Raw genomic sequence first — 72,089 nt, forward strand, 5'->3', positions numbered from 1 at the left:
TAAGCATTTTTCACCTGTTTAGACCCAACTTGCCAACACATTTTCATTGTGATGCACCCGTGCTGCATAATGGTGAGCACAGGTGACAAAAGTCAAACACAATTAAAGCACAGATGTCACCACTTGAACACAACAACTCAAACTTGATCACACTTGTGGCTAATGATGTGAGGGAACATATAAAGTAAGCCAGTTCAGAGAGCACTGGTTTGTGAGGCCCTACAATGGATAGAAATCTGAGAGGAAGAGTTTGTGTGAGAGGAGGTCGAGGTGGTCAGCGAAGACCAAGAACAGTAATATCTGATGAAATCAGAGCTACTGTGATTGACCATGTTCTTTTCCATGGTATGAGCATGAGGGAGGCTGGACAAAGGGTACAACCAAACATCAGTAGATTCACTGTGTCCACCATAATCCGAAGATTTAGAGAAGAGAACAGGTAATTACCTTTTTTTGACATTATAGTACAGTATGTAAACGTTGACAGCAATTACTGTATGACATACTATATACTGTACCACAGTATACTGTAAGTAAATATATGTTTCAGTACATCACTGTACCAATATACTGTAGTATTGTAATGGAGGGTTGGTCTAACTGTTTGTAGGCCTAGTATTCCATGTATATTTTTGTACTTTATTTTTACATGGGCTTACTGTACACCAGTGGTAAACACATAAGATTTCTGTTTTGTCTTTTTGTACAAGTGCTAAATGCACAGGGTTTTTTTTGTTTTGCATTTGATTTGATTTTTGATTTGATTTTGCATTTAGCCTACAGTGAACAATAAACATTTATTTCTCCAGCTTCATGTCCTGAGCATTCTATTAATTATTTTTCTACGTAGTGTTTAGTGGCTGTTCAGTAGTGTTTTTAATTTTGATTGACTCGGGGCATGATTTGACAACATAGTTCAGTTTTGATCACAGATTGAACTGTTTTGAGGTGAAAGTTTGGTTTTGCAAGAGGAGTCTGAGGTTTTGTGAATGTAGCTTGAAAATTGTGTTTTGTGTTCACAGTTTAGAGAAAAGGAGAGCAGCTTTCAAGAAATGTGTCTTAGCAATCGAGAAAAACTGTAAGTTAACAGAAAGTGGAACTTGTCAAAAAGTTATCTCATTGCACTTTTCCTACAGAGCAGGTCTAGACCATAGTCTTTATAATATTAATTACAGAGACCCAACAAATCCCACCATGAGCAAGCATTTGGCAACAGTGGCAAGAAAAACCTTCCTTTAAGAGGCAGAAACCTTGGACAGAACCAAACTCAATGGTGGGCGGCCATCCGCCGCTGCCGTGTTAGGTTTTGAGAGAGACGGGGGGCGTCTATCACTGGTACAACTACTATGAGTGTTACTGTGACAGCAGTGGTAGTACTAATGTTACAATTTGTACTGCAGTGTAATTTGTTGTGTTTTCATTGATGCCTTTAGCAGAGAAGGTGCAACTAACTGTTCTACATGTTTCATGTGTTTACAGAAATATAAATAAAAAATACAATTAAAAAAAACCATATAAACTTTTCATATGAGGACAACATATGAGAAACTGTGGAAAGTATCTGATGAAATATAAACCTGGATTGTGCAGTTTTGTCTGCTTGTGTATCACAATTACAGCTGCCAATTTTGACTTAGGAAAGAGGGGAGATGACAAACATAAAGCCAAGCTAAATACTTAATTTTACTGTGTCATAATAATGGAAGTGTGTTTGAAATAAGAATTACTTAGCATTATCAGTGTTTTTAAAATATCACAGTAATACAGCCTATATTTTATTTGAAAAATAATTCAGCATCACAAATTATTAAATATCACCATTTATGTAACTTTTTTAAAAAACTTATTTAAAAACCTGTAGCAGTAGCAAGAATGTGTCATGGTAAAAACAGGTAGAGGCTTCAGTCCTGCAGACAGGAGCAGCTTTACAGAGTTTACACAAAAAGTATTCTTCTCACAAAAAAGCATTACAAATATAGACATTTTAGATCTTCACTTAAAACCTACCAAGACATTTCTTGCAGGGCTGTAGCTAACATTGAGGGCATTGAGATTATGTCTTCTGTCCATCTTTTAGTGAATTTGTGAGTTTTAGAAACCTGGTGAGAGTTAACACTTCACAATTAAAAAAGGTACACATGATGGGTATTTTATAAGCTGATTCCATTACTTTTAGAATCATTATATTGAATTTTGACTACTTTTAGATAAGCAAAATAATAAATAAATAGGGTGGGTTCTGCAAAAGTGAAACAGTGCCTTTTGCCATTTGACTGGATGATACAACCAATAAATATTTGTTATCCTAAAATCTTGCCAGTATGTATATGTATGTATATGTAAGTGTATGGTCAATGTGTTTTATAATTTAAAATTAAGTTTTAATTGGTTATGTGATTATATCAATGACTAAAATGTTGAAAGGTGGGTTTATGATCAGCTGATTGGAGTATAATTGATTGAAATGTTATTGTAGTAGTTATAGGAAACATATTGAATTGTCAAAAAATGGCTTTCCTTTAAAAAGTACTGGAAATCCATGTCCCACTTTAACAAACAAGATGTCCCACTAAACCTTAGTGGGCCTCAGTGAGGGAAAAGAGAGGGGGGGGTCTTGTTGGGTTTCAATAATCAAGTTCCTTCAAAACTTTATGTAAAGAAGCGTGATACCATTTCACAAGAACCTTTGATGAACCCACACTAAAGGCTTCAGCATTTCTAGTTCAGAATTTTAAGAAGGCTTTGAAACACTACGTAGACATATTGGGAAATACAACCAAAATAACCAAATGAATAGAATATGAAAAATCCAAGTAATTCAAGAAATTAAGGGTTCTGTGTTGAGGGTTGCATAGTAACCTAAGTATTTCGAAAAGCCTACCCCTGGTTCCTTGACATCCTTCAGATTTAAATGAATATATTATAAATAAAGTGATCCGTACAAATCAACAGCCATCACGCTGTAGACAATCTGTGTCCTTTTACTCAACACTCAATATGCACAGAAAAAAGCCCATACTCACCATTAGATGCCTGGATGGGAAATGAAAATAAAAAATCAAATGAAATTAAGTATAAAGTCTTCAGATTTATATTTGAAAGGTTAGATAGATGCGCTGGGACACAAGAAAATTAGAAATAGAAAAGCCGCCAAAACAACAAGACTATGTCCTACCCCAAACCTTCCTCTACGGCCGCCTCCTGCTACTTTAGGTCTGAGTGAGGTTCGTTTGCTCGGACTTGAATCCTCCAGTGCGGGTGGTAATACACGCCACAGTTGAATGTAAGTTAGTCCAAATTAGATGTTTGGGGTTTTATCTTAATAATAGAAAGAGAAAAAAATATCAACCACCACATAGGAATCACATTGAGCACCTTTTCATCTGGAAGTCTCAGGCAGGTGTTCCAAACGCTGATATTTTGATTTCCATGATAATTGATCACGGTCCTCTTCTCCACCAGTCCGTCAGGTGCTGAGGTGATGCCGCGCGGCCCCACACCTCCAGTTGTGTAGCTGCTTCTTTATTTTCATCCTCCGGTTCTGGAACCAGATCTTCACCTTCCGGTCAGTCAGATCGACGCTCCTGCAGATCTCGAGGCGGCGCTGTCGGGTCAGGTACATGCTGAAGAGGAATTATTTTTCCAGTCGGCTGCTTGGTGTAAGGACAGCGCTTCTTTGGCTCGGGCCGACAACCAGGCGCCGAAGGCCGGGCTCATCTGAAGGAGATGGAAGGGAGCAGGACAGCGGTAACATGTTGATACATTATAGGTAATCTTTTATTACTAAATCTTTTATAAAAAAAACATGTAGTGATTGCAAAGGAAACTGTCTTCTGCAACGCATTTTGCATATGCTATATATTTTTTTTAATTTGCATTTGATTTTGGGTGAAAGTCAAAAGAAATTTAAATAACAACATTATGACAACATTTAAATGAATCATGATGGCATAGTTGTCTCATCCACACACACACACACACACACACTAAGAAATAAGAATTCTTAAGAAAACAAATAGGCCTACATATTAAGGCCAAATACTACTTCTACCTCTACTACTAATAACCTAATATTAATAATAATAACAACAACTAATAACTATTATTATTATTATTATTATTATTATCACTTTTGGGCAATATCAGCATATCCGGTGAGGTATTCCCTAATACATTTCCGTAATTCTTCAAGTCTTCAAACCCAGCAAACACTGCGCGTTGCGACTGTGTGTGTGTGTGTGTGTGTGTGTGTGTGAGAGAGAGAGAGAGAGAGAGAGAGAGTCCTATGCGTCCTGTGTGAGCAGTAGCCTAAAAAAAAATTAAGATTTTCGTATACCCTCAAACTGCAACAATGTAATGTAAATGTTAGGCCTACATTTAATTTTAAACGAATTGTGTAGTATACTTTGTAGTTTACTTTAAGCTGCGGAACATATTGTACACATTAAGACATTTTGTCCATCCTATTTTTATTTCGGAAATGTCGTTTTAACACTATACTTTTCTCACAGACAGCACTATTGTTAAGCATCTTCTTTTTTTACTGAGGAAGGCTGTAAGGGTGTGAAGCTCGGATAGTTAGTTTAATTATTTTAGACTCCAACAACTCAGAAAAAGCATAAAGCACACAACACACTGACTCTTCAAAAATACACTCAGACGATTCTGATGAGGGCGTGTTTGCTGAAACGCGTCAGCATAAGAAATAAAAATGGTAAACTAAGAAACAATATTGGGAGACATTTTTGTGTTTTTAGAGAACCGCTATCTCAGTTCACACGGAACAAGGATTCTGCTTCAATTTTAGTGTTTAGTAGACTATAAGTTAACTGTAAATCAGCAAATACTATAAGTATTATTTTGATTATTAGCCTAAGTAGTATTAATTACCATATAAAGCTAATAGTTTTTTTTAATTATTGAATAGCAACGTTAAAACTAAATTTATGATTTTATCATTATTATTAGACTTCTGTAGCTGCAGAATATTAGGATGTCACAACTGCTTTATAATCGGATCTGGCAGATCAATCAACATTTCAAACTCTACTTTTTAGACGTTTTGTATGTATTAGTTGTAGTTCTGGCATCTATTCCACTAAAGAGATAATAACTTGTCTCATTTCCGACAGTTTAAAGAGGACATGCAAGAAGTAAGATAACTAAAGCGAAATCGCCTGTAATGACATCCAAAGAGCGTTGTGGGCCCATGTGTCTGCGTTTTTCAAAATTATGTTGTAGTTTCGGCATCTATAGTCAACTAGAAAACAGCTTTTCTTATCTTACGTGTGATAATAGAACTTTGCAACTTCCGACAGAAAACAACCTCATAGCCTTTATTTGTGACTTCACCCACTAAGATATTTTCACACACCTCTCTGCACACTTTTAGTATTATTGGAAATTATAGGTCTCTGCAGTATTCTCTCTCTCTTGCACAGAGTGTGAGTCTTGTCTTGTTTCAGTCTTTATTTGAATCACTTTGCTTCAAAATACTCAGTTTCATACATCAACTCGTCGCAATATTTAGCCAGGAAATCGTTCGGCCTCTTTAGCTTCCACAAAAATGCTCCTACAGAGCAGAGCATGATCATAGCTGAGAGGAGCAGCAGCTAGCACAGCTAATATTAAGCCTCAATTTACGTTTCTTTGTATTTTTACAATTTTATTTAGACCGAAACCTATACTTTAATTATCGTTACGATGGCATCCCACTTAGACACGATTTCAACATGGTATCTCTGATTTCTTCCTTATATTATTTTTACCTTTGCTTCGCTTTCTTTTTTCTGACTCAGAGAAGCTGCAAGGTTAACACAAAATTTTGACCTTTTAAAATGTTTCTTCACTCATCAATGTAGGCTTTAACAACATACAATACAAAATATATTATTAAAAAATATATACACTGCTGCCCTTTATCCTACAATGCAGACATATGAGCACTAAAAAACGGATAGTTGGCTGTTAAGGTAGAAAAGTCACTCACACTATCGTCTCTAATAATCAGCAGAAGCATTGAACAGAGACCGGCGGTTTGAGAGTTTTGAATATAAAGAGAAAATCAACATTTTAGAGTTCTGTAGGTTGTGTCTTTGTTTTTGTGTGCAATGTGCTCATAACTACATTTTATTTATTTATTTTGTCCAGAGCCATATGATGAAATGCATCTGTATTCACTGTTATTTTAGTTAACTGTTAATTTATGAATGTATTCCATTCTTCATTGCCTACTTTTGAAGAAAAAGTGTCCATATTCCACAAAATAGTTTCCTTCAGTTTGCTCAGTTGCAGAAGAACAGGACACCACTGCTTGAGGGGATACTAAAGTTCAGCCTCAGCCCTTCCTGTCCGGCTGCTGGACACGGGAAAGGGGCAATTAAATCCTGGCGGAGCAATAAATTCATTTCAGGGAGAGAAGTGGTGGGGCAAAATGGCCCTCTTTGTCTTTAAGAGCCCGCCATAAAACGAAATAAAGAGAAGTCAGAAAGACAATGCGAGGCAGACAGGAAAGAGAGATAGAGGAGTCACCTTGTCTCGCCTCCAGACCAAACAGCCTCCCCCTCCGGCTGCTGCCATGGCCGAGCTCTGTGGCTTTACAGCCCCTCTGTCCATGCCGTCTGCCTCTTCCACTTCTTTCCTGTTTCTGCATGGCTACACTGTGTCTTTTTTTTAACAGTCCACCTACATCTGTTGTTTTAGAGTCTCCTCCCCTTGTGTTTTATTCAGCCCTTTCTTCTTCTATCCATCCCGCCTACCTCTGCTCTCTCATTTAACACTCATCCCCCGCTTCTTTCCTAATTCTTTATATGTTCCTTTCATTCACTTTTTCTTACTCCTTTTATTGTCTTCCCTCTCTTCCTTTAGCATCTCTTATCTCTTCTTTCCCTCCCTCCCTCTTCTTTTAATGTTCCATTTCTTTCCATTTTTTCCTTGTCTGCACATCCTTTCATTCTCTCTCCTCCGTCTCATTCTCTCTTCCTACCTTATGTTTGTGGTCCCGGTACTGCCCGCTCTCCCCGATCAGGCGCCCCCCCGTGCCGCCGCTGCTGCGAGCTGTACCTGCAACTGTTTTGGACCGGAACCGAATCACGTCCTTCCTTATTCCTTCCTGTTATTTCCTCTTGCCGTCTGTCATGGAGCATCAGCAGCACTCCTCTTCCTCCTCTTAGACGTCGGTGATACCCGGCTGCCATCATTATCTGACTCCAACGATAACGGGTCGCTCTCATCCACGAGGAGGTATGAGGTCTGCAGACGGCACACCACTTGGGAGAAGGTGTGCACGGTCAGCGGTGGTAGTGAGACGGGACTTCCTTGGCGATCATCACCACCACAGATCCGATTGTGACGGATTGCAAAGCCGCCCTCGTGGACTTTAAACGGAAGATGCTCGCCACAGTTGTGAGGGTGAGCAGACTGCAGTCCCGAAACCGAGATAGCACCGAACCCACCCTGGGAGAAGCATCGCTATGACCATGGGGTGATGATGACGCGGTGGCTCGGCGGTCAGGCTGCTGAAAGCGGGCACGTGTCCAGTTGCAGGCGGCAGTCTGGACTTGAGCTGCCGGTTCGGTTCCTGAGTTACGTGGGTAGAGGAGGGGGAGGAGAGTGGCGGGGGAGGGGGGTCCTTTTTGTTGGAATGCTGCGAACAGTGAACACGTGCGTCACGCTCATAACGATGCCTTAGTGAAGGCTCTGTGGTAACGGCTGCATCTCGTGCACACCTGGCGGCGGCAGACACTGAGGTGACATTGGGGTCTGTAGCGCGTGCTGCTACTGCTGCTTCTCCTGGCGCATCATCCTTATGCGCACACCTACTCTGAGATGATATTAGCACCGTTATTTTGTGATTCGACTACCTTGGAGCCTTTGGGTTGCAAAGAGGATGCGGAGGGGCAGGAGGGTTAATGGAGATGCATGTTCACTGTGTGTGTATGTGTGGCGGCCAATGCCAGTCTGAGGTTCATAGGAAGGCCACGCCCCGAGCTTTGGCGGCCAGTTTACTTTCTTTTTTTATTCATAATGGGAAATCGACTACAGGTTCCATTAAAACGCTCTCTCTCTCCATATTTCACCGCCGCTTCAAGTAAGCAAGCGAGAGGCCGAGGCAGAGACAGAGGCGGCTGACTCTCAAGCTGCATCCAATTACAGTCCAGTTCTATGCAGCAGCCCGCTGTGGAATTTCCCCTCCGACTGGGCTCGTACATCGCTCTAAGATAGCGGATGCTCTATGAAGTATTCTTACGTTCCTGAGGAATGCATGGGGAAAAGTTGAGGATGTAATCATAGGGGAAGTGAAGTCGTTGCTTACCACAAAAGGAGGGCTGGTGTAGCAGCAGGAGTTTTGGTACTGATGAAAAACCAGAGGGCACGAAGTATAGCTTCCACTGAACCCTAGAATTTCCCCCCGCATTTGTAAAAATTTGCCTGCATCGACCATTAGAAATTTCCCAGATACAATATATATAAATTAATATTTTTCTGGATCTAAATAAACGATGCGAATATCAATGTCCACAATCGGTCATTAATTATTCAGTCAACTTTTTAAGTAGCCTAATTTTTAAAAGTCCGCAATAATATTAGCACAAAAAAACAGAATGTAACATGTACTGTTTGGTGTTACAAATACTGACATTTTAGCCATTATGAAATGATGTACATTATAGAATATAGTAGCACTATCCTAAAAGCTTTATGCACGCTTAGGCTACATGATGAAGTATTCATTAACATCAGTTGGCAGAAACATTAATGTTAATCAAAGCTGAATATCACTGAGATTTCTGTAAATACAAAAAGAGGAATATGTCTTGTCTCCGGTTAACAGAACTGTCATGGTTGGTAGAATAAATCGTAATTAACTATGTCTTGCTTCTGCGGCAAGCGTCTCACTGAAATACAAGCAACGTAGAATTAGATTTGCATACGACACCTAAATATATGTATCTCCAGATTCAAGCAATCTCATTTAAGTTAAGCATATGAGGATACTGATTACCTCTCAAACCAAAGCAAACTGCTTTTGTGTTGCTCACCGACTGAACTGGGAATGTGATGGGCCGAATGTAGTGCACCATTTCTGCCTCCCAGGGTCGCTGTTTTTCTTTGACACACGTCTCCATTTAATTCTATAACCACCTTGTAAACACAGAAGCAGCATCATTTGCACACACTTGCAGTATAAAAATGTGACAGAAATTGTTTGATTTTCGCGGTTGAATCAGTGTGAAACCAGAACGAGCCAATTACACAAAACACCACATACCTGTAATAGAGCTTAGTTGAAGGCTACTGATCCAGCCGTTTATCATAAAACCTAGACTAAATTCTATGGATTTAACTAAGGCTATATGTAAAGAGCTGTTAGCTCTGATGAAAAATACATTTTAACTATAGGTCGGTTAAGTGTTTTGTAGGCTCTCACTGAAAAACCCTTGAGCTCCATAGTAGAGAAGTTGGAAATACTTTAAAATAAGGGTGCAATACACAGTAATGCATAACTTATGTATGACTAATGACGTTTTAATGCATGAATGAATGCAGGATGTATGGTGAATTCCTGTTGCTCTCTATTAAGAAATGATTAAGTCACTATTAACTAACCCGTAACCACACCAAATCAGCTGGATATATAGAAAAGATACATCTGATCAGCCTCTGAAAGCAGAACAGGACCTTTTCTCATATATTTTTTTTTTAGATGCAAACAATACAAACAATCTCTAGAAATATGGACAAGTCACAATCAAATCCCTGACAACATTAATACTCAGTTTTTCTTCCTCTTTTCCTTACAATGTAAACTGTTGCTTTGTATGTATGCATGTATGCTTTAACATGTCTGTCCATTCTCCCTTGATTTGTCAGCCAGCACCTGGTAGATATTTTTGGTTTTAGTGCACCATTCCCTTCTGTGCTACACTCTTATCATTTTAGCAACAAACAAACCAATGATGATAGAAAATAAATAAACTCATGTTCCACCCCTCGCTTGTAAATGTGATATAAACAAGGACCACTGGGTCATTCAGCAATTTGTAGATGTATGCATCTGATGACCAGTTTGATAAAAACAGCTTCATTTTTATGAGAACTGTCCTGCTTTCAGAGGCTGATCACTAGTAACTGGATTCCAGCTATTTAGGTGGCATAATTCATGTATGAAGTAACTGTGAGTTAACAGTATCATCAAGTTAACTAATCACATAAATTCATAGTGACTTCATCATTTATTAATGGTGAGCAACCAGAATTCATGATACATCCTACATTAATTCATTAATTCCAGATAGAATTCCAAATTCATGCAGTTTCCTGTCTCTTCCAGTTTAAACTTAACCCTGTAGTGTTTTTTTGACATTGGTTACTTCCACAATGCATGTAAAAATAATGATTTAATTTTTTCAATAATTTTCCTTCCTTCATATATTTTTTATCTTTTCTTATTCTTATTTCTAAACCCAATATATTATACTGAAATGGTAACCCTTCTCTGTGACACAAAGTGGACACAAAATATAGAAATTACCATAAAGCATTGCTGTTGCAGTGTCACAAACTGGGCCACAAGGCCATGACAAAAGCGAAGATGCACAAAACCAAGCCAATTAACAAATTATTTATTAAAAAAGGAATAACACAAGAGAGGACTTAAACTAACCGTGGCATGTGTAATCAGTAAGATCAGTAGTGTAGGTGGGAGCATGAGTGGGGAAGTGTGTGGGTGCAATGCCTCAGCCTCTGTAATATTGTATGGTATAACAACACAAGCCAAACATCAACTAAAAACCAAATGGGTGACTTAGGTAGCGTAGCACACAGCAACTGAGCTCCAAGAGGGTTTTTGAAGGAGTACTGGCACACAGGCCCAGGTGTTGCCAGTGATGCTGATGACCCTCTGCCACTCCCACCTCCAGCCCCTGCAAGGAAAGCAGCCACACAAACCAACAACAGGCAGAGAGGGCAGAGAGGTTCCTTACAACAGCAAATAAAGAAATATTTCATGTTTTATGGGCTATACGTGAACAAATATATATTCATTTTGTTTGTCTAAAAGTTATTCACTGACAAACAAATAATTTTACGTTTGTGGTCAGTTAGACAGAGTTTAGAGCTCTTATGAACAAATGCCAATAACAAAAATCTATAACAGGATTTAATGCTAGCCTATGTAAAACTTTCTGTCAACACCAATCACAGATATAGGGCAAATGAAAATTTTGTATTGTATTGCATGTTTTACAGTGTAATTCATAATGTTCTGTAGCTTAGCCTACTTCTAAAATATGATCATCAATCATGTTTATGTTAAGGAATTCAGTTTAATTTAGGAAGAGTCACATAAAGGTTAAGTTATTTCCAAATTTGCAGTTTCCTGTCTCTAGCTCAAACGGATCATTAACACTAGCATTAAACTCGGTCATTGATGATTACATTAACACCTGTCCTAGATCAAACTTTATGTTGTATTCTGACAAAGTTGCCAAAATACCCCGAAGAGCTAAATTAAATTTTAGCTAGGCCTACAAGTAAAACACAGATGGATGTAAAAGTAGGATGTAGAGAAGTAAGTGGATGAATGCAGATATGGTGTCCAGATAGGCCTTTAATACTAATCTCATGTCACTTTTAGCATGGATCGGCTACCACTTTTCACTATAATGAGTCAAATATGTCTGTAAACGGCCACTTTTCACTGCCTCACTGAAAGTTGGCAGATCACCAAATGTCGAATGGCATAATAATGTGTTTACACGGGAGATCCTCTGGTGCCTGCAGTCAGCAGAGACCGTGTTTGTAGGCTGCAGGCGGGATGACGCAGGACGTATGGCGATGATCAAACTCCAGAATGGAGGGTGATTTTTCACATGTACTTTCTGTCTCTCCCATGGTCTGTTTGCGCTGTTCCCCCCTTGAAGTTCCCGGAGTGAAGGGCCTGGGCTACCCCCCGCTGTAAAACCTTGTGTGTGTGTGTGTGTGTGTGTGTGTGTGTGTGTGTGTGTGTGTGTGTGTGTGTGTGGATAACAAGCTGTCGAGAAACGAGCGGGCTTTCAAAAATGACATTCCAATGATCTCTCTTTCGCTCTCTCTTTCACGCACACATCCTCTCTCTCTTTCCCACTTTCACCATAGGCTAATTATAAACAGAAGAACACACACACACACACAACACACAACCACTTCTGCAAATGGTGGTCCCTTCTCCCCCCTCCCGTCCACACCCCCCGTCATGCTCGTATAACCGGTTACCATGACAACTGGGCCCCAGATCGCTATAAAGTTTTACAGCACAGAAAGAGGCCCGAAACTCCCACTCTGCCTCTTTTTCTCTCTCTCTCTCTCTCTCTCTCTCTCTGTGTGTGTGTGTCAATGGGAAGAACGGTAAATGGAATCCATGTCAAAAGAGATTGTAATCTATCTTTCTCCTTCTCATGCCATCAGAAGTTGTTTTCCATAAAACGAGTCGCGGGGGAATTGAGGCATTTTTCATTAGGCCTAAATCGGGCCAGTGAGCGCATTAGGAGAATTAAAACATATTTATGGACCTGGATTTGCATTTCTTACAGGCGCAGACGCACGCGGCCCTCGGTGACCTTGCGCGTCTGAAGGTCGAGGTCGGTTTGGATTAAATGTCGTTTCACTGTTCTCCATGTCTCACATAGCAGATCAATAGTGTGACCTCTTACAACTGCAGGGTCTCCACAGCCCTTCTGCAGCCCTATGCTCCAAAGGTCGGTTTATCACGGTGAGAGATCCAATTCTTTTAGACCTGGGGGGATTTTGAGTAAATTGCATTAAGGAAAAGCAGAATTATTATTTATGCGCCGCACACAATGAAGTTAAAAGTGTCGCCTTGTGTGATGATCTGCAGGGAGGTGCACACACACAGAAACGTGTCTGCTTGTCTCTCTCGCTCTATGTTTAGAGACAGCTGACAAATATGTGTAATAAGTACGGAATTTAAAATACACAAACAGCAGTGATAGCCTACTATTTCTAATAAATATAGTGGGTGGGCAAATCTTGATATTTTATCATGGGAGGGGGGTCATTCCAGGAGAACAGGAGGGAGAGGGGCAGAGAAATCAAAAGGGTTGACAAGCATGGGATATTATTAATCAGAATCAGATTATTTATATCTGTGGAATATGTGGAAAAAATGGACCAGACGCAGAAACTATCGCTGCTGAGCGCGAGACGACCGCGGAGCTCCGCGCCGCTGCGCGCTATGTCAGCCAAATTGGTTAACATGGGCGCCGAAAGGAAGCGGCTAGCGCTTCTGGGCGCTTGTGTGTCCCCCGGCGTCTGATCTGCGACACTCAAAACTGATCGAACCCTTCATTTATTGGAGATACTGCAGGTGAGTTTGTGGAACAGCGAGAGTACAATGCCCAATAGTCTCTTTTCAACTAATGCCTGATTAATTATTAAGTGTTCATACTTTGTTTCATCAGTGAGGATTCGTGCCTCTGAAGAAAATTCACATTCTAACATTTCCTACTAAATGATTTTATCTTTATTGATCTGCCATCATGAGCATAACAGGTGTTTTCATCAGGCTTTACTCACTTTATCATCTTCATATCAATTAACTGCACATTTCAGAACCTTGACAGTTACTTAGCCTTTTGCCTCTGTAAGTAGGCCTACACTAATGACAGTGGTGGAAGAATTATTTGTAACAGTTATTTTAGAATATGGTACACTAAACTGTGACTAGTTACTAAGGAACGAGTGAGGAACGAATAAGGAATGACCTGATCATTGTTGATAAGTAGTTCCTGAATAACTGAATTAAGGACTGTATACTAGATAATGGTGAGTTACTGGAAAATAGACTTGGAGATAATAAAATAATAAGGAATCCTTATTATACCCCAAGTAAAAACTGATTCAGCCTGAATCTTGGCCTGCTAGTTCCCAGCTGATATCCCTGCATGCCTACCTCCTGCATGCTAGCCTCCAGTCCGCACCTCAACCTGCCAACCTTCCAACCTTCAGTCTTCATGTCTCCAGTCTGCATCCCCGCCTGCTAATCAGCTTACACCTCAGCCTGTTCCTATCTTGGATCAACCTTCTGGAAAGTCTCCCAGAAGGACGCATTGCTCCCGCCGATGTTGTACCTCACTGCTGCCCAGTGCCTCAGAGACTCAGCTGCCCAGTGCCTCAAAGCCATCATCGGTCCTGCCTGGTCCCCAGTCTGTGGAATAGTCATCTCCTGTTCCTGGCCTCCAGTCGGAAGCCTGGCCGAAACCAACTCCTGTCCCGGTTGGGCCAGCCCCTGGAAGGTTTCCGCCTTCGTCGCCGGCCTCCAGTCCGACCTCTCAAGGGGTTTCCCCTTCGTCACTGACCTCTTGAGTTGCTCCATACATCTGGTCATCGCCCGGACCTGCTCAGCCCTTTTGGCCTGGCCTCCTGGGCGCCGTCCGCCAGAGGTTTTCTGCCGCGCACCTGTCCAGCCCTTGGGCCATCTGCCTGAGGTTCCCTGCCCCATTTCTGTCCTGCCCCCGGGTCATCCGCCAGAGGTTTTTCACCCACCCTTAATAATAGTAGATAATAGAATAATAATAGGAATGATAGTGATAAGAGTAATAATAATAATAGTAACAGTAATAAGACTATTTATAACAATTGTAGTAGCAGTTGTCGAGCAGGAACACAGGGGCAGCAGGTGGCTCACAATCACAGATCCTTCCGAACTCAAACTGGGACCTGATTCCACAGGAGAGGGGCTTGATAACTGAAGGCTCTGGCTCCGATTCTACTTTTGGAGACTCTAGGAACCACAAGTAATCCTGCATTCTGAGAACACAGTGTTCTAGTGGGGTAATGAGGTATTATAAGCTCTTTTAGATATGATGGTGCCTGACCATAATGAGCTTTGTAGGTGAGGAGAAGGATTTTAAATTCTATAATATGATCTCTTTTTCTAGTTCTTGTCAGTACATGTGCCACAGCATTCTGGCTCAACTGGAGAGTCTTTAGGGACTTATTCAGGCAGCCTGATAATAAGGAATTGCCATACTCCAGCCTAGAAGTAACAAATACATGGACTAGGTTTTCAGCATCATTTTGAAACAGGATATGCCTGATTTGTGCAATGTTACATAGATGAAAAAAGGCAGTCCTTGAAGTTTGTTTCATGTGGGAGTTAAAGGATAAATCCTGATCAATGATAACTCCAAGGTTCCTTACGGTGGTGTAGGAGGCCAGGGCAATGTCATCTAGAGTAACTATAGCTTTAGATAATGTGTCTTGGAGGTGTTTGGGGCCAAGTACAATAACTTCAGTTGTGTTAAAGTTTAACTTCAGAAAATTGCAGGTCATCCAAGTTTTTATGTCCTTAAGGCATGCTTGAAGTTTAGCCAACTGGTCAGTTCCATCTGGCTTGATCAATAGATATAATTATGTATTGAGTGTTCCTAATAATATTGCCTAAAGGAAGCATATATAAGGTGAATAGAATCAATCCAAGTACAGAACCTTGTGGAACTCCGCGACTAACTTTGGTGTGCATGGAGGACTCACCGTTAACATTTACAAACTAAGACTGATCTGATAGATAGGATTTAAACCTTAGTGCGGTTCCTTTAATGCCAATTAAATGTACCAGTCTCTGTAATATGATGTGATGGTCCATTGTGTCGAATGTAGCACTAAGATCTAACAAGATAAGTACAGAGACAAGTCCATTGTCCGATGCAATTAAAAGGTCATTTATAATTTTCACCAGTGCTGTCTCTGTGCTATGATGCACTCTAAATCCTGACTGAAAATCCTCAAATAAACTATTGTTATTTAGAAAGTCTTACAACTGATTGGCGACTGCTTTCTCAGGGATCGTAGGGAGAAAGGGAAGGTTAGATATAGGTCTATAGTTGGTTAAAAACCCCTGGATCAAGAGTGGGCTTTTTAAAAAGAGGTTTCATCACAGCTATTTTAAAGGACTGAGGTGCATAGCCTGTTGTGCCAACTAAGGGTAAAACTTCCTAGAGACAGATTGATGGCTTAGATGAAGAAATCGTTGAAGCAATGGATGTATTATAAAGGGGAAGGGGCCCACTGATGCTGCATATGTACAGGGCCCAGATGTCTATGTCATGCCACTGGTTACTTAAGTAAAAGTGCAGGAAGTAGTAACAAAAGTACTCATTGTGCTGCAGAATGGCCCCTGTTAATGTTATATACAGTGGCAAAAGTGGGACATCAGCTAAAGTAGGACATTTAAACATTGCCTAGTTTTTCCTTTTGATTGGACAGAACCAATATTATTCATATTTTTGTGACATCATCATTGTGGGTGTGGTTTGAATTAAAAAATAAATTGGCATGTGTTCAGGGAAAGTGGACTGGCAAATGAATTGGACCTTAAAACAGAGAAGGACTGAAAGTAAATAAAAATTGGGCCACTTTGTAGACATTGATAAAGCCACACTGTGTCTGACTACAGTTCAAAATAAGAATTTACAATACCTTTTATTATTTTTAAAAACTTTTTTTAGCAAAACTTTCAATTCAATTATGGACAACACTGATGAAGTTTAATGTAGAGGTTTCTTGTCAGATCACGTCAGATCAAGGATGTTAAAATAATTTATAACAAAATTACTACAACTATTTATTATAGTTTTATGTAAAAAATACCACGTATCGTCTGAGCTCCACATCACATCTATAGGCTACATCTCTCTCTCTCTCTCTCTCTCTCTCTCTCTCTCTCTCTCTCTCTCTCTCTATCTATCTATCTATCTATCTATCTATCTATCTATCTATCTATCTATCTATCTATCTATCTATCTATCTATCTATCTATCTATCTATCTATATATTCCCGGGAATCTCCCGTAATTTGCATGGCCCTCAAACTTTATTATGAAAACATGGATCCAAGTTTTGGATGTTTGTTGCGAGATCATCTGTAAAACACATCTCTACACACAATCCACCACACTACATAGGCTACAATTTCAACCCATCTGTCACCGCAACCTGGCAACCCATTCCCAGATCCAAGGGGTCTGTAGTCTGGTTAGGGGTCTGGTTAGTAGTAGTATAAAGTAGTATGAAGTAACATAAAATGGAAATTCTTAAGCAATGTACAAATGCATACAAATTGTACTTAAGTACAGTACTAGAAAAAAAGTACATAATCACTTTCCACTATTGACTAATTAATCTCCAGCTTCAGATTTTTAATGGGAAGATAGAAAATCTTGTCCAGAAAATAAAGTTTAACCTGTTCCTCCTTTTACACATGTTGTGAAGTTGCATGTTAGAAGCTTTCTACCAAAGCCAGATGTCTGCTTCTGGACATATGGTTTGTCTGAAATAGCAGAGTCACAATAGCAGAGATATTTGCTGCACTGCCAAATATATCTCCTCTTCAACTGTTTTAATATTTTCAGAATGTGAGGGGGTAAAAATCTAGATCAGTCACAGTGAGTTCAGTCAAGGGGTTTGTTGTTGGTTTTCAAGAGCCACGTGGTGAATTTTCATGTTTAAGTGAAGCTGTATACAATATATTGATGTGTTACTAATCTGAAACTCATTCTCTTAACTGTATTCATTCAATGGGCAGTTCAGTGCATTGTGTGAAGCATGTTACATGTATGTGAACAGCAGGCTACTTACAGATAATAGATGGCCTTCATTTTATATCAACCAGTCTGAGGAATTACTCTCAAATCCTTATGTAATCTAAACTGATATCATTTAAAATAATCTGGGGGCTGATTAAATTACTAAAGTAATCTGATTGCATCTTATTCTTGGATCCTGTAAACATATTGAGGATTTATCTAAAATAATCTGAGGGTTTACTGTTAGATTGGGATAATCCAGAAATGTAGTCTTTTAGATGACCACGGATTCCCTCAGAGAAGTGAGTCAAAAATTTGGTCAATCAAGCTTTCTTTTGGATAATCTGACTGCAATCTGCAATTTGCTGTCTGAAATGATCAGACAGCAAACCTGACCTGTAGTGCCTAATTATGACCAGGAGGTGACACTGTAGTACAAAGAAAGAAAGAAAACATGACCATTTATAAACCGTTGGATAACTTCATAATCCATGTAATATAACTAATCATGTAATGATACTATATTGAGTCAGATTGTTACATTAATCAATATTTCATATTTTGCATGACTGTTTAAGATCATGTTTTATGCACATTAAAGTCATAATCACCAGTTAATTTAAAATGTTTCATTTATTAAGGTGGAAGATTTCATTAGGTTTGAACCTATTTAAAAGGACATTTTTGACAAATGTATTATATGATCTGGAAGTTATGAGAATGACATCGCCAGCTGTATGTAAAGTCACCTTTTATTGAAAAACCTGATTGATTGGTTTCATGTAGAGTCATTTCCAAACTGAAATGCATCCAGTAATTTAAATTTTAAGGTGAAAGGCTCTTTGTCTGATCTCATCACTATCAGCCTGGTGTTTCCTTAATTTCCATCTCCCAGGATGCACTGGGCTCCAGCCTGCAGCTCTTTTACAGTTGTGTATTTCACCTGCTCTTTTATTGAAACTGACAGACAATTAAAGTCTGCTGAACACACGCTTGCTGCCCGTCAGCAGGCTGCAGCTCCATAAAAAGCGTCTTTCTGTGAAAAACGAGTGGTCATTCCATCATGGGGAGAGGGAGTAGAAGCAGATAGAAAACCCACAGTGATCAGGGTTTTATTCTGAGCTCTATAAAATCAGGGACTCCCCAACACCCCACATCAATTGACCTTGAGACTGAGCTAAAGTGCAGCCTGGTGCTGCTTTCTTTGCTATTTTCTCCTGCATCATACCTGAGCTGAGACAACATGACAGCTAGTGCAGGGGTTGTGCCAGAATGTGTTGTGTTGTCACCAAATGAAACCATCCTGAGAAGGCAGTTTTCCAGTGTGTGGCAAACAATGAAACAGGATTTGATTGTTGTCTTATTGTGTTACAGCCTTAACAGGGGTTGATGTTGTGGTGAAATATCAACTGTGTGTGCAGTAAATGTAATAAGGGTGGTGTCAAAGTACTGGACAAAAAAAATATTGACCTGAGATGTGGTCCAAAACTGAGAGAACGCAGAAGTTGTCATTTGTGAGCAGAAACACAGCATTTGAGACTCTTAACAAGAGATTCAAGCAGTTGTAGATATTGACTTGTGTTTGTACTAGAAAAATATTTGTGAGAAAATATTCTACAGGTGTGCAACGCCCATTGCATGAATTCACATACTGATTTGCTGATGTGCAAATTTTGTCCATGACTTCACATTTTTTTATACGGGTGTGTTAATGTGTTTTGCACCATATTCACTGCAGCAACTGTAGCAAAAATGTGAATGTATGAGTTTCTTAATTTGTGATTCAAAGCACAGGATTTGTGCACCTGCAATGAAGAATTTGAGAAGGTATTATTGTGTTGTGTTTGTGGGAGAGCAAAACAGTTCTACAAGCTTGTAATTTCTAAAGCATTTATCTCTTTGTTTTAGCATTACGTAGCATTAACTGTTTGTGTCTTCTTGAGTTTGTTGTTTTAAAAACTCTGTTAGAGCTAGCAATCGTTCTTACAGAATGCCTGCTATGAGCCATCCTCCCTGGGGTTATACCTAGAACTTGAATGTCATGAGGCCTGTGTACATGAAGGACATGAAGGTCATTTTACATTGAAAAAATCTTAATACATTTAATTTTCTTTACAGGTTAATGAAATGGTATTAAATGTGGAGCAATTAATTCCTATAAGGAATTCATCAAATTTGTGATGTATTTTTTATAATTATTTCCTGTGCCTGTTTGCTGATTCCAATAAACATTAGGTTATAGGTGACACACTCAAGTCATTTTGCCTGTTTTTATATGGTAGTCTCTATATTAGTCTTTGGTTATGTTTTTATTTTATTCCCCTTTTGTATTTGTCAGGATGGCTCTGCATCGTCACTGCCAAAATGTGAGTGTGTCTCTCTCTTTCTCTCTCTCTCTCAAAACCTAACACGGCAGCGGTGGATGGCCGCCCACCATTGAGTCTGGTTATGTCCAGGGTTTCTGCCCTCTTAAAGGAAGTTTTTCCTTGCTGCTGTTGCCAAATGCTTGCTCATGGTGGGATTTGTTGGGTCTCTGTAATTAATATTATAAAGAGTATGGTCTACACCTGCTCTATAGGAAAAGTGCAATGAGATAACTTCTGTTATGAATTGGCGCTATATAAATAAAAGTGAATTGAATTGAATGCAATGAATACACGTACCGCATACACCCCCTACTATAAGTGTATCCACCTATTGCTCTGCATTTATGAAGGTTGTATCACTATGAATGTGGAACCTTGTGTATCTTTCAACATTTACATTACTTATTTCCCTGGTTGTTGCTGACCTAAACTCTTTTTGTGTAGCACCAGATACAAAACCAGGATTACTCTAAATGTTTGTTTCCCAAGTGGATGAAGATAAGATAGTGACACTGGACACCAACTGGTCTTGTGAGGAAGCAAAGCTCAGGGACAAGTGTGGTTGAGGTGTTACATGGAACCTGCATGTTTGTTGCTGAAAAGGATGTACAGGAATACCTGCTATCACATCCTGGCTGCTCCAAGCCTCACCAGGTTATAGTTGCAGAATACTTTATTAGGACTGAGAAAACTGAATCCATGAAATGTTAGATTTAACTCCAGACCATTATTCTTCTCATAATTATCTACATTTTCTTAAAAATGTAAGGCTGTGGTAACTTCAAGGCTGACAATATGCTCAAGTCACAAAAGCAAGAAAAGAAGCTTGATGCTGTAGGAGTGTTTGGAGCCTCTTGTCGTTATGACATGCCACTGATGTTTGTCAACACAGCCAAAGAGAATGGCAAGTTTATGACACAGTAGTGACATCTATGACTATTGGCCCAGTTTTCCAGAATGATAACTCCCCTATTTGATTGTCCCTACTCATAAAATGCTTAGAATAGCATGACCCTAACATAAGCCATACATTTTCAATCATCAAATATGAACCTCATGGAATGTGTATGGGAGATTCCAAAATATTACAATGTGTCAAGTTTACCACCATTCTGTAATCTTCACTAATATTAACAAAAAATGAAAAACGTTTTGATCATTTTCAATTACTTTAATGAGTATTTAAGTATAGAATGAAAATTGAATTTAATGCTGGAGATTGTCTGGATAATTCTTGTTGACTTTTCTTTAGTATAAAGTGTTTCATCATTCACATTTTTGTGTTGACATAGATTAGCCTCTCCCCTGTATGTCACTGATGAGCTTCTCTGAAGATGTGAGGATATGCCTGCTAGTTGTCTATGGCATTGTCTGTGTTGTTGCATCACATGTGAGTACATTTTTAAACTCCTTTTTAAACTGAATTATTGTTTTGATAAAAGACTTTGACAATCAAAGTTATGTCATACTCTGTTCAGTCAGAAATCAGGGGAGGGCATACCACACACATCTCCTTGGCCACACCAGCATTTCACATTATTGCTATGCCAGGTAATTCATAGAGACATCAGGACCTGTATCACACATCATTCACTCTCCATTTAGCCTCCATTTTCCTGTCTATCCACTGCACTGCTTAAATAAAGTAGAAATGCCTCAAAACAATCTTGAATCTAACATTTTTCCCACCTGGTATTTGTCTTAAGTTGTTTCAGAGCTGCACTGTTTAGGACGATATAGTAGGAATATGCTCAGTGTCAGTGTTAATGTGATATTCTACGACTTTGCTTTAATCACAGATCAAATACAGCACCAGACTTGTGCTGTACTTTTGTCCACTTCCAGATTTAAGAAGATGAAGTTTCGAGGAGTCTGAAAAGGTGAGGGATTGATGCCTTTCATATGAAGGCTATATTGTGAGCTGAGGAGAAGCTCATGCTTTACCAGAAAATGAGAACTGTAACTGACCACCTCCATCAGCAGCATGCCTTTCTGTGCTCTGCCATCAAAGACACAGAGCAGCCTGGTGCAAAGGCTGCTCTCATCCAACGTCTCAAACAGCTGGAAAGAAAGCTACATCATGCCACTGTAATGTTTTACCAACATGTATCATTTCAGCAACATGATCAGTTGATTTAGTCTAACCGCAACACAGTCCATATTTTTCTTGAGCTGTGAACGGTCCTGTCAATCTAAACCAAAAAAAATTTGGTTTAAACTTGCTCTTTTTGGACAATAAACACTGTTTTTGTAGAAGTTGTTGTCTCAGTGATTTCTAAAGCCTTGTAGTACTCAAGGTATAGCCAGCTTTGGTGTTATGAATAACCTTACAATTAACACTAACCATATTATTACCATGTTTTTTTATAAAAATGGACACATTTGTAAAATTATTTTCCATGTGCAAATGAAGTTTACTGCTACTCAATTTCAGTTTCTAAAAATGAAAAGAAACATATAGGTGTATTGACTCTACAATACAGCTTTCCCACACTGAGTTATAGCCAAGTTTTCTGCCATTATCACAGCACACTTGAGAAATTAATAAGAGTAAATTACTTAATAAATGACTTACTATACAATGATTTTACAGTCATTATCGGCCAGACATGTGTGCCACATAGGTTTTTACATAGGCGTTTCTGGGATGAATTGTTCCCTTGTCCAGACCTGAAGAAGATGACCAACTTTTTTGTCTCTTCCCATTGATTGCTTTCTGTGTTGGTCGTTGACGTCATGCGGAAGCTGTAAACCACAGGATGTTCGACTTCTCTCTTGGCTAAAATATCTGAAATAAACCAACATTTTGACTTTTTTATAACATAGATCATCTAGATGAAGTGTAATTACTAGTTCGGCTGTACTATATATTTGATATATTTAGTAGATATATCTTTTTAAGACTCTAACCAGAAGAACTACAACTCTGGTGCTGATTTATATCAGCTGCAGGGAATTGGAGTTTTTAGATACTTTTAGAAGTTTTAATAATGAATTGAGAGTACATTGGGGAGTTTAAGGGGATGGTAAATACACTTGTGTAATCAGATTTTAAATATCTAATTGTTAAATGGGTGGAAATTAATTTGAACCATATTACCATACAGACTATGCTGACATGATAGCTGAAGTCAAGAGCTCTATCAGTTGGTCCCATGACTATAGTACATTTTGTTGCTTAATTATAAGCCTTCAAACATACACTGAGGTCAAGGTTCAAAGGTCAGTAATTCAAAGCATGAAGAATCGTCATACTGACATATGTTGCTCCCAAGGTCGAGACCTTTCCAATGCTGTTTGTTTTAGCTCTACAACTAATTTTAAATGTTCTCATTTCATGGACACAAGCCATCTCAGGTGTAGTTTCATAGAGCACTTTGAAGGCCCAATATATAAAAAGAAGCTTTTTGTTTGTTTTTTCTTTTTTAGTGAAAAAGTGAGTCACCTTCAGAGATTATTGTACAATAAAAATAAAATAATTAATTACTACCTTCTGATACAGTGTCAGCAAGATCTGAGACAGTGGGAGCCGGGGCCTCTTTAATTTTATATGGAATACCACAATTTGGATAGATACCTTCATCTGCAGTCATCGCGACGGCTACATTAGTGGCTGTTTCTGAGGACTTTTGTTCCATCTACTGTGCACCTAAAGTGCAAAAAGCAAAACACAATAACAACTTTTTTTAATACAAATTTTGAAACTTAATTACAAATTTGTAACATAATTTGTCAGTATTTATACTGTCAGTGGTTATAGTAAATGGTTGATCAGAAATAGATACAGTTGCATTATTGGCATTTATATCCCAAAAGCCAATTTAAAGTGTAAAATTATCAGAAAACCAAGTATATAAAAGCTTTAATGTCACTTTGATATAATTTGTCATTTTCAAACAAGTGAGCTTCTCTCTGTGTGTGTCAAAAGTGTTAAAGACAGAATCTATAACAAAATGCAGTAAAGCTGTTCTGGATGTTTGCAATGGCCCAGCACTGTACAAGTACTCACATGTAGGCCTGGGTTATTTTTTAGTTACCTGATTTTTCCCACTTTGCATAGAGCCAAATGGCATGCAGAAACAAACTGCCACTGTTAATATCACTTACTGATTTCAAATTAAATCCACTCAGCATCTTTCAAAATAGCTTTTAATTGGGCCCTTCCATGAAAAGGATGGCTTCTCGAGGGTAAGGCCATTGGGCAGTCCAGCAACTTTTATGGTCATGCTTTGATTCACCAGGGGACTGGTAACGGAGCCGTCCAGCACACGTTACACAATTTTACACAGTTTGACAATTCTGAATTTCCTCTCCTGTTGATAGCCCATGTTCAGGCCATAAACATGTCATTTTGTTAAGGCGTCATTATCTTATGGTTAATTAGCACATTAGATAAGAAATTTATTAATTTAATAATGATGCCACTGATTCATGGAGGCATATTATGTCATCAAGATGCATAGATCCTGCACTTTTTTAAACAGTACATCAACTTGATATTTGGTACTGGGTGTTGCGGCTGAGGAATTGGCTGCAAATGTAACAACAGAGAACAATTATTAATTTCATAAAACTGTATTATGTATCTTTGCACTATTATTCCATCCGATTTTCATATAACCAACATCACAAAGTTGTTTACTAAGTATGTGTTAAGAAGTCAGTGGCTCCTTTGATGCTCAGTTCATACACCTCTAAGATGGACTTTTGGCAGTCCGATGACAAAATGGCCATTTCCACACCCAAAGCCTCAAGCTTGGACAACTTCACACAATATTTAGGTAAACAAGATGGACCACAGAAATAGTAAATAATGGATTATACACAAAACAGACAAAACCTACATTTAAAAATCCAACATACACTGAAACAACTCATAACAGGGTTAGGCAATCTCTGTGAAAACTGTGTTGTCGCAGGTGAAAATATTGTGAGAAAAAGCATTAAAGGACCTTTTGTAGTTTCAAATCCAGTTCTGAAAGAGAGAAAAAAAAAATTAAATGGTACACCAATTAAACTGAATTTTATCAAAATAACTTCCATCTCTTCCATTTTGTAATCAGTACAGCAAAATTATGTATTTATTTGACATGTTGATTGTTAGATTTAAGGTATACTTTAGTGCTGCACTATAACACAGGTTTCCAAACCAGTAGCTGTTGCAGCTCTTGATATTAAGGTTGAACCAACATGTGTCATTCCCTCCATAAAAAAGGATTTCAAAGTTTCCCTCTGCTCCTCATGAATCTCTGTTCTCTGTTGTTGAAAGAAAAAACTAGTCAGCAATAAATCAGTAATAAAAAAGACAGTGTTCAGGGTAAGTGTGGATTTTGCATATCACACCATATTTCTCATACACACTAGCCTAATGCTTTTAGATTAGTAACTGTAAGACTAACCTCTCTGAGCCATCTTCAACCTGAAACATAACACATAACAAACCTAACAAGAGAAACTTGCACAAGACATATTTGAAAAAGGGCCCACTCTCTCTATGTAATTGAAAGCTTCTATCTAACACTTACAGGTAACAACTGGTAGAGGAGCAGCCCGATTAAACTTGCACCCTAAGCTTCCTCATGCAGAATCAAATGCAGATAAGCTTTGTTCAAACCCACAGAATGTCAAAGATACCAAATATATCAGGCTAAATTACATGAGAATGTGTATAAAATTATGCTTAAGACATCTGGACTTTTCCATTTGATGTAGTTAGCCTAATGCTACCTGTGCAGCCATAAAAAAGTCGTCTTGGGTTTAAATATTTCACTCAATATGAGTTTGATATAGCTTCAATGAAGCGTTGGAACAAGCAGATACAGAATGTATTATGTAACATTGTGTTGGGACGCCACAGATTAATTCATTCATTTGGGTGATTGTTAACTGTATTCTCTTTTGTCCCACAAGCCTGAAAGCCATTGAACGCAGCATTGGCCAGTCTGACCTGTGACCCGGATGTCACTAGGTCAATAAAAAGGTCAGTGATGCTTTGTTCTGTCTCTCTTTCTCCTGGAATCTTTCACTGTGATGGACAGCCTGCCTGCTCACCAGCAGACACCCACCTGAACTCTCTCCTCCTGGCTTGTTCCATGTAATCTGCTCAGAGTAGAAACATGCAGCAGAACCGAAGTCTCCTGATCTACCAAAGCGCTGCGAAGGCCTCTTAGATCTCTGAAACAAAGTTTAGTGCAGACAGCTGAAGCCCACACACAAAGCCTGCCAGCTAACGTCACATGTTAACAGGAGCACGAAGCAAGTTAACGCCAAGCGGTTAAGGACAACCACAGATGGAGCGACTGGCCTTCTCCAATCTCTACAAGCGGACACTGTACAGCAAAAGACACTTCCACAATGGAAGCACAATTCTTCCCAGCTTGGCTCACAGACTGACCGCCAGCTAAGAACAGCACCAAAGCCACCTCTCTTACGTAACAACTGGGCATTGCATAGAGTAACAGTCTATATAGCTAAGCAAAGGACTGTTTAACATGTGATGTTACTGATGTGTTTTCATTAAGGTTTTGTTGTGACGTGTTTATCTGTTGGTTAATTCGGTAGTGTCAGCGCGTTTGTATATTTGCAAAAGAAAAGTATGGAGAGAAGCTATTCCTTAATTTGGCATTTATTAAAACATTGGAGGATCAAAACATATCTTGTACAAGGATCTTTTCTATTAAGAAAACCCCAGTCAGCAAGCTGTTAATCTGTAGTCAACATCCTAGGAAAGAGTGCTCTTCTTAACATTACACAGAGTTTTAAATGAGAATGTGCAACTATCTCATAGGTTTCTACAGAGGTCTCCCTTCGTTGGTGCACAGGCTGGTCCCAGCCTCTTGACACACGATTCCACCCTTCATGTGGAGATACAGCACCCTGGTGGAGGAATCCTACACTTCCTCTGTTTGTAAGTTGCTAAAGTCTCTGCTTCGTTCCCCACAACTGATACTTCTCCTCTCATAGCCATTACAATACATACTCTCCTCAGTACATGATGTTCTTTCTGATATCCCTGTTTCTTTGTATAAATGGAAGTCTGTTATGCAACAGCTAATCAACTTTTCCCTGCTGTCAGCAAGTCTGCAGGACAACACTTTGAATTGTTAAACCTCATGCCCTGCGTGTGTGTATGTGTGTACAAAAGTTTCAACATGGTATTAATATAATAGGCAAGCAACCTTCGTTTAAATTATTAATTCTCACAAATCCCTCCTTTTACACCTTTTAAGGTGTAAACTTAATCAAAATGGTGCAACTACACACTACAACCCCCTTCCCCATCTACCTGTACCTCCTGTAACTCTTCTTCCTCATCTGACTCCAAATCTTCACCTAACAGGGGCATTTGATAAGGCGGAGGGTCTTTCTCTTACTAAACGGATCGTTGATGCCTGAATTTTCAGCCAACTCTTCAGACAGAGAAGTAAGGCCAGCTAGAGCCTTGGTGATGCTTCCATCAAGGGCAGTATTATTGGGAATGAATGTACAGCAGATGTCCCCAAACATTTTGCAGACTCCGCCCTTTTCTGCCAAAAGTATATCTAAAGCCATCCTATTCTGCCAGGCCATAAGAGAAGTCGGTCCTAATTGTTCCTCTTAGGCCACACAGGCCTGGTTGGCGAAAAGGGTGCCACAGTCGACCCCTAGGGTCAGCCATGACAGTTAGGGCTTCTCAACTTTTTGGGTCTGGTTCTTAGTTTTATCTTTTAGAGCCCTTACTCGTGTTCAGCCAATTCAGTTCTAACCTCCGCTAATGTGCGTGAGGGTGGTGGGGCTGGTACACAATGTGTCAAGTGGTGCCAAATTGCTCCAGCTTTTCCTTTTACCTGGACTGTGTGGGAGGTACACACAACCACTTCATAAGGATCAGTCCACTTTCGCTTGTGAACTTTCACTCGTACCCAATCCCCTACCTGTACTGCTGGAGTCTCGGTGATGGTTGCTTCGGGTTCGGCCAGCTGTACCTGTTTATACAAAACTCTGGTCAAGCTAGTCAATGCAGTCATGTATTCGTAATAGTCAATCTGCCAGACATCCAGAGGGGGCATATGACCTCCCTCCCTGGGTGGCCCTGGCATTGGCCTACCTGTCAGCAACTCATGGGGTCTCAAATGTGACCTTGGCCCCTGGGGAGGTTCTCATGGACATAAGTGCCAAAGACAACGCATCCACCCAACTGAGCTTTGTCCCAAAACAGATTTTAGCCATTATTCTTTTCAGAATCTGGTTGGTTCTTTCCACCAAACCTTGTGACGCAAGATGATACACTGCTCCAAATCTATGTGTTATTTCCAGTGCTTTTTCCACCTCCCCCAGCTGTTTGTTACTGAAATGTGAGCCGCTATCTGCGCATACACTGCGTGGAACCCCATATCGCAGTATTAGCTCATTTTTCAACCATTTTACCACTATATCTCTTTCTCTTTCGACTCTTTATGGCATGGTATGGCAAATGTAGCAGTCTGTCACATAGTTTTCCACTATGGCTGTCATGTGGGGATGCCACCAGCATCTTTCAATGTTCTTCTGTGTTTTCTTCTTGTTCTCATGAACTGGTTCATGTGCTTGTTTGAGTAGTAGCTGACAAAGTTTGGCTGGAACCACTATTCTTCCATCATGAGCTCTCCACAGGCCTTCCTTCTTTGTTGCTCCTTTCCAATGTCATTAATTTTGCTCATATGCTCCTGCTTGTTCTTGCATGTCAATGATGTCTTTCTCTGTTAGTTCTGGTAGTTTTTCAATGGTGAGAGACATCTGTCTTGGTGTGTACCCTCCCGCCTTCTTGGCTGCTAAGTCTGCAGCATAACCTTCTGCTATGCTGGTGTCTAGTTTCTGGTGTCCATTGCATTTCATCCTGGCCACAGCTGTAGGCAGTAGTACTGCTCTTACCAGTTTTTCTAGCTGTGCTTGGTGCTTTACTGGAGTGTTGGCTGTAGTCAGGAAGTTCCTTCTGACCCACTGCGGTCCATCCACATGTACAGCTCCATGTCCATAGGCTGAGTCTGTGTAGATGTTCACTATTTTTCCTTCAGACAACTCCAGGGCTCTTGTTAAGGCCACTATTTCAGCCAGCTGTGCTGAGGCTGGTTGTGGTATGAGACCTTGGTCTATTGTGAGATGTGTCTTTGTGTGTGGATCCTGTTTTACTACAGCATAGGAGGCCACATTTCCCCTGTCTTCTCTGTAGCAGCATCCATCTGTAAACAGGACCACCTCTTTTGTAGAGTTTCTCTTTCCAGATCCGCTCTGAGTCTTAAATCTTTCTCAGCTCTTTCCGCACAGTTATGCGCGTGGCTATTGTCTGTGGTCAGTCCTGTTGCCATGTTCACACCCTCAGTGTGGTATGTGACATGTGGTTGCAGCAGAATGTCTGAAATTTTCGTTTTTCTTGCTGTGGAGAAGGTGAATGCATTTGATCCCAAAAATGCCACTACTCCATGATCAGTGTTCATTTTCAATTCGTGGCACATCACTATGTGACTTGTTTTTGTGATTGCTTTTACCAATGCTGCCAAGTACCTTGTACATCCTGCTTGACCAGTTTCCATATTATCCAGTTTGGAGCTGTGGTACATTAGCACTCTTCTTTCTCCCTCCTTTTTCTGGAAAAGCACAGCATTAACTACTCCAGCTTTTTCAGAAACGGTTTGGAAAGGTTGGAAAGGTTTTGTGTAGTCAGGTGATGTCAGAGTAGCAGCTTGTGCCAGTGCTTGTTTTGTGAAGATGAAGGTCTCCTCTGCAGGTTAAGTCCATGACAAGTGGCCAGTGAGGTTGCGATTTCCTACCTCCGCCACCATGTCATGCAGGCTGGCTTTCCATGTGACAGGATGGATACTTCTGTGAGGCGGTGAGGGTGTGTCCTTCATGAGAGATCTTGCGACCTAGAAACACAACCAATCGCCTGCAAACTTGCACTTTGTCTCTCTTGACTTTGTACTCTTGTTCTGCGAGCAGTGTAAGCAGGGAGTGTGTAGCAGTCAGGCAGGCTTCAGCTGTAGGCGCAGCCAAGAGAATGACATCCACGTACTGTATGATGTTATTTTAGTACAGCGTTGAACTATCCAGGGCTGTCCCGGTAGCCTTGTGGTAGTCTGGTGTACATCTGCTGGAGACTTACCACGGCCACCAGAGACTTTTGTACTTTATCGGGGAGCCCCTTGATACACTGTATTTTCCACAGGGCCTGTATAGCTTCACTGGAATCATGTCTGGCACCAGTATGTTGTGCCCACAGTTTGGCTGCTCTCTTCAAATATTCCAGCATTCCTTCTCCAGGGTTCATCTTGATATCTCCTACTCCATCTATGTTTCTGTCAGTTGGATATTCTCATCTTAAAGCATCCCATAGTAGGTTCCTGAAGGTGTTGAATGGTCTGTGATCAGGATCCGCAGATCGTATTCCTGCCATCTTAAGTAACTTCTTTGCAACCCGTACCCCCTCTGCTCTTCCCAGGAGGGCTCTCATATCTCCAGCACAAAGAGTTTCTCCCATGGAGAGGCTTTCCAATGTTGCAATCCAGTCTTATGTTCCTCCAGCTAGGGGAGGCAGTTTTCCCATCAATCCATCCATATCTCTATGAGCGAAAGGGACCTAAGCTGGTGCACCATTCACCATTCCAACATGGTATTAATATAATAGGTAAGCAACCTTCGTTTAAAGTATTAATTCTCACAGTAGCAAGATGCTAAGTTGATGTTAGTTATGTTATGCTCCACACAGCTAACTAACTCCTTTTAACTTGGCACCATTATACTAAACAGATCACACACATACACGTCTAATTTGACTTACAGACAACCACACCATGCAGAGAGTAACTTTAAAGCTCCCGCTTCAGATGTTCCTTTGTTTCTGACCAAGTGGGTTCATGCTCGTGCATGCGACGTACTGAGGCAGAACAAAGAAACATACATTCCTTTTGGCGCGCACCCAGACCTACACACGCACACACACACACACCCTGTGTTCTGTAGTTTAGTATTTAGTTACACGTCATATTGTGTGCTTTGCTTTGTTTATCTATTAAATAAATGCTTGTGTATAATTATGCTGGTTTCCTTAATGTTGCACAAGAGTGAATAATTTGCCAACCTCTGCTATGTTGAACTCCATATCCTTCAACCTACTCGCTATCAATGGTAATTTTGGTTACAGTTATTAATTTAATTGTTAATCTGAGTTCCAAATTGATCAGTGTATTTTATGAGACTCAATTAATTGGTTAATTAATTAATTAATTAATTAATCATTTATCTTTAAGAAGAGTGGTGCCCCTGAGGACTTTATTCACTAAAGTTATTAATATTTATCTTTGATAACTCTGATAGCCATAATTAATTGATTGCACCTACACAAGTGGGTACCCCCCCTTTAAACACTGTAAATCCCAACAAACGTCTAGTCATTTTCACAAGCTAACTTTGAAACTAATGGGGAAATTTAAGGGGAAAGCCAGGGTGCAATACATCATTTTATTACTTAACTAGTGATTTCTTAGTTTACATCAACCTAACATCTCAAAGCAGACACGAAAAAACATGCTAATCAGTAATGCTAACCGCTTAGCTATGATACAAACTAACCTTTTTGAAATAACTTCAAGCTAGCACCGCAAAAGATCGGTAAAGCATGTAATATCTAGCAAAATGCAAGTTCAAAACGGTTATCTCATGTCAACACGTTACGTCATCTCAAAACGTCATCTATTGTTTTTGCTTAATTCCTAACTAATCACTGTTTAAATGGTCATTTAAATTGTCTTTCCTTTAAATACCACCAGCTGACGGACATACTCAGTTCTGCACTGCAGTATCAGGCACAGGCGCACTGATCGCTCGTGTTGCTGTTGCTCGTAGCATTTTACAGAAATTTTAGTGCATTACTTTTTGCAACATATTATACGAACCGTTGTATGAGGATATGTTGGACCATGTTATTGAGTATATTCTTTATAGACACTTGATTATTGTACTAGATTAGTCTTAGAAAAGGTTTCAGTCGTAGTCATCTGGACACTGTTTTCAGAATCAAGACGTTTCGGCTCCCATCCGGAAGTCATTCTCAAATGTACTAGATTAGGTAATAAGTGTGTTTATTCAAGACAAATATTTAAATTCAACAACTTATAACTCATTCAGGGCAGAGAAAGTTGTGGTGTGTGTGTAGGCTACAGCCTTTCTGGCAGCTGTAAAAAAGGACACTTTCGTGTTTTTTGTTTATAAATGTTGAGGATATCATTGAAAGAAAACCTTAACATGGGAATTAACAGTGAGGAAAATACTTCCAGGCGGTGTGTCCTCAGTTCTCCAATGGGATGCTCAGTGTCTTGTAGCGCCGCTGTCAGGTTAATATTGGAGTAAATGGACAGCCAGAGCAGTTGCTGAGTATCTAATATTGCCACTGTTGGTGTCTTGACAAAAAAACGTTGGTATTTGACAACCTGGGAATGAGACGGGTTGGGTGATCTGGATCCTCTCTCAGTGGCAGTTCATCATTGAAGGGCTCTCCTGATGACTTACACAAGTTGTGGAGCACACACAGCAGGCGATGACGATGTTCTCAAACTTCTTCAAGCTGGTGTCATTTCTCTTCATTAGTATCCTCCACCTCCCCTTTAGTCTCCCAAAGGCGTTCTCCACCACCGTCCGTACCTGACTTTGATGATTTGTAACGACTCTTCTCTCTTGTAAGTTGCCCTTTATCACTGAAAAGCTTCATCAACCAGGGAAGCAGAGGGTAGACACTGTCACCTAGTATGACCATGGGCACACTGGTTCCTCCCACATGGGTTTGGGGGGGTACAGCCTTCTTGTCTGACCTTGCTTCTAGATACAAGACTGCCCAAACACACAGGCATCGTGGACGCTCTCCAGGTTTTTGAAGTTCAAGTTCATAAAGCGATACTGGTGATCAACTACACCTTGGAGGACCATTGAATGGACCCCTTCCTGTTGTAAAAGTTACTGCGATAGGACTTTCATGCTTGTATAGGAATGTGGCTCCCATCAACAGCAGCAAAGCACTGTGGGAAGCCCCACCGTACTTCAAATCCATGGACCACCTCTAGAGCTGCTTCTCGTGTTGAAATCTGCATGAGAACATGTCCAAGACTTGAACGATTGCCACACAAACCTTTTATTGAAAATGTCAGAATAACATCTGTTAATATCTTATCTAAAATTGTGGTTTGTCCCCTGCCCACTCTTCTCTGGTAATTTATTCTCACATTGATTGAAATTATATAAAAATCTAGGATATAGACTAGCTACCTAGAGTGGTGGAAAGTAAATAATGCATTTAGCCAAGTACTGTACTTTAGTACAAATTTGAGGTACTTTATCTTTTTTTCTTTTCATGCCACTTTCAAGTCACAAACATCATAGTTCCAACTCTTCAAATCTGATGATTTTCTGCTTTTCCTTTCAATATTAATTTATTTATAATTTTGAGGTTTGGACTGTTGGTTGGACAAAACAAGCATTGTGAAGGTGTCACTTTGGGCTCTGGGTAATTGTGACGGCATTTCTCATTGTTTTCAGAAGTTTTACAATTATTAAAAAAAAAAAAAACAATTCGTCCGATAGTCGAACCTCGGATTCAGGAGGAGCAGAGTGGTTTTCGTCCCGGTCGTGGAACACTGGACCAGCTCTATACTCTCCATCGGGTGCTCGAGGGTTCATGGGAGTTTGCCCAACCAGTCCACATGTGCTTTGTGGATCTTGAGAAGGCATTCGACCGTGTGCCCCGGGCGCTTTGGGGAGTGCTCTGGGAGTATGGGGTCCGGGGCCCTTTGCTAAGGGCTGTCCGGTCCCTGTATAACCGGAGCAGGAGCTGTGTTCGCATTGCCGGCAGTAAGTCAGACCTGTTCCCGGTGCATGTTGGACTCCGCCAGGGCTGCCCTTTGTCACCGGTTCTGTTCATAATTTATATGGACAGAATTTCTAGGCGCAGTCAGGGGCCGGAGGGTGTCCGGTTTGGGAACCACAGGATCTCATCTCTGCTGTTTGCAGATGATGTCGTTCTGATGGCTTCTTCAAACCAGGACCTGCAGCATGCACTGGGACGGTTTGCAGCCGAGTGTGAAGCAGCTGGGATGAGAATCAGCTCTTCCAAATCTGAGGCCATGGTTCTTGACCGGAAAAAGGTGGTTTGCTCTCTTCGCGTGGGTGGGGAGTCCTTGCCCCAAGTGGAGGAGTTTAAGTATCTCGGGGTCTTGTTCACGAGTGAGGGACGGATGGAGCGTGAGATTGACAGGCGGATCGGTGCAGCGTCTGCAGTGATGCGGGCGCTGTATCGGACCGTTGTGGTAAAGAAGGAGCTGAGTCGAAAGACAAAAGCTCTCGATTTATCGGTCAATCTACGCTCCTGCCCTCACCTATGGTCATGAGCTTTGGGTAGTGACCGAAAGGACAAGATCGCGGATACAAGCGGCTGAAATGGGCTTCCTCCGCCGAGTGGCTGGGCGCTCCCTTAGAGATAGGGTGAGGAGCTCAGTCACACGGGGAGCTCGAGTAGAGCCGCTGCTCCTCCACGCCGAGAGGAGCCAGCTGAGGTGGCTAGGGCATCTGATCCGGATGCCTCCTGGACGCCTCCCTCGGGAGGTGTTCTGGGCATGTCCCACCGGAGGCGGCCCGGGAAGACCCAGGACACGCTGGAGGGACTATGTCTCTCGGCTGGCCTGGGAACGCCTCGGGATCCCCCCGGAGGAGCTGGAGGAAGTGTCTGGGGCGAAGGAAGTCTGGGAGTCTCTGCTTAGACTGCTGCCCCCGCGACCCGGCCCCGGATAAGCGGAAGAAGATGGATGGATGGATGGATGGATGGAAAAAAACCAAACAATCTAGAAAATAATCACCAGATGAATCCATAATGAAAATAATCATTAGAGAAATTAACAGAGCTTGGACCAAAAGTGCCCTTGTTCATAAACATTTTTATTTTTATTTGTTGTTCTCACTTATTTTTTTTTCAAACAAAACAAGTCTTTGTGATGCAAATAGTGTTTATTTGATCATATAACTTAATAACTGTACATTATTTTAGAGTTTAGTAAATGTCCCTAAAAATCAGTTCTAGGGGACATTTTCAATGCAGGACTTTTACAGTGTGGTATTTGTACTTTTACTTAAGTAAAGGATCTGAATACTTCCTCCACCACTGCTGGTTTACAATGCTTAATTTTCGGATGTGTATATAAGTGGGAATTAGCCGGTAGTTTTGCTCCCTCTCACAGCTTGCTGCTCATCCACTAGTTATCTGGGCAATTACATATTTATCTGGGCAATTACATATTCCACTGTAGAGGAAGCGAAAGCAGCAAGCTTAGACTTGATAGTACAAAGACAAGATAGTCTTTGGCTACTCTAAAATAATGTAATTAATAATAATTATGTCTCCTTCCTAAGCGTGCTCTCTTTGTTCTATGTTGTTCATCATGTCGCAGTCCTATCGATCATGACTTGTAGCACTTAAGAGCTGAATCATGTGGGATATACCCTGCACTAGGTTACTTCAGCACTGTTTTAATGATGCATGATCATATGTGGATTGGTTGTGCCTCGTACAGCATGTTCATGCTACTTCATATGCACATTTTCTGTAAGCCGCTCTGGATAAGAACATCTGCTAAATGACAAAAATGTAAATGTACCTGGTGTACAAAGTTGCAGACAGTGGACACGCCCACACCAAACAGCTGTACAATTCTATATTCAGCATTGGTGGCGAAGACTCGTATCTCTTCTCTATAGATTATTCTAGATTATTGATGAGAAAATTGGTCACACTTTATTTTATGGTACACTAATAAGACGTAATAAGCCATACTTTGTATTTAATTAGACCAAAACTAGAAATATGTTCTTTATTAGACAGTAAACAATCAGTTATACCCTAATACCATATTAGACCCAAAATATACTATACTTAGACACTATTATACCCAATGATACTCTTATTAGAAACCAAATAGGAGATCCTAATACACAATTAGACACTATTTTACATGATCATTGTCTAATTAACTCAAATACAATACCATATCAGATCCAAAATAGGCAACAGTTAGACGCTATTCTACCCTTACTACCAAATTCTGCTATATAAGACACCACATTTAATGCTGCCAACATGGACCTGATAATAGCTTAATTAGATAACACAGGCTGCAATTAGACGAATTTAATGTCATATTATATCGGACATAGCCTTTATAATAGTCGCACACCTATTAATAGTTCTGGGAGGGTAACAACAAGCGGGAAGTGGGTTGTACTGTATTTATTCATTATTTGTGATATTTATTAGGTTTATATTTGGGTGTGTAAACTCCTCTCTAATCACTTGCCACTTGTTGTTACCCTCCCAGAACTACTAGTCGGTGTGCAAGCCCCCGGGAATTCTTTTGCCCGAACACCCTGGGAGAAGGAGAACAGGCAGAGTTAAGTTTGTGCATGACTCACACAGATTTCAATTTACTATTACAATTAGCCTAGCATGAGTCTTACATTATACTCCTCAATTAACAATTTTTTTCTACTATAGAGTCATAAATCAATACACATTTTTTGCTTGTTCACAGGCAAACGATGAGGTGAAGCAGCCCAGCATCCTCGCATCCATCACTCAATGACTACATTTGTTAAAATACCACATGTTTATTTAACCTGTGTACTAATCATAGACTGTATAAAAGAAGTGGACATAGTCACCATGACATCACCCATTGGTTTGTGGACTACCGTTTTTGAAGCCTCGAGATTAACATTTTGGCCGTTGCCGTCTTGGTTTTTTGCAATCACTGACCGGAAGTGACCATATTTGGACGAGGGAGTGGAGCTGGGGAACATAGCAAACACAAAGTTATCAGCTAATGCTAGCACTACCTAGGTTAGCAAGGTGCATCCGTAATTCACGTTGACTGTGATATTGATTGGGATGCTAATTTTAGTTAGCTAAAATACAGGCTTAAAACAAAATGTAATACTGGAAAAAATTAACAGCCGACTCCCAGAGTGTCTTTTAGAACGCTGAACAAGACATTTTTTGGGGACCAAAATGTTATAATCAACTTTCATGAACTGAAAACACTGTGAAAGGTTCCAAGTTCTTAGACGAAAACGATGACAGCACTCAAAAACAAGTTCACGGTTGTTGGGTCTCTATAAATAATATTATAAAGAGTATGGTCTATACCTGCTCTTTAGGAAAAATGCAATGAGATAACTTCTGTTATGAATTGGTGCTATATAAATAATATTTAGATGAAATAGTTAAATGTACACAGTGCAATAGATACGCATCACCTCTATCCTGATTGACAGGTCGCCATGGTAGCGACTTGTCAATCACAAGGTAGCAAAAAGCATATCCTGCTTTATCATCTATTTACTTCTTCATTTCCATGTCCATTTCCCTGCTACTTTTCCCAAGCCCCCAGGAAGTGTGCTAGGCTTTGAAGCCAATTTGACATAGTGGCCAAACCGTGGAATTACAACTTCCAGGTCCATCACGTGATGCACACTGGCACCACAAGACTTTTCCCTATAGACTGCTGTAAAATGGTGGGTAATTTTTTTTGAGCGTCTCAACCCCCACAAAATGACTCATTTCACTATCTGAATTAGATCCATTCGGTCTGATAACATTTGTTATCAGTCTGGAAGAACCGCATGATTAAATCATTTTATCCCCATTCAAGTTAGCAGAGGGCTAAACCGGAAGTTAGCCGGCTCAAGCCTGCCTAGGTAGGCGGGGTTAAATGAAACGCTAGGGTGCTTGCACCTCTGGGGCCGCACAATGCAGAAGCTATTGGAAGATCAGGTTCATTTTATACTTTTTTGGCTTCATGCGCCACTGAGCGGCTTTTCCTTATCCTATTAGCTATTCGATTTGCTTAGTCATTTAGCTTCTTCTTTTAGCCTCTCCATTTAGGCTTTCCGTCACACTTTGGGCCTTGCGCTAGTAAAACGAGGTAAAACAATGCAAATTAGCTGGAGCTGGAGCCATGTTGACTGCCTCTGTTCAGTGTGCAGTAGTAGGTGGTAGTGGGTCTGAGCAGCTGATCTAGTGAGTCGGTCTGCTTTCGGTAGTTTTACATTTGATTTCACCATTTTAAATCATGGCGAATTATTGTGTTTGTGCAGATTGCACAAACTCAGCCTCGAGTCCACCATTTCCTAACAGAAAAAGATTGTTAACTAGCTAGATCTGGTGCGTGTTGCAGGTGAAGAGACAGGACTTCACTACTGCATCTGTAACAGGAAACCGCGGTCACGTTTGGCACTCATTTTAGACAGGAGGATTATGTTCCCGTTGACATGATGGAGTTCAGGACGGGATAACGAAGCCAGGACTGTGTGAGACTGACAGCTGCTGCGGTTACTTCAGTACACACAGCTGCTTCATCAGGTTCACTCTCAGCAGGCTGCTGGTAACGTTACTGCCACTGGCGGAAAACTCAACAGCAATGTTTCTCTCCAGAAATCATGACCTAGTTACACAACCAGGTGTAACATACCTTATGCAGTATGTGGCTGAAAATTATTAGTGGTCCAATCTTGGTTTATTCTGGTTCCAGTGCACTCCAGCCATAAAATACTATGGTGGTAAATGTCCCAGATTGTGCCAAGAATTGCTTGCATTGTTATTTTAAAAAGGAGATGCAATACACCAAAATTTGTACTGAAGTAAAACACAGGTAATACTGTAGAGTAAAAATTGTTTTGAAAAATGTTTAGAATTCTCCTGCTCCATCATGTATGAATCTTTTTTTATCTACCGTTTCAGCCCAACAGCCATTTTCAAGATAAAGAGTAAAAACATATGAACAAGGCGTTGTACAAATCACAAAAAACATTATAACCATCATGAAGAATTTATTGCAGGGCTGTTGTATTGGGCTGCATCAGTTTTAGCTTGGTGTACCTAATAAACTGGAACTACTTGAATATTCTGAATATACAGAGTATTTTCCCCAAAAGTCTTGGGGATCATCAAGACTTTTGGGAAAATACTCTGTGGACTGACGAGACAAAAGCTAAACTTTTTGGAAGGTGTGTGTCCCATTACATCTGGCGTAAAAGTAACACCGCATTTCAGAAAAAGAACATCATACCAACAGTAAAATATGGTGGTGGTAGTGTGATGGTCTGGGGCTGTCTTGCTGCTTTAGGACCTGGAAGACTTGCTGTGAAAAATGGAACCTTGAATTCTGCTGCCAAAAACTCCTGAAGGAGAATGTCCGGCCACCTGTTCATGACCTCAAGCTGAAGGGAACTTGGGTGACCTCAATCCTATTGAGATGCTGTGGCATGACCTTAAAAAGGCAGTTCATGCTCGAACACCCTCCAATGTGGCTGAATTACAACAATTCTGCAAGATGAATGGTCCAAAATTCCTCCACAGCGCTTTAAAAGACTCAATGCAAGTTATTGCAAATGCTTGATTGCAGTTGTTGCTGCTAAGGGGGGCCCAACCAGTTATTAGGTTTAGGGGGCAATCACTTTTTCACACAGGGCCATGTAGGTGTCACACACTAACAGGCAGAGGACACCGAGATGGAAGGGAATGTCTTTATTGATGATGACAGCCAGCAGTGGAGAGTGTGGAGATAGGTAGAGTGAATCTGGGGAAGTTACCGGAGGGAAGCCACAGGAGACCGGAGAGACCAAGGAGGAATGGAGAAGGCACTGAGGACTGGCGATGACACGGAGGACTGGAGAACACACAGGGAACTGGAAAGACACAGGAACGGTATGGTGCATGGAGTCCTATCCACAAACGAGGTTGGACACTGAGTGTGGAGAGTGGAGTGAATTTATCCTGGGTGTGATTGGGGCTGATTAAGGGCAAGAGTGTAATTAGGAACAGGTGTGGGTGATTATGGGCTGGTGAGGACATGACAGGCTGTGACAGTAGGTTTGGATTTTGTTTTCCCTTAATAATAACAACTTTCATTTAAAAACTGCATTTTGTGTTTACTCGTGTTATCTTTGACTAATATTTAAATTTGTTTGATGATCTGAAACATTTAAGTGTGACAAACATGCAAAAAAAAAAAGAAATCAGGAAGGGGGAAACACTTTTTCACACCACTGTATTTAAACTACTTTTCTCCATCTACCTGCACCAACTAACTTCAACGATTTCTTCATCTAAGCCATCAACCTGTCTCTTAGACCCCATCCCAACTAGGCTGCTTAAAGAAGTTTTACCCTTAGTTAGCACTTTGTTACTAGATATGATCAATCTGTCTTTGTTAACAGGCTATGTACCACAGTCCATTTTTAAAGAAGCTGTAATTAAACCTCTTCTTAAAAATTCCACTCTTGATCCAGGGGTTTTTGCCAACTATAGACCTATGTCTAATGTTCCCTTTCTCTCTTAAGATCCTTGAGAAAGCAATCACCAATCAGCTGTGTGACTTTCTATATAACAATAGTTTATTTGAGGATTTTCAGTCAGAATTTAGAGTGCATCATAGCACAGACAGCACTGGTGAAAATTACAAATGACATTCTAATTGCATCAGACAATGGACTTGTCTCTGTTCGACACCATTGACCATCACATCCTATTACAGAGGTTGGAATATTTAATTGGCATTAAAGGAATCACAATAAGCTGGTTTGAATCCTATCATATCAATCAGTTTGTACATGTTAACGATGAATACTCCATGCATGCCAAATTAGTCACAGAATTCCGCAAGTTTCTGTGCTTGGATCAGTTCCATTCACCTTTATATATATATGCTTCCTTTAGGCAATATTATTAGGAAACACTCCCTAAACCTTCATTGTTATGCGGAAGATACCCAATTATATCTATTGATCAAGCCAGATTAAACTAATCAGTTAGCTAAACTTCAAGCATGCCTTAAGGACATAAAAACCTGTATAACCTGCAAGTTAATGTACTTGGTCCCAAACACCTCTGAGAGACGTTATCTAAAGATATAGTTACTCTACATGGCATCGCCCTGGCCTCCAACACCACCCTAAGGAACTTTGGAGTTATCTTTGATCAGGATAGTCTGTTAACTCCCATTTGAAACAAACTTTAAGGACTGCCTTTTTTCACCTACGTAACTTTGCAAATGTTAGGCACATCTAGTCTCAAAATGATGCAGAAAAACTAGTCCATGCATTTGTTACTTCTAGGCTGGATTATTGCAATTCCTTATTATCAGGCTGCCCGAATAGGTGTCTTAAGACTCTACAGTTGATCCAGAATACTGCGGCATGTGTACTGACACGAACTAGGAAAAGAGATCATATTTTTCAAATATTAGCTGTAAAATCCAGAAGAGAATTTAAAACCCATCTCCTCACCTGCAAAGCCTTTAATGGGCAGGCACCATCGTATCTTCAAGAGCTCATAGTACCTTTATTATCACAATAAAAAACTCCCAAAATGCAGGGTAACTTGTAGTTCTTAGTCACCAAAAGTACAATGGGAGCCAGAGCTTTCAGCTGTTAAGCTCCTCTCCTGTGGATTCAGGTCCCAGTTTCGGTACTGGAGACAGACACCATCTCTACATTTAAGAGTAGGCTTATGACGTTCCTCTTTGACAAAGCTTATAGTTAGGGCTGGCTCAGGTAAGTCCTGAACTATCCCTTAGTTATGCTGCTCTAGGCCTAGCCTGCCGGAAGACTTCCCATGATGCACCTCTCTTCTTCTGCTCTCTCTCCATTTGTACATATTCTTATCCCATTAATGCATGTTAGTAACTCGACATCGTCTCTCTCCCATAGTTTTGTGCTTTCTCGTCTCTCTCCTCCCTCCTCCTGTCGCTTTCAGCAGGTATTTCTGCCTCCGGAGCTGTAGAGTCTGGATCTATGATTGTGGGCCTTCTACTGCCCCCATGTTCCTGCTTGACAACCACTACTTCAATTATTAATATTAGTCTTATAATTATTATTATTTTATTAATATTATCACTACCATTGCATTATTATTGTTTTAAATTATATGTGGAATTTGCATTGTGCTTCTCTCTCTCTCTCTCTCTCTCTCTCTCTCTCTCTCTTGCTCTCTCTCCCATTACTACCTACAAATTCCACGGGACTCCTGAGAACATCCAGGCTAAGAGGGACGTGTGAAGTAGCGACCAGATGTGACCCAATGTGGTTTGACTTTAGTTTACGTACAGTTTTCTTCTAATGAGCAACAACTGACCCTGTAAGAAAATGAAAGTATGTTAAATAAAAGGCCTGTGTTTTGTCTGACTATTATAAAGGCTATGCCTGTGTTGTCTAATTAAGCTATCATCGGCCCATGTTGGCAACATTAAATGTGATGTCTTTTATATCATAATTTGGTAGTAAGGGTAGAATAGTGTTTCAATGTAGCATATTTTGGATCTGATATGATATTATATTTGATTTAATTAGACTATGATCTTGTAAAATGGTGTCTAATTGTATATTAGGATATCCTACTTGGTTTGTAATTATGGTAAAATTTAGTATCATAGTGTCTCATTACAGTATATTTTGGGTCTACTACGGCATTATATGTGGTTTGTAATTACAGCATAATTTAGGTGTATGGTGTCTAATTAGGGTAGAAATGTGTCAGTTTACTGTCCAATAAATATTACTTCTAGTTTATCTAATTTGATACAAAGTAGTTATTACGTCTTAGTAGTGTACCGTAAAATAAAGTGTGACAAGAAAATAAATTGCTGTTTTTGACATCAAGTGTTTGATCCATTACGCATCCGTAAATATTTTGACAATGCAGTCCCACCACCGATCACGTTTTCGTAGTGACCAAATCTGTCGGTTCGGAGCAATATTTCCTTTGTTTGTCACTGCTGGAAAAGGTAAAACAAATATAAATAAAACATTGATCGTCTTTTCAGTTTTTCCTTTCTCCGCTGTTCTCTCTCTTTTTGATGTTTCGGCACCGCTCTCATATAAAGCCCTGCTAATGGTGACATTTTAACGTCTCTGCTTGCAGTTAAAGAGTAGGACATGAGTCAGAATGTAAACATTAGTCACGTGTTCCAACAGACATTTAAACCAGGGCTGGTAGAAATGCAGTGTGAATCGTATAGCCCTGGGCTTAGGTTAACCCTGGATTAACATTGTGTGTGTGTGAAAAGGGGCTAAGAATGTGCAATGTGAAAAGCCTTTAATTGTCTCTCTCCTCCCTATAGTGAATATCAAGAAATCAAGCTAATTTATTTGTCATTTTACAACACAGGGTTGCACAATGAAATGTAAGTTGTAGCCCCTTCATGCTACACACACTTAAAACATATGTACAAATGCTTAAATTTAAAATACAATAACAATAAATTAAACAGTATATAGGCTACAGTTATTTACAAGCTATACCTATAGACTACCCAAAAAGTAGGCTAATAATTCAGTGCACTTTTTTGAATTTGTGTCTGGGGGAAAGCAGCAACAAGATAATGTTGATAATGTGGTCGGCATCATAACGTAAAAAAAACCCTGGACATCTGGGAAACATTGTCTTTCAATTTCGACTACATTTGAGCATCAAACATCTTTGATGTAAACACAGCGTCCGCCTTACCTTCTCTTGCGTTCTGTCGCCACGGAACATGGTCCGCCCATCGAGTGCGATAGCTTAATCCGGCATGTTGTGATGCAGCCAGGTCTCTGTAAGATGTTTCAGCGATAAAGGCGACAAAAATAACAAAAAAACTAAAATGTTGCGACTTTTGAAGGAGCTAGCTACTGGCTGTCGCATTTGCATGCGCTGCCATCACCATGGTAATTATATGAATCCATATCATTATGGTTCATATTTTAGAACATTGTGTCCTGCCTTGTTTTACATTGCAACCTGCTGCCATGGTGCAGCTTACCATTCCTAGCGTTTGTCTGTTTGTCCCCTATTGGTTCTCCCTCTGTGTGTGTGTGTGTGTGTGTGTGTGGGTGGCGAAGCGCGGCCTCCCAAGGAAACCTCCAATCAAGAACTGACACACCTGCAACACTCCTGCTGTTACTCACCTGATCTCCATCCACCAACACCTGGCAGTATATATACCCGGCTCTTCTCTCCAGTCTTCGCCAGATCGTCAGTCTATGCGGTATTGAAGCTCGGCATCTACCTGTACTCAACGAAAGAAAACCTTTCTTGTATGTTTTGTGAAACCCTAACTAATCATCAGATTCCTGTGTCCAGGCTCATCTCACCGATCAACCTGTCTCCAACCAGCACCGGCTCCGCCAGTCACTCGCCAGCCTGCCTAAGGCACCAGCTCTTGTTTCCCTCTACGCACCAAGTGTCTCTTCGTAGTTCTGATAATCGTAGTCGTGCATTTGGGTCCAGAACCTCCGTGACTCATAACACCTGCAGATTCTGTGAAATTTTTGGCAGAGTAGACATGTCTGTTATGTAATTCAGTTAGCCTGTAGTACTGATAGACAAATATATATGATGATTGATTTTTAACCCTTAAATGCTGAAATGTTAAAGCTGCTAGGAAATTTAAACACTTAGATTTTTGATCCAATTATTTTTCTTTGTTTTTAAATTTGTGGTGATATCACTTAACTTGCTGGCAACTACTGACTGATTCTGATTTGAAATATAATCAATGAACTACAAAAAACACATGTCAGGAGTACATAGGAACTTCAGGTGTCTTCCTGCACTGCTACAGAAAGGATTCTATGTAAGCTACATTTAGAGACATTGCACATAATAGATTAATAAATAAAAAGCTGTTAAAATCTCATTAAAGACAGACAAACGTGATTGCATATACAATACAACTAGCTGAATTTTTCACTAAGGTTTATACATTTTTTTCTATTACCTGATCTTTTAAAAAGCATATGTATTAATAATCTATATTTGTACAAGATATAATAAGAAACACTTTAGTGAAAGTAACAATAAAACATAATATATTTCTAAAAGGAATATACATATACACACATTGTATACAATATAACTGTGAAGTTATAGTGCAAAGAAATTAAAGGGTGGGGTAGATAGTGCAAAGGGAGTGATATGTTGGTGTGCAAAAGAATCAAACATAAACACTAAGAGAATTCCACAGTGCTAATTCACAGATGTGATATTTTTATTTGTAGTGCAATGTATAGAACATGAGTAACATGCAAAGGTGAGGTAGGTGAGAGGTTTGTGAGGATGATAAAGTGGAGATGAGCGGTCTCACAGCTCCTCTGTAGTCCGGTGTCACAGCAGCAGAGTTAACATGTTGACCTTGCTGGGGTGAGTTCTGTCCTTCAGTATTATCACCAATGTCATTGATGATGGGTAGATGCACACACCATGCCAATTTGCGATAAAAGAAAACAACTTTGTTTGTTGGAAGAATGCACGCCAGTCTCCAGTGTCAAAGTCAGACACTTTGTATGCCCAACCATCCAATCTGACCTCAGAGGTTTTGCGGTCCTGTGACTATAAGTGATACTCTGTGTTTTCAGTGTTTTTAAACAGACTATCAATTTGACCTTTGAGCTTTTTCTTGTCTAGCAATGAAATATAAATAAATAGATGAATACATGAATAAATCAGAGGTTGCTCTATCTTGGATCTTTGAATATCACTACAAATTAGTTTTCCTGTCAAAACCAGCAGCATTGCAGTCACATCTATCTACTTTGGTTATAGTTACATTTATTGGGTTATTGTAAATTGTGGTTTAGGTTAGGAGCTGGTAAGGGTTTGTTAAGTCTGATGGAAAACACTGTCCAGGTTGAATCTACATTCAGTCTTTTCATCCAATTTGTTTTCTAAATAGCCTCCAAAAATGACATTTCTTTAAATACAAGGGAGATGTGGCCCTTTAAATGATGTGTGTGATGTATGCTGATGTTTAGGAGGCCTTTGGCTAAAAAGTCCCTCTCGCCAATTCAGAACTTGTTTGTTGACGATTCAGAATCTTTATCTGCTGCCATGGGAAAACTAAAACAGATGAAAAAAATCTAAACAATGTGAATTAAATCCATCAGGAACATGTGATTTCCCTAATTATTTCAATTTAATTTATTTGAATTTGCAGCACTATGTTTTAAAAGCTACATATGCATATAAAGAAAAGTCAGACAGGAGCTGAAAAAATACTCTTTGATAAGGACACACACACACACACACACACATAAACAGACACACACGTGTGTTCAGGTGTTGATAAACCACCAGGTGGAAATCTTCTACTTTATCGCAATTTTACAGGAGCAACAACATGGCGTCAGCGCAGAAAATGACTAAGAGGTCAGCTGATCCCACACAAATCTGCTTCTTGTCACCGTCAACGATGTATGTGTGATGTGGGTTTGCGAGGTAGGTCTGTTGGACATGAACTTGAGACAGTGTGAGTGTGACTTATTATTATTATATAGGTATATAATATAACATGTTATGACATGAAAAATGACACATGACACATCAGATGTTTAAACATGCTGTCTAGAAATTTAAGGAAGACTTCGTTTTATTAATGAGAAAAACACTTCCATAACTTAGGGCTACTAAATCTGCTAGTAAGATTTTTTTCGAAAGATAAAGATTGGATGACTGTGTGGTTGAATAAAATTAATTAGTTAATTAATTAGTTTGAAAGTCAAACATGAAATTACCTGGAAGGTTTACCTCTCTGAACTGTATCTTAAAATAAAGGAGTAGATAGGATTTGAAAATAATTTCAGTCGTCAGTTTTCTCATCATTGTACTTGTCTAATACACACCTCTTTACTTACATTGCCTAAAAGATATACTGAAAATTATCCACAAAACTTGGTGAGATACTTTGTGAGTAATATTGTTCTGTAGAGGGAATGGTCAATATGTCAAGGGGAAGAGCTTAGTAAATGTTCATGTAATAAATCCAGGATGCATGGCTATTCATTGATTCAAATTTTCATGGTTGCACATATTACTGTAATGAAGGGAATTTTTGTCTACAAGATGTTAATGTGTTTATTGTTTTTAGTGTGTGTGTTATAAAAAATTGAGTTAGGAAAGTCAATGCTGTTGGAGCGCATTCAGAGCACATGAATTACTTCTGCCCAGTGACAGCTGTCCTATTCCACTAATATATATTCAACGTGAAGTACAAGCAACAAGCTAGCAGCAACAGTGTAGAGCAGCTGTAGCCTGAAAGTAACATCCTTGTAGGCCTAGAGAGAAATGTGAGTCTGATGACAAACTCTGAAAGAAATTAAATAGTGATTCTTCAGTTGCACTAGAATGTGGCCAACCCCAGGTCAATATTTACACTTGGCCTTTTCACTCAACATTACAAGGTGTTAAGTAGAACTGCCTGGAAAGTAGAATATGGAAGTGCTTCCGACAGTAGATAGCTAATCTCAATCATTTATACAGCTCCATCTGCTGTTTAAGTCACTTATTTTCTCCAAAAGAGGGATGTCACATTCGGAGTTCCACAAGGTTGCATTCTAGGGACATTATTATTTATATTATTCTTTATAAGGTGTACATTATTTTGTTGTTTTAGTACCTAACGTAATACCTCATCTCTTTTGCAGATGATACTAATTTTATTTGGTCACACACAAATTATATGTATTCTTTTCAGCGAAACAAAAAAATATGGTCTAAAACACGAAAATGTCCAAATGGTTTTAGCTTAATAAACTATGACACTGAATCACTGAGTTTCAAAAATATAACTTAATGTTTGTAAGAAAGAGTTTGAAGTGAATAAATGGTTTTGTTCATTCTGATCATCTTTGTCCTGATGAATATAATACACAAGTGAGTCTTTTGCATATTCCAGTGCTTGCATTATCTTCAACCCTTCTCAGACAACTTTTTGTTCACTCATTCATTCATAAGGAACCAGATCTGAAATTATATAATCCTTATGTTTTCCACTCCCCGCAATGCAAGTTTTGAATTAAACACAGAAGAATTCAGTTTTGGAATAATCTAATCTACTAATCTGCTACATCACTTCACAAATTTGAACACATAATGAGCATCATCCTTCCACAAAGTTTGAGGGAGTTTACAGTGTCCCTTATCCTACTTTCTTTACCACTGTACTTTACACAAATTGAAACATACTGTATACATTAATTTACTTTCATTTCTTGTTTTTGACTGATGTTAGTTTTATGCTTGCTTGCTATTTTGTTATTTGACTTTCAGTGCTGTTTGGGCTAAGCCTACCTGTGTTTCTGCACAGTCGTTTTGTATCATTGTTTTTATGTCATGCTTTCTGTGCAAACCGACTAACTATAAACAATAGTAATTAAGGTTTGCTTAGTGATAACGACCGGCTCACTTGTTTCATGATAAACCTAATGGTGTCCAACACGAGTCAATGTAATTGAGGGAGAAAATCAGCCTGGATGAATCTCACAACTTAACACCTCAAACAGCAACATGCCTTCACCTCTCTGCTAAACAACCACACTTATATTTATAAGGTCAGCATCATTGTAGATGGCTGTAAAATTTCACAGATGACTAGTGCGTTGGCTGCCAGTACATTTGGTTGTTTAAAGGTCCAGGGTGTAACATTTAGGAAGAGTTATTGGCAGAAATGGAATATATTACTTATATATATATGTTTTCATTAGTGTATAATCACCTCAAAGTAAGAATCGTTGTGTTTCCATTACCTTAGCATAAGCCATTTTTACCTACACACGGGTCCCCTTCCACGGAGGTCGCCACGTTGCACCGCCATGTTTCTACAGTAGGCCGGAATGGACAAACCGAACACAGGTTGTAGATAGGGCCATTCGCGTTTTTTGGGCATTTTGCGGTACTCAAAGGGTTACAAACTGCAAATTCACCGCTAGATGCCACTAAATCCTACACACTGGACCTTTAACAGCCACATGCAGTCAACTTATCCTGGCTTTGTTTGAAGAGGATGAGTCCCTTTTCTTTTGCCCGCTACATGTTGGCCTGCTGCTCGTTATGGACAGGAGTGTGTGTGTTTGTGAGTGTTTATGTGTGCATGTGTCCCAGTGTATAGTTAATAACTCTGCGCGTGTGTCAGCCCAGTATTTTTGGAATTACATTCAACTTGGACGATTCAGTACCTGTGATTTCACACTTTGAAGTTAAAGCTAATTTTAAATGTTGTGTATAGATATTGAGATGGTCCCCTGCATTCAGTGTTTGTGCAGTTTCTGTGGACTTTAAACATATTTTTTTCTTACCATTTTTCCTATGATCTTCCCATATTGTCTGTTTGTTTTGTGTAATATTGGCCCACATTTCACTTCTTTATAAAAGTGATTCTAAATACTTATAGTTTTAATTTTAATAATTAAAGTGGTTTTAGTTTATTTGTTTGTTTATTTAATTTCTTTTTCAGCTGCAAAATGTTTTTTCAAGCTTTCTCTGCCTAAGCAGCAACCTGTAACCTTGTTAAAATTTCAGACTAAGGTGTGGTCTCATGGAGAGTTGCCCAAATTAAAGTATTTCTGATTCTGATTCTGAAATTAATCGGGTATTTTGACATTTTCCAAAATATGTATTTATTTTTTAGTTGACATTAAATAGACAGTTTTCACAGTAGTTGTCTAGTATATTAAGGTTTTTGTGCAGTCCTTGGCCTGTTTGCAACAGAATAGGTCAACTGTATAAAAAAAAACACACTTGACATGTATTTCATCTCAGTATGAACCCTGTGGTTGGGGAATTTTTTCCAATACATATATTTAATAGTGCTGGCAATAAACGACAACCCTACCATTTCAGAAGTGGTATTCCTCAATCCAAAGGTTGCAGAGTGCTGTCAAAATCTACTGATTAAAAAATATCCTTTCATTCACTTTATGAAAACCATGCGGTTGAAGGCTCCAAAAAAGCTGTTTTGTCAAACTACTCTTTCCAACGCAAAGAATTAATTTTCATGCTCACACATTTTTCTTCTGGATATGTTGTATTAAGATACTCTCAACAAAACATCATGCAGTTCCACATTCATGCTGTCATTATTTTCTTGTCAAGTGGAATGTAGGCATACATTAAGACTACTTTTCACTGTGAAATCTCAGTTCTGCAATGTGATTTTTTTTTCGAAAAGAGAACTGGGTCACAACTCACACAACTTTGGTATTTCAGATTTCAGATCACATACATCTACACTATTAAAAAATAATATTTAATGTAATTGAGTATCTTGGATTTGTTAAATTACTCTATCTTCTTTAAAAAAATAAAAGACACCCAGCAGGATCTGAGCCTTGTGGATTATCACCATGTCATTGAAGTCATATAACCCAGTATCATCACTGAAAGAGGTTTTGTATTTCAGTGTATGGACACATCCTACTCAGAGGAAACAGTCACCAGTATTCACCAAATCTCTTCTATTTCTATAAAAACAAATATGCTTCCTTCAAACATACTGCACTTACATCAGTTTCATGCTACTTATGTACACTGAATTTACTGCTTATCTGCCTAATCAATGAAGTAAACTCTATTCAGCTAATGAATTATAGGTTAAACGCAGTTTTAGGTCTGAAAGTAATCAAAAACATGCCTTCTAGCTGTTTCTCAAATCAGAATGGAGCTTTCTTGTTCCCACAGTATTTGAAGGAAGACTTAGAGTCCATCTAGCACTGTATTTATGTCATACCCCCTGCCAATCACCACCACACACACAGGCTTTGTTGGAGGCCTGGAGGCCTATAGTGTGTTTACAGTCTTTTCCTTTTCTTCCTGAGTTGTTAAAACGCACACACACACACACACACACGCACACAGACTACTGATCCAGGTTTGGGCAGATTATATTTCATTGCATATCTCTGTTTAAAGTCAATTCAGTTTTACTAAAATGACACAATTGCAGTCCAGTAACAAAAGTTTCTCTCAGTGTCTGTCCACTTTGTTCAGTGACTTATGGAGGCTGTTACATTTTATTTTTATTTACAAACTCAATTTAAGCACCTTTTCAGCTTGCAAATTAATCCTTATGATATGTAAACAGAGTAAAATTCTAAGTGAGAAATTTCAAACTTAGGAAGTTGCAGCATCCCCTGACCTTGTGTGAATGTCTCACACAAGTCTCTCATTCTCTTTTTTTAATTGGACATATTTAAAGATTCAAAACATGGGGCGCCCCAGTAGCTCACCCTTTAGAGTGTGTGCCCTATGTACCAAGGTCTCTCTCACTCCCACCTTTCCTGTCTATATCTTCAGCTGTTACTGTAAAATAAAGGCAAAAAGTAATCTAAAAAAACTATCTAAATAAATTTGAAGGTGTTTGTGTTAAAACAGGATTGTTCAACCTAGTGTCCTCTGCCCCCGCCCCCCCCCAATTGGCCCCATGGCCATTCCAGGCCATTCCAGACCAGACAGGGGCCAGACTACTGACTGTTTACAAGCTGTCTGTCTGTCTCAAGTTCAACTGCAAAGTCCAACCTGGGAAACAAAAAGACAGTCTGCATTGCAGACAGAGGAGGAGGAGGAGGAGGAGGAGGAGGGTTGGAGAGAGAATGTGGTAAAAACAGTAGGGAAAGTGTGTGTGTGTGTGTGTGTGTGTGTGTGTGTGTGTGTGTGTGTGTGTGTGTGTGTGTGTGTGTGAGGTCTGCTGGACATGAACTTGAAACAGAAAAACGAGCCGCATTCCTGGTCTGAAGCATAAAGTATACTCTGGGGAGCTGTGTGTGTGTGGGTGTGTGTGTGTGTGTGTGTGTGTGTGTGTCTCAGGGGGTGGGTCCTCTCCTCCTCTCTCGCTGTCCCATACAACCAATGTAGAATAGAATAGAATAAAGTATAGAATAAAATGTCAACTTAAACATTTTGGGGGTCCTATTGTGTTCCATTCAGATGGATAGAAGATGTGTGATTTTGGACAGGAGGGAAATGTGAGGTGGAACCAGCACTGCAGCCCTCTGTCTGTTTGCTGTCTGACAGCTGACAGTCAGAACCTCCTATTTTTTTCACCAACAGGGGGGAGATGGGCTTTCTGCTCTACTACAGTTTCTAAGAACAGATACCATGAAAAGCTTTCTACTCATAGGAATTAAATTTACCATTTACCACTCTGTATGTCAACTTCTTGGAATAATATGGTTCCATGTGTGGTTTTAAAAATTGAGGATCACATCCAAGACAGCAAAACTGATCCTAAATGTTCTCTTAATATAATACCAAAATTCTATCACATGTTTAAATAGAGTTTTATATTACAGGTGCATTTCAGATAGAACCTTCTGATTCTGAGAACTAATTTTCTGTTTGGAATTATAAGGTCCTATCTACTCAAGCATGACAGAAAGCAAAGATTTTGTTGAAAAAGTTAAAGTAAGTAAAATAGTTTAGTCTTACATAATTAACCTATTAATTACTAAAGCGAGCATGGACAAAACGCTTCAATTTAGACACTAAACCATTTAGTCATCAAAGATTTTTAATGATAAAGACAATTCAATTTAAAACAATGCAAAAAATTCAAATTTCTGCTAATACTTTCTGTCCTTTTCCTGTTCCACAGCAAACCAGCTAGAAACCTGAATTTATCTCCAATTCATACATATAAAGAAGTTTTAGCCTTAATTGCTGTCATCCCTTAAGTAGTCACTTGAGTTACTAATAATAACATTAATTCTTGCTAACAAACATTAACATGAGCTGTGTAATCAACGTTAGCAAGCTAGCTGTCTAGCATGCTAAAATTCAGCTTTTCAACAAGTTCAAACAAGATAAAAAATGACACTGACACATGACATTTTTAATGTGTCATTCACAATGTTTTCCAGAAAAACATACATTTTGAGGTTTCAAAACTTCCAAGTTCACAATTTCATGATCATTTTAGCTCTTTTAACCCCAGTCACAGAGCAGTGAGGCAACACAAAGAGACATAACTTGATTGGTCCTCCAGTGTATATTCTGAGCACTGATTGGTGCTTTGCACAATAACACCAAGCTAAAGAATGACTTTGGGGATAGATAGAATCTTATATTTTTTTCACTTATCAGAACAAGAATTTATAAAACTAAAATGATTAGAATAGTCTCATGTGAATAACTCATTTTTGACAAAAAAGCCAAATAAAACCTTATATTACTAAGGTCACAATATCTAAACATATGCTCAAAATAGTTTAACAATGGTAAATAATGATTTTACTTGTTTACTTGTTTAAATTCACTCCATCCTTTCCCCAGGCACTTTAATACTAACTGTCACCTCAGATGGATTTACTCCTTATTGGCTCTTCTCCCAGAATGACTGAAATCCAGCCAACTGGGTGGGTTTGTAACATATGCCAGTTACTGACGTCATATTTATTCAACTTTAAATTACATTTACCAGCAAAGCATTGTGATGGCCATTATTGTAATACTGATCCTGAAGAGCCTGAACACCTCCCAGCTGTTCCTGACTGCACAGCCTCAGATGAAGACCATGCAGCTTTGACAGACAGGAAGCACTGTCTGCTTTCAGGGACAACAAGGACTGCATCCAAATAGGCTACAGAATTATGTCCCTTTTCCTTTGACAAACCTTCCTTGACTTCATCATGTGGTCAAGGAAAGATGTGAAGGAGAAAGCATGATAATAAGAAAACATTATAATTTGGTAAATTGTGCACATTTTTTTAAGTATCACTGGAATAAGGAATTTTGGGAGAAAGAATGGTCTTGCATATTTCAGTCAGTGGTGGAATATAACTAACTACATTTACTCAAGTACTGTAAGCAAACCTAACTGTTGGATCCTATGAATAATTTCATTTTTAATTTTTATTTTAGTAAAATACGTACAAATGTGACATGAGATCTCACTCTTCCAGCTCCACTTACTGGCCACCTTTCCTCTCTGAGAATGCAGCTGTCTGCAGGAAGGAATGTACAGTGCTCTGTGACTATTCACTTTGTTTTTACCACCACAGCAGGTTAAACCATGCATCACTTACACCAACATCTCTGCTCCATTCTATTGAAATAAAACACAAATCTGCGAATGGTCTTATTTTTTTAAAGATTGAAAAGATTTGAAAAAACAAACATCTACTTATCTCCATTGATTTTGATTTTTTTTCCCCTTCACTACTCTCTTACATTCAGTGTCATATGAATAATTGTTCCATGGATTATCAGGGTGCAATTAGACCTGACCTTTGACATTGTTTTTAGTGTAGCTCTAGTTTTGGTGGTGCATGCAACCTAACTGCAGTAGGAAGCTGATTGTGCTGCAGTTGTCCTCAGTGGAGTATGGAAGCGTTTAGGGGACTATATTAAAATGATAATGTAAACTTGGAAATGAAAATGTAATTCCATAATAGCATTTTCACATACTTGTATGGGCGTTCTATGACCATATTAAAATATATGAAAATGGAAAAGCTGTTTGACATTTAATTTTTAAGTCGTACCCTACAGTACAGTTCAAGGTTTTCAGTTAGGACGTCAATTGCATGAACATCTTCATTGCGCATAAGGAGAGGCAGCGGCAGGCCTCACTGATTACTGTATAAAAACACAACTTTATAACTTTATGAAAGTGAAACTAGCGATATGGGTACTGAATTTGATTAATTGACTGTTAATCAGACCACAAATGAGACAAGAATTAGCAAAAGATGGTCAAAGATTGTGAAAAGTGTTTTAATGAGAACTGTGAGCAAATGTTTTATAAAACCTAGTGGGTTTATGAATTGTCAGTTATCTTGACATGACTTTGTTTAATTTATCTTGTAATAAAAATTATTTAAAATGTTTCTTTCCCTCAAAAAAAAAAAGAAAAAAGATTGAAACTGGAGTGGAGTGGGGGCTGGGCATCCCTGATTACTGTACAAAAGCACAACTTTATAACTTGTACAAAAACTCAACTTTAAAACTTCATTCACTGATTTTGGTGAAATAAAATGCAGAGAATTACAAGTAAAATGTGTCTGCTTTAGATATGGAACCATAAGGTATAAAACCTATATGTAATCATTATGTGTCACAGTCTGTCATGTTCTCTCCAGCCACTCCCCTTCACTCCGCACTCCCTCACCTGAGTACTAATGCCAATCACCTGTGACTCATTACACACCTGCACCTTATCTGCACTCCACTCCCCTATAAAGCACTACTCCTCACCACAGTCATGTTCCGGTCTCGTTCGAAGCAAGGACAGATCTTGGTCTCCTGCATTCTCTACGTAACGGACTCTTCAACGAACTAACGTCTCACCTGGCAGTATCCCGATCCTTGTTCCCTGCTCCTGTGTTCTCCAGCCTCCAGAGTGTGTCTCTTTAGCTCCCAGTTCCGTGTGTCTCCAATCTCCCGAGTGTGTCGCCAGTCTCCTGTGTGGGTCGCTCCAGTTCCCGGTCCCAGGCTACTTGGCTTTCCTCCGTGCTACTCTACACTCTACGGTATCACTTTCCCCTTCTCCTATTCATTGTAGTCAAGTATCAATAAACCATATCTGTATCATCACTATGTCTCCGGCCTGTTCTGTCTGTAACAGTGTGTTAATGAGTGTAGTCATAAAGCAGTATGAATGCATTATAATTCATTTTGTTACCAAATACTCTGTTAAAGTAAAAGTCATGTATTCAAAATTTTACTTAAGTAAAAGTATAGAAGTATTATCAGCAAAATATACGCAAACTATCAGAAGCATTTATCATGTGGAATGACCATTTCAGGTTACATTAGCCTATATATTATATTATTGCATCAATGTTACCGATGCCTTAATGTGTATGTAGCACTGTGTATTTTGTAGTTGCTCAAAGTAGAGATCATTTTAACTAACTTTATATATTTTTTGGGAAGTTTAATCTCTAACAATGTATTATTTTAGCTGTTTATATATTTTGTATGTAAAATCTAAATCTGAAAAGTAACTAGCATATAGCTGTCAGATAAATGTAGGGCAGTAAAAAGTACATTTCCCTCAGAATTGTGCAGGGGTAGAAGTATAATGGAAACACTCAAAGTACAAGTACCTCAAAATTATACTTAGTTGTATTACCCCACAGCCTATATAAGAAATTCTAATTTTTTTTCATTGTTTTGAAGTTAAAAGAATCTACTTTAAAAGAGGACATTTTCTTTATTAATCTGAGTTTTCTTTGCGCAAGTGCATTAAGCTACTTTTGGCTTCAGCAGATATATTCACCTCATTTACCGTCTTCGCATTTGCAAAAGTGGAATGGAATAACCTACATGCCAGTCTATTTAAATTTACTCCCAAGTAAAGCATTTCATAGACACTTTATGTAAATGTGATGTTTTCTATTTGAAATAAAATAAAAACAGTTCTGAATTACAATAATACTTTTTGTATACATTAAGTTGTGACAAAACTTAATGTGTACAAAAAGTATTACTGCTATTACTTATTACTGCAAATGTATGTTATATTAAGTAAAATCAAGTTATGCTAGAATTAGAAAAAACATATATCCGTGGATTGGTGTGTGATTTTGTTGTGTTGTGAGAATAAAGTAAGACCACACGGTAGCCTCCTCTCTGGTATTTGGAATAAAGGGGAGAAAGAGCTTCATGGTTTCCGTCAGTACCTTTGGCTTTAAAGGAGGACAGAGACTGAGCAGTAAAGAGTCAAGAGGCCAGCAGAGCACACCGCCGTTTGTCAAGTTCAATGTTAATGTTTAACGGTACGACACGCACACACAAAGGAAATTAAATTCGGTTTTTACAATGACTGAAATCCAACTTTTTAATTATATATCTGTTCGAAATTAATAATTCCCCGATAGAAATAATAAATCAGCTTTGTCATATATGCATCTTTTCTATTCTAGCCTAGTTTGTTCATGTTTCCTGGTTGCACCTGCAGGCCTTCTTTAACCAGAAATAGCCACTGTTGACCATTTCATTGTAATGTAGCGTCTGTTTAAACGTCTAGTTTAAAGTTTGTTAAAGTTAAGTTTCACTTTTTAAAAAAACCCTAAAACTGTATATAAGCGCAATTTAATCACCGCAGCACAGTTAATATACACTATTTATATTTTCATCAAAAATTTAATTTTTTGACAAACAGTACAGGAGAATTTAGTCTCTCCATGCAGCTCAAAAATGTTAATTGTGAATTAAGATTTTAATTAAACGAACCTGTGAAATATCACCACACCAATGCTTTGGCAGCGTTGGAGAGAAAGCGTCATTATTGAACAAAACCAAACTGAACAGTGTCGTATTCCAAATTGTTCTCAGTGCACCATTAGTGCATTTCGCACCATTAAACATATTTCAAAAAATTTGCTTTCTTTAGTTGGAAAAATAGAAATAGTAAGGAGGTTTAATACACCATGTTCACATTAGAAATCATTTGACTTCGTGATTTAGTGCTGATAATTTGATTCTTTCAGAGCAGAAAGAGGGTTCCGATTTGTTACCATTTGAATGACGCCACTAGTGGACAAAACACTGCGTGACTGCGCGTGGAACTTTAAAAGGCTGTAATATATCCAAACAACAAAGTGTAGAATGCTATGTTTCAGGGGAATAATCCCCATGCTGTTGGCCGAATGTAGACTTTAGAATTGGGCTAATGCTAAACAGAGTTCTGAGCGTTTTCAGTAGGCCTAATTTTGCATACAAACCAGACTGTTTATCTGCTCTGGTGTTAGAGCTGACAGAGGAGCTGGATTGACAGTTTTGTTTAGCTGACAAGTGTTTCACCTGAGGGCTTCTATGAGACCAGACACAGCGCTCTGCATTAGTAAAATGTTCGCGGGACATTTGAATTAGAGCCGATCCTATAGCTGGTCACATGATTCTCAAGGTCAAGGGTTTCGCCCTCTATCTCTCTTGCTCTATCTCTCTTGCTCTCTCTCTCTCTCTCTCTCTCTCTCTCACTCACTCACTCACTCACACACACACACACACACACACAATGCAGGCTACACTGGACGCAGAAACAATAGAGAAATTTAATGTCTCTATTCTATTCTATTCCCGGGATGTGCCTACTACTATTCAAAGATATGCAGGACATTTAAAACAAAAACTAGTTTCAATGCAATTATTCTATTTTGTCATTTGTTGCTAAGTCTCTTCTCTCTTTGCCACTTTCTCACTTCACGTGTATAAAAGTATTCTGGTCAATGTTTCTTATAAAAGATTTGGCTATGATTGTATTTTGGGTACATTAAGCAATTTGTATAATTAGTGATGGGTTTTAGATAAACTTGAATTAATTTCATTAAATAGAACTAATAAAGTCTACTTTTCCGCGCTCCGTGTGCACCTCATGGTCGCAATAGGCTACTTTACAAAATTAGGTCCTGAATTGTTATGAGATATTATGGAAGCTGAAGTGAGCAGCTGGACGAAGATACAGTTCTCAAACTAAACCTTCACATGAAGGAGAGAAATTCCTAAATAAAGACATTTTCTGCTCATACTGAAATACATTTCACTGCTCATGCATGCTTATGCGTGTTACTTCACGGCTTAACATTTTGAGTAAAGAATGTTAATACTTGGTCAAATGTACTTGGGAAGTGGGAAGTTTATTTATTTTTTCTCACACGGGTCTATACAGGCCTGTGAAATGACAGTAGGAAATGGATAGCATTGTTGTGGTGATGCTCCAGAGGGAGGCCTGATCTAAATATCAATTTACAGTCTCATAAACACTTTTAGTCTGCATGGGGAGTCTGAATCCTCCTTTGTCCAGATTGCGGGTGTCGACTTTCAGCCTTTGATATGAACTAAATGCGGATTTGTTTGCACATTGTACGGGTATAGTTTAGCGGAGGGGACGACCAGAAGTTGCCAGTTTACATATTGATGTATTTAAATATATAAAACCTACTGGAGACTAAATCGGGATTAAAAGAATTTATTAAGTGTTGCACTATAGTTTGATTACTGGTTTACAGGCGTTATAAACAATATGGACAGCATAATAGTGTGTTTTCGGCTATAAGCAGGGCACAGACAACACTGACAAACAGTAAAACACAGACTATAGACAGACAGTTACATCAAAGCAGGCAGAAAGGTTTTGCATTACAGGATGCCTCTGTTGAGAAGGTTTCTCAGAGGGCTTTTTTAAACCTTATTTTGCCCTTTATGTCCTTTTTTATTGGTCTTTTTCTTCCATTTGTTGACGCACACTCGTACGCATAGTCCCAGTACGTCAGGAGTATACCAGTTTCCTCATTTTTTGTAATTTCTCTGAGTTCATTCTTAATGTATAACACGCAAATACACCATGTCCCTTCACTAAATCGTCCAAAGCGCAGGAACCCGTATGCTAGGGCGCGCTGCTCTTCACTTTGGCCACGAACTTCTTCTCCTTCACCCTCCTGTTCTGGAACCAGATGGTGATCTGGCGCTCCGACAGGTTGGTCGCGGCGGAGATCTTCCTCCTCTTGTCCTTGGTGATGAATTTGTTGGCAGCATACTCTTTCTCCAGTTCTTTGAGCTGGAGCTTAGTGTACGGTATCCGCTTCTTCCTGCCTCGGCGGAAAGGCGAGCTGTCGTGCTGGTGCGCCACCACATCTGTTAAAAAGCGGACAAAGAGAAGAGGACAGACTGGCGGTCTGAGGGCGAGGTTGCACACACCGGGACACACTTCCACACTTCCAGCAAAGTGTAATACAGACAAAAGTATACTGTGTTGCATTTAGAGTTTGCAGCTTAAATGAAGAGAACAGCGACTCTATGCTTGGAGCTGATTGGACACCCATCCTGCGACACAGACAGACAACATGGTGGATGTCTGCTGTCTGCAAGCAGCACGACCATGCGACTGCAATTCAAGCTGACCTGCACCTTCTGTCCTCAGATATAGTGTGCATATTTGTGTATGCACATGAAAATAAGTATTCTGGAAACCTTTTTGTATCCTGATTGTTTTGTTGTGATTTTTACCATTGCATAATTTCAGTTGTGTGATAAATATATATCTAGATTTGAAAAGAGCTGTCATGTCAAATTAACACAAATCACAAATTAAAACAGTTCAATGGGATCTGTGTGCTGATAGTTATATTATTCTGCTTGTGTTATAGTGTTAAATCAGTGTTAACAATACAATAGGAGCATTAGTCACTCGATAATTAGCTTATTATCAGGTTAACAGATGATGATACCAGCCAACACATGACCTTTTGATTAATAAATGGCCTTGCCTTAACGAGCATGATCAGGCAGAAAAACTCTAAATATTAATAGTGTCCCCTACAGTAACAGATACGAATGCACAGTTCATCTCTAAGTTACTGACATTGTGATAAACTGATGGCCCGCTTCAAACAGCTTGTTTTATTTTGCGCACCAGTTGCACAAAACGCCCTCAGGGATTGTTGAGTTGTGATTAACATCAGCCACAAGTCTCTGCATAAAGCACTGTTTATTATAGAGAACTCGTCTTAATGACTATGTAGCTTTATTCCAAATTTATGAAGACTGCATTTAATTAGCAGAGCATAGTAAACATGTCATCAAATTGGTTACTTTAAAAGGAAAGTCTATAATTTCTTCCTAATAACATATGTAAGCCTATACTTAATTCTACACAAACTACACAAACTTCCTTTAAATACCCCGACTGAACAATGATTGTTTAAAGGAGAATACAGACGGTGTATTACCAGCCAGCGCGGACTTCCAGAGGTGTCCGGCCTGTCCCTGATCCTTGGAGCAGTACATCTGTCCCCCCCAGCCGTTAGTCAGAGCCCAGGGCTGGTAGCTGTCCATGGGGAGCAGGGTGTCATGGCGCGGCTCCCCGGTGCCCAACGTTTGGACCACCGACACGTCCAGGTAGCTGGCCATGGACTGGTACGGGCTCGGGTAGCCGTGGTAAAAGGCGAACTCTTTGGCCCGGTGGTTCGAGTATTCGTCAGAGCTCACAGTCGTGTCCATATACTGTGAGCTCAGCGCGGCTCCGGCCGCCTGGGTGCAAGACTTCAGAGAACCCCGCCCCATCCTGCACTGGTAGTAGCTGTTACCAAAGTAGCTGTATGGTAACGCGGTGGCGGCAGAAGAGCTCTGGTGCGGCACGGCAGCCGCTGGACACGGTCCAGCCGCGCACTGCTTCCCCGAAGACGCGCCTGTCTCGCTAGAGCCTGAAGCGGACACGTCCACTGTGGAGTAGCCAGCCGAAGAGTGCACCAGGCCGGATGGGTGGCCCAGAGCAGCGGCGGCTGCCGAGTGCGCCATAATATTGCGGCACTGGCTAGCGGCGAAGTTTCCGCTGCCCACCAGCCCCTCCATGTTCTTGTTCAGGTCGTCCAGGTTGTTGTCATACACAAACATTACCGTTTCCGCTGGCCAGCGAGGGTTTAGGACCAGGGAGGCTGTCATAGGCGCTCCTTTTCCCGGTCTGGCCTCCTTTCGTCGCCGTTTCCTCTCTGACTCTGTCCGGTCCTGTGCACTAAGCTGCTACATTGGCTGAACTAGGTGAACTGGTGCTGATTTATTACTCTTTGACCGTTGGCTCTCCTGCTCACACACGGCTCAACAAATTCACATGTACTGTCACGCGCACTGTCATAGCACGCGTGCGCTGCCTTGCTGCACCGTTTAGTGTCGGCCCTCGCTCGGAGGCAAAGACTCCCGGTAACCGGCCGGACCTCCAGTTACATCCCAGCCGCAGCCTTGACGCAACAAGCCCCCGAGACAGGAGAGGAGGGAGGGCGCGTGTCCATTGGATAGAACCGAATGATCACGTGATGGACAAAGGAAAAAAGAAGGAGAAGAACCGACTTGCTGGGGATTGTCAGTCATAGAAAAAATATTTTTATGAGGTTCGAGCTGTGGTAGAGATGAGCATGAGCTTCGTGAAGCGGTTCAGCTCCCCGAATATGCCGTTTTTCCTCGTGCAGCTGCATTATGTCAAACTCAAGTCAATAATTTTCTACTGTTGCCAGGAAGCGTGACCTTATCATTGTGAGTTTAGAAACAAAAAAATAATCACTTTAACAGACATGCGCGTTGTGCGTAGGCTAAATACGAGCGCGGGCGTATGCAAACGGAATTGCCAATACTTGAACTATTGACTAGTTTATATAATTCATGTTAGTTAGCCTACATATTGTCTTTAGTCTACAATAAGTGTGAAAGCACCTGCAGTAGACACAAGGATGAAAATATGAAGTAAATTAAAAGTATTTTGACAATATGAAAACATTTTATATGAAAAAAAGAATGAACTTTTTGTTAATAATTATATGCTTAATTCTTCTAAATATAATCTATAATTATTTGAACTCGGGTGTAAAAATGCTAAGTATTACACACAGTTATGGACACATTTAAAGACGTATAACCGGTGCTGCCAAACGCATGAAAAAAGTTTATCGTTGTCATGAAAGTATTTCAAAAATCATAACGTACCAGGAGTATTTCCAGCTTTTTAAAAGAAACATTTGATTATTAAAATAATTGTACCCGCTTGGACATTTCTCAGAATAAATTTTTGTGTGCTTTTATCTGCTCCGCTCTCGCACCATCTGACTGAAGGAAGCGTAAAGGGGATTTATGGAAGGGATTTGGAGGTCTTAAGATTTGAAAAATATGGTGGTTCAGAAAGATTTTCACGGCACTTCTGAGCCGTGAATTTATGCGAGAGAGGGTCTCAAACGGCGCCTGGTGCTGTTTGAAATGAATTCTTCTGACGCTTTTCTTCCACAAAGAACTTTAAGATATTTTAGTGTACACTCTGCATGCAGAATGCTCTCAGTTTAGCGTTTGCGATGCCTATAAGACGCCATGTTTTTGCATATTAATTCAAATGGAAGCATGCAGATTGAGCATTATTATATTTTATTTTATTGTACATTATACACATTATTTGACACAAATTTGGTATCTGTGGAAACCATGAGATCATGAATAATCTCTGTGGTTGGACAAGCTTGCCAGCCACACAAGAATGATGTTGTAATGCTGAAACTTACATTGGTGCAGCGGAACTGAAGAGGTAAAAGCTGAGCCCTTCTCGCTAAAGGCTGTTAAAAGTGGGTTAGTATTTCATTTAATTTTGTCTTGTTTGACTTTATTTTATTTTTGGTTGGGTCATCGGGGAATCCGCACTGGTAGGCTATTGGTGTGATTTTTTTATTTTCCTTTGTAGGGACCTAGGGCCTGGAGAAGTCTATGTAGCTTTGTATGTGTACCGCAGAATTGATTCTGTAAAATACTCTATTTTTGCATTAGATCTCATTTTAAAAAGCAGTCACGTTTCTATCAGCACTATACAGCAGCAGCAGACGTGAGAAGCAGGTGATGGTGGCAGAAGCAGCGGTTAGCAGTGTGGATGAGAGCGGGGCAGTAAACACACAGATGTGGCTGTTTTCTCCACTGTTACTTCCACTGCGTATAGCTAGCTTGTCAATCTGGAGCGTGCAGTAAGTAGAAATAAACTACTACTTGTTTGAGCTTTGGAGGAGACTGAATTAATAATAGGCTACAGTATGTTCTGAGATGATGGCAATTTTTTCAAGTGAAGAAAAACGCCACATTCGAATGCACAGATGAAGTATAAAGTATTTAAGAGCATTTGAAATGCTTTTGGATTCAAAACAGCGGCACTTCAATTTGAATTTGAAGTTTTAAGCCATTATAGCCTATATTTGTGACTACGAGAAATGACTAAAAGAAATGAAGAAGAATCGAGCCGTTTGTTCAAGTATTTCTTTCTTTCTGTTTGTTTGTTTTTCTATTATGTTTAATTTATCTTTTTTTCCATTCGAGCATTTGGCAATTAAAGATGAATGTAGTCTTTCAATATGAATAAAATCAAATCAGATAAACAAGACATAAAAAGAAAAAAAGAAAAAACTCAACTGAAGAAAATTATAAAGAGTACGGTCTAGACCCACTCTATAGAAAAAGTATAATTAGATAACTTCTGTTATGCGCTATATAAATAAATACATTGAAGAATATCCGCTCTTGAAATCAGTAGTGTTAATATACTATGAAGCTATTAGAGGAGTTTCAAATTTGTATATTGCAGGATAGTGAATGTGGTTGTGAATGTGAATTCACTCTGTGAAGGTGTGTGTGCGGAGTTATATGCCTCCATCGCAAAATATAATAACGCCTGAACATTAGTTCACTAACTGGCTACTCGGTTAAAAAGCTTTGCATTTAATTGTCTCTGAAGGTTTCACATACACTGTGGGCTTGCAGACAAACATCCACGTGCACACACACAAACCACCCAGACAGACAGTCTCTCTCCCACAGTGTTGTGGTGTGCTGGGAGGGGGGGTAGACTGGCCCCTTAGGGTCAAGGTCAAGTTTAACACAGAAAGAGAGTGAGGGAGGGGAGGAGGGTGCAGACAGAAAGACAGGCAGATGTAATGAGCTCAGGTTCAAGGCCACTGCACACCTCGAAGCTTCTCCTGTTTGTGTGTGTGTGTTTGCTACCGTGCAGATGACACGGAAGACGCCATGCTGTCCCAGGATGGGCACCGACACGGTCCAATATAACCAGTCTAACAGGTATAAAGACAAACATCCCGACTGCTCAGTCCATAAATCATTAACTAAAATCTAAATCCGCCTCAACTCAGGATGAAGAGACTCGTCACTGAAGGAAACTAAATCACAGTCGGAAAATCCCGCTAGCATGGGTTTTTACATCATCACAGTTCTCAATGAAATAGCTGCATTTGTATTTTTTTTCTCCCATAGTCGAGTAACGTGTATACTTATCTGCCGCCACAATTTAGTGTCAGTTTTAATTTAAATGTAGCCTACTCAGTATGTGCTAAATAATGTTGGCAGCACTGTGCATTATAATAACTCGCAGCCGTTTCGACATTTTCAGACAATCTAATCCTAAAATATTTACTGCTGGTCAGAATCGGCAAACAATGCGATCATGGAGCCATTTGCACGTATTATTTTAGCTGTTTGATATGATTTATGTAGATTTTAATTTTCTTAAATTACTTGCACGTGCAATTCAGTTCAGTTCAATTCAATTGAAAATACTGTATTCGTTCCTCAACGGGCAATTTGAGGCAAGCGAATTTAACATAAATACACTTAATTCATTCACACACATAAAAACAATCTAAAAATACAATTATGATATTGTAAGAAAATAGTTGAAATACGCAAGGCTTAATAGCAGTGGCAATGAAATACAATCACAATACAGCGTTACAACGTGCCCACTGAAATGGGTTTTGAAAACCTTAATGCTGAGACGCCAAGAAACATGGATGGATGACTGCATAGGCCTAGTAACCTGGTGCTTTTATCCTAGTGGCCTACCGGACCTACCGGGACCAGAGGCCAGGGGGCTCCCATAACCAGAGCCTTTGAAGTGACTGTTGAAGTGCTCCTGATCTCCTGATATTGTGCATCTGCACTACCTAATCCGATCTGATAGCATATGTATTTTTATTGTAATTTTGTTTATTTGTTTTACCATAGTACAGCTGCATATTGAATTAGTTAAGGAAATTAAATATACAGTATTCGATGCAACAAAAGCTATTTTTGAGAAAATATAACCTGCATTACAGCATTTTGTCCTCCATCTACAACATTAACAAAACACTGAGGTCAGCAGCACTTTACAGGTATGGTTAACCTGCAAAATGTAGCTGTAGAAGACGCAAAACAATGCGAGCGGCACGTGGGCTCTATACATGCGTACTGTACCTGGACAAGAATACTGTTAAGAGACGGAAACCGTCTGAAATCATTAAATGACGAAACTCAGGTAGGCCCTGTACGATTTTATTTCCCAAAGTCAACATAGACATGATGAAAATAAACCAGCAAGATAAGACAATCAGCGTTCAATAAAATAAATGAAATCATGCATTCTTGGCCATATGGCCATGTGGTAGAAAATAGTTTGGGGTTTCCTGTGAGTGGTGAATTTCAGGTAATGAGTTTACAAAGTGCTGCATGCTTAAAATGTCTTCCTGCACTTTACCATTTTGTCAAAATATGAAGTGATACATGCTGTTTCTCTGCACTTGATATAAAACAGCAGACCCTAACCCTAACCCCTAGTGTTGAGAAAACCTTAGTTCAGGCTTCATCTCATCCTCTGCATGGCAAATGGCTCTAACACAGGGCTACGAGTATCTTGCTTTATTGCTTTATGTTATTTTTATCCATCCATCCATCCATCCATCCATCCACCCACCCATAAAATGTCACTCATCATCGGTCTCCCTCACATGACAATATTTTTAAATTCTTTCATTTCACAATTTTCAGTTTAAGGAGAGCTGACAGTAAGCACATCTGCATCCTTTTAATAACACACTGACAGTCAGTGCCTCTCCAGGATCAGCTGAGGGTGAATGCCTTGCTCAGGAGTATCCTCAGCAGTGTTTAAGGAAGGAGGAGCAGTGATTTCACCATTAATCTTTCACTGCCATTCAACGTCATATTTTAGTTAACTGCTCAATCAGTTGCTTAGTTTGGAACATTATTATCCACATTGTTGAAAATTGTCGCAGGCTTCACCACAATGCGTTGAAAACCGCAATGCATTGAAAACCATAAATTACAACGGACAATACAGTTGATGAGGACAAACAGCAGGATGACAATATCAAAACACAACATGATTTAATAAACATAAAAACAGTGAAAATACAAACAGAGAAGGGCTTTGTTATTTGTTTATACCTGTAGTCTGGAAAGATTTGTTCCTTATATTAATCTATATTTCTCATTTGGTTGCATCTGGGGCTTATAGCTAGCTATATTTGCTATTTTCTGACATTTTAATTGATTCCTAACAATCAGATTTCCAAATCACTTATTCAAAAATAAAATATTACTACCAGATTCTATTCATCATTTCCAGGGTTTATACTTACTGCAAAATAATTTCACTTCCTAAGTAGATTTGTGACTTTCTTAAAAATATAGCCAGTATTTTCTGTGACTTTAACAGTTCCAAGACTTTTCAAACTTCTGACAATTTCTATGGGGGATCCTGTCAAAGTTTGCAGTTTATCAGGAGTGTCTTGTGTGCTGCTGGGGATATTTTAAACAAAATACTGAAGTAAAAACAAGAACAAACACTAAAATTAGATTAGATGTGACCTATCGCTGTCTATTAACAGTGTTGAATATTTCATTTTTTCCTTTTTGTTTTAAGATCTTTGCAAAAGAACATTATATACAGAGCATCTTCCTCAGTGTGATCATTGCCTGTGGAAACTGAATATTTAAACTGGACATGAGGTGGGAATGGATTGTTTGTGTAAACAAGTTTAAACCAGTGGGGTATTAGTGAGAGGGAGAAAGGCAAAGGGTCACAGGGGTGGTTATTTCAATCTATTTTACTTAACAAAGCTTGTGCAAGGGGAAATTATACTTAATTTCATGAAAAGCAATGCCAGTTATAAAAAACTGGTGGGTCCTTTTTTAGGAAAACATTAACCAAATCGTTACCCTCACCCATGCACTAATCCAAATAGAGGACCTGTGTTAACGGCATTTGACAAATATACCAGTTTCTAGTCACTTTACCAAACATAGGACATGATACAAAACAAATTGTTGTCTGACTGGAGTTCTTTACCTTCTACATCAGCATGCGATCACCTTTAACAACTGATTTTCAGGAAGCGACAGGAACGATCATTCATATGAAAATAAAATTAAAATGAAAAAATTGTTTGTTTTTGTAATTTATTCTGAAAGAGTCGTACATTATGATGTGTAAACACAGCCCATAAGGTGAAAGTATTTTTAATTTGTCATGTTGGCTGTGACTGCTTCCCAGATTTCCAACATTTCAATTTTGGACAAACTGCATGTCTCTTTTGCTTTAATCTCATGGTCTTCTTCAGTTCACAGGACCAAAGTCAGTTTTTCCATACTTAGGTCATGTGATGATGACTGAGTCATCTTGATGACATCCGAGCAAACTCCTTCCACTGAGGAAGACAGGGAGATGTGGTTGAAAGCTGCAGACAAGGCTGGTAAGTGGACCATGAATTAAGATTTTTTGTTTCAAGTTCAAGAATGAACTTTCACAATTAACTTTTGAAAGTTCTGCAGTTCTGTACTTCTGTGCCTTATAACATTTAACACACAAGACTAGGTAAAACATTTAATAAAATTCTAATATATAACAGTCTATATGGAGTTTTAACATCTGTGTGGTTTCACTTCACTGTTTTTCACAGTCCTGAATTCCATACAGGAAAGTGTATTTAGTCACAGGAGTTTTTCAGCTTAATTTTATTTCTTTTTTGGTAAGTTCCGCTATAATATTTAAACCTTGCTCAGTCTTGAGAGAACATATGGGTAAAAATGCCACCATATAAACCTATGTGTTGTGCCTGCAGCTATTGTGCAGCATGGTTGTCGCTCCGCCTCCATGCGGAACACACCTCTCATTCAGCTTCATACTTCATTATTACTGCGGCTCATTAAACTGCCTGCTGCCATATCTGACGCCTGTGTGGAAACAGGTCATGAAACTGAAGAAATTAAAGCTTGATGCAGTCGGTGGCCTGTTTGTTTCTTTACACTGGTCTCCTTGATGTTCAGCAGTTGTGACAACAGACAAATTATTCTGTGGGTTAGTAAACAGCCTGCTCCCTCCGTATTGGCATCCATACCAGCTCCTTGAATTATATGTCTCACTTATCTAGAAGGCAAAGATCTTGAGTTGAAGATCTAGCAATCTTCATCTAGCTATTAAGGTTGGTAGATTCAAAAATATTCATATTTTGATTTAGTCTCCATCTACAAGACAGCCTGAGGATAAGGTAATGATGCAGGACTGTAACTCATAAGGCCCTGAGTATCTCAGTTGATATTGCACTTTAGTGGTGCATAGTATAAAAATTTGGAGAAAAAATCCACTGACACATAGTGAACCTGGGCCTTTTGGGGTCAGGATACCTGGGGTTCTAGGGCTTTGAGGCAGTTGTCCACTTTGCCTGGTTGGTAACTCAGCCTTGGTTGTATGATGCTAAACAACACAAAACTGGTTCAGTCCAGTGCTGGACACTCAGTGGTGTATTGGAGGTTAGACTGATATAAATCTTATATGATCTCTGCATGTTGTGTGTTTGATGGTGATGTAAATGAGCCTTAGAGGAAACCGGCAGCATAGAGACAGAATTTCACAGGTTCAACAGCACAAATCAGCAGACTAAATCACATTTAACATAGCAGCCTTCCATCCAAACAGTATGAGAATTGTGGTAGGTTAATCCACCTATTGGTAATTCTGCTGTAATTTCCACCAAGGTGAACAGTAAATAAATATATTTTACCATCGTTCCAGTTACTACAGATTAGCTGGAGGGAATGGCTGGATGATAATTCAATATGATCGTTTATCATCTTTCAGTGGAATCATATTGTGATGATATGAACATATTGTCGTTATCATTTTACCAAATTCTGTTGTCTAAATTAATAATTATGGGGAAATTGAAATCATAAACTAAGAATCTATGTTGTTTGAGTTATTTGATTTATTTATAAAGATTTGTTTGATGTAATGTCTATAAAGGTCATTGTAGTGAACATCAGTGTAATTATTTTCCAAATTTTTTTGCCATTTGATGAAACAGTATACATCAATATTCATTCAACCATACCACCCAGCCCTTAAATCAAATATGGACAGCTATTCTCATATATGGTTATTATTCAGGCTTTTACCCAGCATTCATTATGTTGTGTCCTTGAACTTGACCACAGAACACTTAACAAGAGGAGAGCGGCTGTGTGTGTATGTGTGTGCGTGTATATGTGTGAGTGTGTAGGGGGATAAAATAAATTGTAAAATCAAGAGCTACTATAACTAATGGTTCTAATAGACCTGCTTGTACTAACTTGTCTGTAACTGAAACCATTTATGAGTTCACTGGTCAGTTTTTTTCTTATTCAGTGGGTCTGATTACTAAATTAAAATCAGTCCCTGCTGTTTTCAAAATACTGAAAAGACCAGAATCAGAATCAGCCTTATTGTCAAGTAGGTTTACACATACAAGGAATTTGCTTTGGTATTATGGTGCATACAATAAACATAGTAAGTAGAAAAATGTAAAGAAAGATAGCAAGCAAGTACTGAGAAAAGTCATAAATATAAAATTGACAATAAGACAAGAAAATATTATCAAAATAGTAAAGAATATGTATAATATGAGTTATTTAAATTAAATTACTGTTTGCACAGGTATGTGCAAGACATTTACATGGGAATGTGCAAGAGTTCACAGTATGAAATACAAAGAATATTTGCAATGCACCAGATAGTAGTCCAGAAGATGTGCATTAATGTAACGCATTGAGTCAGGTGTGGAGACTTTACATTAAAATAATGTGTAGTGAGGGGTTAGGGGGGTATGAACCAGTGTTCGTGGGGGGCCCTGGCCTTGTTGATGAGGCTGGCTGCAGTCGGGAAGAAACTGTTTGTGGCGTGAGGTTTTGGTCCTGATGGACCGCGGCCTCCTTCCAAGGGGGAGTGACTGAAACAGTTTGTGTCCAGGGTGGGAGGGGTTACCACAATCTTCCCTGCACAGGTCCTGGAGGGATGGTAGATTGCAGCCAATCACCTTCTTGGCGGAGCAAATGATATGCTGCAGTCTGCCCTTGTCAGTGGCAGTGGCAGCAGCGTACCAGATGGTGAAGGTGATGGCATTGTTTGTTTTTGGCAGGTTAAATTTCTTCAGCTGCCGCAAAAAGTACATCCTCTGCTGGGCTTTCTTGGTGAATGAGCTGATGATCAGCTCCCATTTGAGGTACTGGCTGATGATGGTGCCCAGGAAGCGGAAAGACTCCACAGTGTCGACTGGGAAGTCACACAGGGTGATGGGGGTGGGTGGGGCTGGGTTCTTTCGGCAATCCACAACCATCTCCACTGTCTTGAGAGCGTTGAGTTCCAGGTCGTTCAAACTGCACCAAGTCACCAGGTGGTCAATCTCCCACCTGTAGGCATCCGCGAACTCCAGGAGCTTGACGGACTGGTGACTGGAGGTGCAGCTGTTGGTAGAAGAGGGAGAAGAGCAGAGGGGAAAGAATGCAGCCTTGAGGGGAACCGGTGCTGATGGTCCTGGAGTCTAAGACATGTTTCCCCAGCCTAACGTTCTGCTCTGTAGGAGGTCCAGGAGTGGGTCTGTGATGGACTGGAGGTGTGACAGCACAAGAGTAAAGATGTAAAGCAAAATGATCAATCTGCAGCTATCAGACACTCAGACTACAAAATCAGAATGTCCCTGATCTCACGTCACAATATAACGCATGTCATCAGCGTTGCGGTGTGGATGAACATAATGCCATGTGGGTGTCTGATCAGTTAAGGGATGTCATAGAACAAAGTGCTAAACATGTTATTGCATGTCATATGCCCATGATGGAGGCTGAATTGCAAACCAGAACTGCAGAGATGATGAAAATAAGACGTCATGCTACTGATAATAGGCAGACAGCTGATTTTAGTGTTGTCACTGCATGATTACAAAGACCAGAAGAATCTGTAACACACTTCATCAAAAGATTCCAGGAAGTGTGGGAGTCAAATGCAGGCATAAAAATGGAGCAATCCGAACCACTACCACTACAAACTCTAATGAAATGCTTATTGCGTAGTATAACAATTTTCCTTGAAAACAGTGATTTTGCTTTGCAGACAAAGACATTTTCCGAGGCCAAACATAGACTTGAAATCTTAGAGACATAAATGTGGAAGAACTGGACATCGGAGAAGAGACTGTAGGGTCAGGAAAGATTTTTACACATAGAGGTACATATGTAAAGCAAATGGTCTAAAATGGTGCAGATTCAAACATGCACCAAGGTCAAGGTTCAAAGGTCAGTATCTCAAAGCAGGAGCCATAAAGTATCTTCATACTGACATTTCTTACTCTTCAGGTCGACCTTTCCAACGATGTATCTGGTTTAGCTCCAACACATAAAATTAAGCTTTTTGTTTGTTTGTTTTTTCTTTTTTAGTGGAACTTGTGACCAAAATGAGTCACCTTCAGAGATTATTGTACAATATTGCTGTCAATCTAGGGCATTACTACAGGCTTGGAGGAAGGCCTGAAGTGCTTGGGTTATGGCTAAAAACACCAACTCGTTTTCATTCAAGGTCATCAAATACTGAGGCATGCATAGGCTACTATTTACACAACCCTGGTGATTTTTTCTATCTTTATGATTCTTGGTTTTGGGATTTTATGTCAGCATGACATAGCCCATTCAATCAGAATCTGTTTTATTAGCCAATGCAAGCATACAAAGAATGTA

At 39.5% G+C, this 72,089-nt stretch overlaps 1 protein-coding gene and 1 long non-coding RNA gene across 3 annotated transcripts; both read right to left on the reverse strand.

The window, feature by feature from the left end:
- Positions 1 to 3,581: 3,581 nt before the first annotated feature.
- LOC122869324 lies at positions 3,582 to 44,221 on the reverse strand. The gene is made up of 4 exons (XR_006376298.1): positions 44,126 to 44,221; positions 43,500 to 44,040; positions 7,063 to 10,925; positions 3,582 to 3,717 (listed from the first exon to the last, which is right to left on the reverse strand). It is a non-coding gene; the product is annotated as an uncharacterized LOC122869324 (long non-coding RNA).
- Positions 44,222 to 58,362: 14,141 nt separating this feature from the next.
- On the reverse strand, positions 58,363 to 61,515 carry hoxb13a (homeobox B13a). 2 transcript variants are annotated; one of them, XM_044182201.1, is made up of 2 exons: positions 60,473 to 61,515; positions 58,363 to 59,375 (listed from the first exon to the last, which is right to left on the reverse strand). In XM_044182201.1, the coding sequence occupies exons 1-2, from the start codon at positions 61,182 to 61,184 to the stop codon at positions 59,131 to 59,133; spliced, it is 957 nt and encodes a 318-aa protein (XP_044038136.1). In that variant the 5' UTR covers positions 61,185 to 61,515; the 3' UTR covers positions 58,363 to 59,130. The 2 variants fall into 2 exon arrangements, with proteins under 2 accessions (XP_044038136.1, XP_044038135.1); XM_044182200.1 differs by having other exon boundaries at positions 58,363 to 59,378; positions 60,473 to 61,508.
- Between the last annotated feature and the right edge of the window lie 10,574 nt (positions 61,516 to 72,089).

Source organism: Siniperca chuatsi, linkage group LG21 (genome assembly GCF_020085105.1).
Source record: "Siniperca chuatsi isolate FFG_IHB_CAS linkage group LG21, ASM2008510v1, whole genome shotgun sequence".
Classification (NCBI taxonomy): Eukaryota; Metazoa; Chordata; class Actinopteri; order Centrarchiformes; family Sinipercidae; genus Siniperca; species Siniperca chuatsi.

Coding starts and splice junctions, on each gene's coding strand:
- hoxb13a (XM_044182200.1), bottom strand. CDS start 61,184: ATGACAGCCTCCCTGGTCCTAAACCCTCGCTGGCCAGCGGAAACGGTA. Junction 59,379..60,472: donor CTGGAAGTCCGCGCTGGCTG/GTAATACACCGT, acceptor GCTTTTTAACAG/ATGTGGTGGCGCACCAGCAC.